At 46.0% G+C, this 72089-nt stretch overlaps 2 protein-coding genes across 2 annotated transcripts; both read left to right on the top strand.

The window, feature by feature from the left end:
• Positions 1-22173: 22173 nt before the first annotated feature.
• Positions 22174-23151, top strand: LOC117886047 (olfactory receptor 11A1-like). The gene has a single exon (XM_034787679.1). The coding sequence runs from the start codon at positions 22174-22176 to the stop codon at positions 23149-23151; it is 978 nt and encodes a 325-aa protein (XP_034643570.1).
• Positions 23152-33336: 10185 nt separating this feature from the next.
• Positions 33337-34287, top strand: LOC117885334 (olfactory receptor 1020-like). The gene is given in 1 exon segment (XM_034786630.1): positions 33337-34287. A coding segment is annotated over 1 exon segment (951 nt).
• Positions 34288-72089: the final 37802 nt, after the last annotated feature.

The following is a 72089-nucleotide window of genomic DNA, read 5'->3' as shown; positions in this document are numbered from 1 at the left end:
CTTATCTACACATAGAAATGGCACCACTTAAACTATATTGGCCTATCCCTGCCTGTGACAGGGCCGTGTGCCCATGGGCTGGAGAGCCGGAGCCAAGCCAGCCCTGGTTAGAGAAGGGTCCCCACCTGAGGGGAATCAGGCCCTTTCCAATAAAGGGCAGAAGGGGGATGGGGGAAGAGACAAACTCAGGATGCTGAAGTGAAAGTTCAGGGACTGAATGAGGGAAAACCCTGCGACCGGGGAATTGCTCTAGCTAGGAAGAGCTGGGAGTGGCCTGCTAAGGCGGGCAGGACTCAGACTGGATGGCAGCAGTTTGGGGTACAGGTAACTGGAGGGAAGGTGTCATCTGTCTTTTAGTTTTGAATGTTAAGTTAATAAATAAAACCTAAATTAGGGGCTGTTGTGATTGGACTGGAAAAAAAATGCATGTGAATTTTATTTGGGGAATGAACAAGGGAAACTGAGGTGAAGGACTCTGTTCTGGGCTGCCCCAAGGCCTCCACTGGGTGCCGTGAAGTGGCCATTCCTGTAATCTGACTGGATACAACTACACTGATGTAAAGCTGCTTGTATCAGGATAGTTCATTCCAAAGGGGGATAAGCTATACCAGTCCAAGGGACCTTGATATTGGTTCGCTGTGTCCGCACTAGAGGTTGTACTGGTAGAATGATTTCCAAAACAAAGTCACACCACTAACACGAATAGTGATCCTGGTGCAAAATCTGCATGGAGACCTCGTGTAAGTGAGTCCCTGTGAAACTACATCAGTACATTCATGGCTTTCAAAAGAACTCTGGGAATCCAAGGAACCTGTCTGTCTTCTGCATTAAAATGGCATGCTGAGAATTTACGCTGATTTGCCAAGTCAAAAGCAGCCGACTGACGGAAAGAGGCCTGACTGAATAATTCAGTTTACATAATGGGGTGTGTCTACATTGCAGCCAGGGGTGTGAATGGCATTTTCTGTAGCTCACTAAAACTACAAACTGTGGTACCAGCTGCAGCGCTGGCTGCACAAGCAAAAATGTACCCAGGGCCAAGGGGCATTGGGAGCTGCAGAGTTGGGAAAGGGGCAGTCATACTGTATCATGGAGACTAGGGAGAACAGAGGGTGAAGTGTGGTAAGGGCATTGCCATGGTGTACAATGGGCATTAGGAGGAAGGCAATGTTTTCTGTATCCTTCCTATTAATCTCTACATGGCAACTGATCACAGTGAATGGTTGGGACGGTGCTCCCCATAAGGCTTTATGGAATATGCTTATGAATGTATATATGATATAACTAGTGTAACTTTAGCATCCTCGTGGCCAAGATAGAGTCTGCTCTGCAGGCAGCTCTGGCCAAGTGAAGGCGCGCGCAGGAATGCAACAGGAAAAATCCCCTCCACCCCAGGGGCACCTGTTCCAAATCCCTCAGAGTGAACACACCCCCACAGAAAAAGTACAATGGATATAACAAAGGGAAATATTTATTTACAGAGGGATGAGAGGAGAAAAACAACAAGGGGAAATATAGGGGGAACAGTAAAACAGGGCTGCATCCAAGCCAAGGCCCCACAGGCCCAGTGGTAGCACAGTCTGGAAGGGCAGACACTGAGCAATGTGTCTGCACATAGAGTTCAGGAGTCCTGAGCAAAGTTCCAGTCCAGTGGTGAGTCTTGGGTGCTCCTGGTCATCTTCGGCACCAGTGAACTTTTCCGAGCAAACCCCTCCGGTGCCCAGGAGCGGCGCCAGGGTTTTTGGCGCCCTAAGCGGGGTCCTTCCGCGTTCCCGGTCTTCGGGGCACTTTGGCGGCGGGTCCCGGAGCGAGTGAAGGACCCACTGCAGAATTGCCGCCGAAGACCCGGAGCGCGGAAGGACCCCCCCCGCCGCAGAATTGCCACCCCCCCAAATGCTGGTGCCCTAGGCGACCGCCTAGGTTGCCTAAATGGATGCGCCGGCCCTGCCAGTGCCCTCTTCTGCCGCTCTCTGAAAAGCCACACAGAGCGACCACCTCCCCACTTAACTAGCTACAGCCTCCCTCCTTGTTCCCAATGCAGAGTCACAAGCCCCAGTACTCACAGCCCCATGCAGCTCTGGGCAGCTGTGATACTGGGTCCAGCTCCGGCCTGTCCTTCTCGGGCGATTCCTCCCTGGCACAGTGCTCCTCCTGGCTCCTGTCCTGGGGGGTCCCCGATCGGCCCTGTCCTTCCCAGGCTTCAGGCAGGTTCTCTGCTGTTTCACTATGTGAGGGCCTGCGGGCTGCTGCCTCTCCCTCCCGGGGAGCTCCAGAGCCACACCCCTGCATTTCCCTCCTTTCTCTCACTGCTCCCCCTCCCCCCAAGAAAAAGGTTTAAAGGGGCCATGCTCTCTGAACCTCGAAGATGTTACACAAGAATATGTAGAGGGTGAACAATTTATGAGTTTACCCTGTATAAGCTTTATACAAGGTAAAATGGAATTATTTGGGGTTTGGACCCCATTGGGAGTTGGACACCTGAGTGTTAAAGACTTCTGTTAGCTGCTTTCAGTTAAGCCTATAGCTGTTAGAGGACGTGGTTCAGACCCTGGATTTGGGTTTGCAGCAGGCTAGCAGGTCTGGCTCAATCCAGGCAGGGCACTGAAGTCCTAAGCTGCCAGGGCAAGAAAGCAGGGGCAGAAGTAGTCTTGGCACATCAGTTGACAACCCCCAAAGGGTTTCTGTGATCCAACCCGTCACAATGGTAAATAGCCAGTAATAAAGATTAAAACCCTGATTTCAGTTAAATTTCAGAAGATTCTGGTCTGTCTGTATTCTAGACAGTTTCAGATTAGATGTGCATCCTTCAAAGCGTTAAGCAATGGGATTTCATCCCTATCTGCAATATTTTTGCCAGAGATTAATTTTTAAAAAACCTCTTTTTAAAATACAGTTGTGTGAGCCACAAATATTCAACATTTGGGCATTATAAGACACAAAGTTTTGGTGACACAAAATTATTCACACTGGTGATAAATTGGCTGAGACCTTACTGCGTGATTAGGGAGTAAATTATGCTAGGAGAGGACTTTGAATAACAATCATCCAGTTCGTTTTGTATTCAGGAATAAGTGGATATTTGTGTTCTTCTGTAACTGCTAGAACACGCGTTCTGATGGTTATCATGCACTCCAATAGACCAACAAGGGGCCTATAGTTCTGGTACAAGATTCTCTGATATGTGCTAATGAAGATCGATAATTTTCTGATGGAATGTTTTTACCATCAGAAAATGCCAAATTGTCAAGATCAAGATGTTCCATAGGAAATTTCTACAAAATTTTGTGTAGGGTGAACAAACAATTGTATAAAATACAAAATTAAATATAATATAAAAATTAAAGAGTGGAATAGAATAGAAAATACAAGTGACATAAAAAGTAATAAAACGTTAAATAAAATTTAATAAAAAAAGTCAGAATTGGAATAAAATAAATTGAACTCATGGGATTTCCCATGAAATGAAAATTCTGGTTCTGAATAGCTAATAATGAGAAAATCACCATCACATTTCTTACAAACTTGATATAGAATTTATTCATGCCTAAGAAGGTAAATTTCCAGCTAAAATAATATTTGCAGCTTTTTTGGTTTGTTTTTAATGAAGATGGAATAGCTGTGTGACCAGTAATATTGTTTCTACCCCTGCATCATTGCCACTGTTGACGTCGCTAGGCCTCACCCTAGGTAACTCGGGAGGGTGGAAGGCCACAAAGTGTCAATGAAGCCTTCCTGCACTAGGCTTAAGTGAACCAAACTCTATCCTTCCATGTTTAAACTCTAATCAACCTCAAAAGCCAGGTGCAATTGGAATATGTAAGCAACCAGTTATCTGTGTACAACCCCCTGCTCAAGCAGTAATAATGAGGCCTGCATGTTTCTGGCTGAAGGGAAAAAGGACAAGATAACGGTTTAAAGAAGTTACTAACAAGCTAGGCTTATAGATGCCAAGAATGACTTAACTGTTACCAGGGACGGGAGGGGTAGAGGGAGGAATGGGGGGGAGAAAGGGAGGGCTAGAGGGGAAAGGGGGGGGGTGAGGCTTAACTGCAAAATGTATAAAAGAAGAAAAACTGTTCCTGTTAATGTGCTTGATTTGAGACTTGCCAGTCTCCTTGCACCGCTTTGGGATCCCAAATAAACTTTGTTTGCTTCTCCACCTGGTGTGTTTATTGACGCGACGCACACCGGGCAACGAACCCGCTGTTGCTTTGCCTCGGGCACTCTGTGCTGGCAACACCACCATCCTGAGAATCCCATCCACCACCTCAAGGCAGAAGGCCTTTTCCACCTGTTCCTCCCACCTCATTGTGGTGAACATTTATTATGCAACTCTGCTGATTGTCTATATGTTCCCAACCACCAACATCCTGAGAAACTGAAAGAAAGTTCTCTCCGTCGTCTACACAGTCCTGACTCCCCTGGTCAATCCCCTTATCTACAGCCTGAGAAATAAAGTGGTCCAGGAGGCCCTGAGGAAAGCTTGCAGGAAATTCATGTTAGGACCATGCTAACTGATCAATTTCCTTGGGTTAAACTAGATATAACACAGGTTGAAGTAGAAACTGAACCAAAGCCTGCTGTAGTCCCAGGTCATGTTTTCCTGAGCTTCACTGGTCATTGAGCTTTTTTTAGGACCAATATAAACTGCCACAAGTGGGTATCACTAGGATGGTGGGAGTCTTGAACTTGTGGCTGTTCAAAGCTCAGACAAAGAAGGGAGATTGTGCTCAGTGAGAGGTTGCAGGTGAAATGCACTCAGCTGGAACAATGGGCATCTATTCCATGTACGATGAGACTTCTAGATATACAAACACACCCCTGAAATCTCAGATGCCTGCATTCTAAAAATAAAATAGTTGCAATGTCAGCATGGAAATCTGTAACGGTGTTGGGACTCACCACCACAGCGCCTCCTGCTGGTGACTCCAGGAATTAGCTCAGTCCTTGGAGGAGCACCCTCTGCCGGTGTTGTCCCGTCCGTCCTCTGGTCCTTTCCTGTTGTCTGGACCCGTGTTGCTTCCCACTCAGTGGCATCCCCTTCAGGACACCGCCCTCCAGCAGTGCCCACTATTCTGGTCTCACCTCCTTCTGGGGGTCTGGTGTTATCAGCAGTCCTTCTGCGCCCCAGACACCATGGTCAACCACACCCCAAAGGATAACCCCTAGTGTTAGGGGTCTGGTGCAGTCCACTCTCACCACATCCACTGGCTGGGTGTTCATGCAAGGGGGAAGGGGGGACCCAGGCCCGCCCTCTACACTGGGTCCCGACCCAGGGACCCTTTGGTGGCAGCCTTCCTGCCTTCCTGCTCTCCCCTTGTGTGCCTCTCTCCCTGGGCCACTTCCCCTTTGGCCCCTTTGCACCAGCTAGGGCCTTCCCTCAGGGCCTACAGCCTGGCAGGTAGCGGACTGGAGTTCCCTTTGACTCCCCTGAGCCTAACCAGCACTGCACTGTCCCAGGTGCAGGTCTCCTCACTCAGGAGACAAACCTTCCCCTCTGAAGGTCTGGGAGAGACTGCCTGCCTTCTCTCTTAGACAGCCTTTATATAGGGCCTGGCCTAGCCCTTATTGGCTGGCTCTAATCTTGGCCCTGATTGGCTCCCAGTAAGCCCCTTTCTAAATGGCTGCTGGCCTGCACAGCCGCTCTGGCCTACTCTAGCACCCTCTTACATTGGGGTGGGGTGCCTGCCCCACCACAAACTCCAACAATAGAAAATTGAATAATTAATTTTCTTTTCATAGAGTGTATTTCATACCCAGGCTTCATTTAAAGGAAGAGAAAAGCCAAAGGAAACCCTCTAACCTCTGCCCCAGAACACAGGACACCAGCACAGGCCTCTTATTGGCTCATTTTCAGCAACAATTTAGAGCCAGAAGTTTCTAGATACTTAGGGTCCGAGTGGGATTTTTCAAAGCCTCTGGGCACCTGACCTGCCAGATGGGGCCCTGGAGGAGAGTTAGGCAGGGGAATGCGCAACTTCCCCAGGTTTGTGCGTCGCACTGGGGCCTCGGTGTCCGGATGCCTGGTGTGGGGCTCCACAGGGCATAGCCAGGGGCACCTATGGTCCATTTACTGCAAATACTTTGGTGCCTGCAGGGTTTGCCAGCAGCCAAGCTGAGTTTGTGAATCCCAGAGGGCCGGAATCACTCAGTGTGCTCGTGGCAGGATACAAACTATCCAGTGTCCCAGTCCAGTGCCCTATCTGCTCCACCACGTCCAATTATGCCCAACTCCCATTCACTGCCCATAGGATTTGAGTGCCTAACATCAGCCTTTTATGGGAAAACCCAGACTGTACATTTACAGCCAAACCATTATCCTGAGAATTCCTTCCACTCCCAGAGGATGTTTTCCACCAGTTCCTTCTTGTGTTTCTCCATTTTCTCAGTGACCCTAATAACTGTGCCTATGTCATGAAAAGCATCGTGCAATAGAAGAACTAAACTGAGTTTTCTCTTTCTGTTGAAAGAGCCAGCCCTGGTTAGAGAACGGTCTCCATCTGAGGGGAATCAGGCCATTTCCAAAAAAGGGTAGAGGAGGGATGGGGGGAAGAGACAAACTCAGGATGCTGAAGTGAAAGTTCAGGGAGTGAATGAGGGAAAACCCTGCGAACGGGGGAATTGCTCCAGCTAGGAAGAGCTGGGAGTGGCCTGCTAAGGTGGGCAGAACTCAGGCCGGACGGGGGGAGTTTGGGGTGTAGGTAACTGGAGGGAAGGTGTCATCTGCATTTTAGTTTTGAACGTTAAGTTAATAAATGAAACCTAAATTGGGGGCTGTTGTGATTGGACAGGAAAAAACCCATGTGGCGTTTATTTGGGGAATGAAGAAGGGAAACTGAGGTGAGGGGCTGCATTCTGGGCTCCCCTGAGGCCTCCCGTGGGTGGGCCACTCATCTAATGTGATTGGATGCAACTACACTGATGTAAAGCTGCCTGTATTAGGATAGTTCATTCCAAAGGGGGATAAGCTATACCAGTCCAAGGGACCTCAATATTTACGCTGATTTGCCCAGTCAAAGACAGCCGACTGACGGAAAGAGGCCTGACTGAATAATTCAGTTTCCATACATGGGGTGCATCTACACTGCAGGCAGGGGTGTGAATGGAATCTCCTGTAGCCTCTCTAGCTGTACTCTAGCTAGCTCACTAAAAATAGAAACCGCAGTACCAGCTTCAGCGCCGGCTGCACAAGCAAGAATGTACCCAGGGCCAAGGGGCACTGGGGGGTGCAGAGATGGGAAAGGGGTAGTCGTACTGTATCATGGAGACTAGGGAGAGCAGAGGGTGAAGTGTGGTAAAGGTGAGGCCAGGGTGTACAATGGGCATTAGGCGGAAGCAAAGGGTAATAAGGACAATGTTTTCTGTATCCTTCCTATTGATCTCTACCTGTCAGCTGATCACAGTGAATGGTAAATAGCCAGTAATAATGATTAAGCCCCTGATTTTAGTTAAAAAATATTCCTTAAATTATCATAGAATATCAAGATTGGAAGGGACCTCGGGAGGTCATCTAGTCCAACCCCCTACTCAAAGCAGGACCAATCACCAACTAAATCATCACAGCCAGAGCTTTGTCAAGCCTGACCTTAAAAACCTCTAAGGAAGGAGATTCCACAACCTCCCTAGGTGACCCATTCCAGTGCTTCACCACCCTCCTAGTGAAAAAGTTTTTCCTAATATCCGACCTAAACCTCCCCCACTGCAACTTGAGACCATTCCTCCTTGTTCTGTCAGTTATGGAGTCAAACAACTTAGAATTTAAAATTTAAGCCATGGTCTGACAAGATTCTGGTCTGTGTCTGTATTCTAGCCTGTTTCAGATTAGATGTGCATCCTTCAAAGACTGAAGGAATGGGATTTCATCCCTGTCTGCAATATTTTTGCCAGAGATTAATTTTTTTAAAAACTCTTTTTTCCAAAGTACAGTTCTGTGAGCCACATATATTCAACATATGGACATTATGAGCCACAAAGCTTTTGTGACAGAAAATTGTTCACACTGGTGATAAATTGGATGAGACCTTACTGCATGATTAGGGAGCAAATTATGCTAGGAAAGGACTGGGAATAACAATTGTCTAGTTTATTTTGCATTGAGAAATAACTGGATACCTGTGTTCTTCTGTAAATGCTGGATCACACGTTCTGATTGTTATCATGCACTCCAGTAGACCAACAAGCAGCCTATAGTTCTGGTACAGGATTCTCTAATATGTGCTAATGAAGATCGATAATTTTCTGATAGAAGGTTTTTACCATCAGAAAATGCTAAATTGTCAAGATCAAAATGTTCCAGGGAAAATTTCAAGAAAACAATAATTTTATAAAATAATTCACAATTAAATATAATATAAAAAGGAAACAGTAGAATAGAATAGAAAATAAAACAAACAACAAAATGTAATAAAAAATCTCAAAATAAAATTTAAAATAAAGAAAGTCAGAACTCATGGAATTTCCCATGAAATGAAAATTAAAGTCCTGAATAGCTCTAATAATGAGAAAATCATCACCACAAATTTGATACAGAATTTATTCATCCCTAAGTGGGTAAATTTCCAGCTAAAATAACATTTGCAGCCTTTTTGGTTTACGTTTTTAATGAAGACAGGACAGTTGTGTGACCAGTAATACTGTTTCTACCTCTGGGAGCTAACCACATGGATTTTCAAACTTCGTTACTTTTGGCATAAGGTGCTCCCCTGGCTGGGTCTCTGTATGTAGTGAGCCCTACTGTGGAATAAGGAAACCTGGTTACAGAGAAGGACAGAAGTGTGTATGTAGTGCCGTACCCACTTGTCTGTGTATATGCCATGAGCGTCTGGACGAAACTGGACAACAATGATTTTAGACCTCAGTTCTGTCGTACTCATGTCTCCATCAAGAACACCTGCCCATCAAGCTCAGTTCTGAGACCTACCTCTGGCATAATTTGGTCCATAGTGTTGGTGACAGGGACCTAAAACAATGGATTTGTGTTTTTAACACTGATGGAAGAGGGGAGAGATTGGTGCTTTAGTTATGCCAGTTACTTGTGATGGGTTTTTAAGTTCTCAAGGACACTTACAGACAGATTTTTAAGGTATTTAGGTGCCTAGTGGGTTTTTCCAAAGCAGTGAGGCTCCTCAAACTCATTGGTTTCAAAGGGTGTTCACAACTTCAATGATTTTGAAAGTCCCACCCAGGGCTGGATTCACAAAGGGTCTGTGATAATAGGCCTACAAACTTACCCTCAGTGCGAGCTCAACTGGGAGAAGTGAGTGAAAGTTCATAGAGCGTCACTGTGACCAAGAACAACAAATGGGGATGGAAAAAAGATGCAAAGAAGAGACAAAAGACTGAATTAGTCCAAACAAAAAGCTTTTGCTAGAACTCAAGGATAGTGTTACGGTCATGCCTGGTAAACAAGAACAGCGTGAGAGCGCAAGTCAATGAACCAAAACTGGTGTGTAGGAAATTAGAGCTAATTGACGGACAAGATAGTGAGGGGATGGGCTATTGCCCCATCACTCCCTTTGGGGTTCTCAGAGAAAGAGACTTTGGGAGGAAAGTTGGCCATCACCACGCTGGCTGACCAAAGGACAAGAGAAGGGGAAGATGCACACATCACTAGTGTGGGCTCCCACACCCACTGTCTCCTGGCACTCTGGACTTTCTTCCTAATGAGGAGGTGTGGGGTAAAGCTACATGCCAATGCTACCGTAACTCTGCGCTCCTTGAGCAATGACCCGACCTGCCATAATCCACATGTGCTCACTCTGCCTTGGCAGCGCGCTCAGGCACTAGGGCACAGGACAGCACTAGGGCACAGACAGGACGTGGAGGAGGTGTATGAAATATCTAACAGATTGGAGCTTGGTTCTCTAAGCTCCTATGCAAGTGCCCCAAACAGTGGGCTGGTGCGTAATTCTCAGTTCGTCTCTTTGGCCCAATGAATATCTATGTATTTCACACACACCTTCAACAGGACAGAGTGAGAGAGGCCTGGGGCAGGGACCATCTCTTTCTTCTCTGTTTGTACAGCACCGAACACAGTGGGGCCTGCTACATGTTTCCAACTTCAAATAAAGACTTTTTAGTTCTGAAGCTTTAGCTTCTCTGGTCCATTCCCTGATTGGCCAGAAGAAGTTTGAGTCTATTCACATACTGTCAACCTCAAAAACCTAAACAAAACATGCTATTCACTTTTCCTTCCCTGTAATTTAATGTGCCCATTAGCAAAATCTCAAGGGGAAATTCACCTGTGGTGTTTGCAGGGTAAACAATGACTCAGGAGAGACATTTATCTTCTGGTGAGAGATACAAGGCAAAGCAAACCAATGGTCTCAGCACAACTACTGTGTCCAGCCCGGAACATGCAGGTCTTGTTACTGCTCTGCTCTGTGGTGTGTAGCTACACAGACCCTACACGCCTCCACCAGTACTGTGCAGGGTAGATGTACCTTGAAACAACTAAAATAGGTGAAGGGGGTGCAGATCGGAGATGGATCCCGCTCTCTGAAACACCAAGTGAAGAGGTCATGTTACAGATTCCAGCTTCTTCTATGCCAACTTTAAGGTAAACAAACCTTTCAACTCATCTTCATTAAAAATAGATCATTGAGGATAGGGAAGAAAATGTCATCGTATCCATCACCTACACAAAGGCATCATTTCCTTTTCAATGATGCCAAGTCTTTTCCCCAGGCCATGGAAAGAATTCATGTTGTAAAGCATTTTGCTGATGGAAAACTCTCAGTGATAAGAATGAGTACATTGCTGAGGGCTTTCCATCTTTAGTACTGAGCATCGGTACTGATACTTTACCATATGAACATTCTTGGTTTGTACAGCTCCAAGCGCAATGGGTCTTGGTCCATGAGTAGGTCTCCTAGAGACCATTGCAACATTCATAATCAATAATAATCTCCATCAAGAATTGAGTCTTATAATAAGTCACTTAATCATTCACATAATCATTAATATAGTGTTGTGATAGATACTTTTGGGGACTTCACTGTATTAAGGTCATGGATCACTGTGGGTCAGGGCTTGTATGCAGCTCCAAGAAGGAGGGTCACCACAGTTCTGTCAGGAACCAAAAACTGGAGTGGAGGTGAGGAAGGCAAGTTACTGAGACTACACAACTCCAGAGAAGTTGCACTCTCTCAGGGATGGTTTGCATGTACTGGTTCAGGCTGGCTTTTCCAGAGACTGGTGGCATGTCTACACTGCAAGAGATACTGGGGCACAACTGCAGCTACGCCACTATCATGTGTAGCAGGTAGGATTACCTGCCCTGTGGGCGGGGGGCGTATGTGTGCATTCAGTGCAAGGAGCTCCTGGCCTTCAGACACCGTGTACGGGCTTTGGAGGCCAGGGTGGCGGAACTGGAGGAGCTAAGGGAGGCAGAGAGGTATGTTGATGAGGCTTTTCAGGAGACTAGATTTGTCCCACCTCCGGTCAGACAACCCCTGCGCTGTTAAGGAGGATGAAAGGCCCAGGGAAGGAGAGCAGTCAATGGGAGCAGAGGGAAACCTTCCCATAGTTGGGACCCTCCTTCCAGATGGTGGTGGGGTATCCTCTCGCACTGAGGTTACCTCTCCGGGGGAGGGAACTCCAGTCACTAGGAAAAGGCAGATGTTAGTAATGGGAGATTCAATCATTAGAAACATAGATAGCTGGGTTTGTGATGACTGGGAGAACCATATGGTGACTTGCCTGCCTGGTGCGAAGGTTGCAGACCTTTTGAGGCATCTAGACTTATGTGTAGTGCTGGGGAGGAGCCAGTGGTCGTGGTACATGTAGGTACTAATGACATAGGGAAGGGTAGGAGAGACGTCCTGGAGGCCAAATTTAGGCTGCTAGGGAAGAGACTGAAATCCAGGACCTCTATGGTGGCATTCTCAGAAATGTTTCCAGTTCCACGCACAGGGCCAGGTAGGCAGGCAGAGCTTCAGAGTCTCAATGTGTGGATGAGGTGATGGTATAGAAAGGAGGGGTTTAGATTTATTAGATACTGGGGAAACTTTTGGGATGGGGGAGCCTATACAGGAAGGATGGGCTCCACCTAAACCAAAGTGGAACCAGACTGCTGGCACTTAACATTAAAAGGTTGCGGAGCAGTTTTTAAACTAAGAGATGGGGGAAAGCCAATTACTGCAGAGGAGCACGTGGATCGGACAGAGACTTCTCTTAGAGGAGAGTCTATTGATAGAGATTCTCTAGGTTTTAGTCAGGAGGAGAGGATGGAAGAGGATAAAATATAGGCCAGATCAGACAAGAAACATTCACATAAAAAAGAATCTGACACATCAGAAAAGGCCAGACAAATAAACAGTGACAAGTTTTTATAGTGCTTGTACACAAATGCTAGAAGTCTAAATAATAAGATGGGTGAACTAGAGTGCCTTGTGTTAAAGGAGGATATTGATATAATAGACATCACAGAAACCTGGTGGAGTGAAGACAATCAATGGCACACAATCATTCCAGGGTACAAAATGATCAGAAGGACAGAGCAGGTCATGTGAGGGCAGGGGAGTGGCACTATATGTGAAAGAAAATGTAGAATCAAATGCAGTAAAAATCTTAAATGAATCCACATGTTCCATAGAATCTCTATGGATAGTAATTTCACGCTCTAATAAGAATATTACAGTAGGGATCTATTATCAACCACCTGACCAGGACAGGGATAGTGACGATGAAATGCTAAGGGAGATTAGAGAGGCTATCAAAATAAAGAACTCAATAATAGTGGGTTTCAGAGTAGCAGCCGTCTTAGTCTGTATCCGCAAAAAGAACAGGAATACTTGTGGCACCGTAGAGACTAACAAATTTATTAGAGCATAAGCTTTCGTGGACTACAGCCCGTCTGCATCCGAAGAAGTGGGCCGTAGTCCACGAAAGCTTATGCTCTAATAAATTTGTTAATAATAGTGGGGGATTTCAATTATCCCAATATTGACTGGTTACATGTCACTTCAGGACGAAATGAAGAGACAAAATTTCTTGAAACGTTAAATGACTGCTTCTTGGAGCAGCTGGTACAGGAACCCACAAGGGGAGAGGCAACTCTTTATTTAGTCCTGAGTAGAGCACAGGATCTGGTCCTAGAGGTAACTATAACAGAACCGCTTGGAAATAGTGACCATAATATAATAACATTTAACATTCCTGTGGTGGTAAGAGCACCTTAATAGCCCAACACTGTGACATTTAATTTCAGAAAGGGGAACTATGCAAAAAATGAGGAGGTTAGTTAAACAGAAATTAAAAGGTACAGTGACTAGAGTGAAATCCCTGCAAGCTGCATGCAGGGCCGGCTCCAGGCACCAGCTAAAGAAGCAGGTGCTTGGGGTGGCCAATACCAAGGGGTGGCACTCCGGCCACTATCGGGGCGGCACATCCAGGTCTTTGGCGGCAATTTGGTGGCGGGCCCCTCAGTCCCTCTCGGAGTGAAGGACCTGCCCCCGAATTGCTCTGCTGCGGCTTTTTTGGGGGGGGGGGCAGCGCTTGGGGCGGCAGAAAACCTGGAGCCGGCCCTGACTGCATGGACACTTTTCAAAGACACCATAATGGAGGCTCAACTTAAATGTATACCCCAAATTTAAAAACACAGTAAAAGAACTAAAAAAGAGCCACCATGGCTTAACAACCATGTAAAAGAAGCAATGAGAGATAAAAAAGCATCTTTTAAAAAGTGGAAGACAAATCCTAGTGAGGTAAATAGAAAGGAGCATAAACACTGCCAAATTAAGTGCAAAAATGTAATAAGAAAAGCCAAAAAGGAGTTTGAAGAACGGCTAGCCAAAAACTCAAAAGGTAATAAAATGTTTTTAAGTACATCAGAAGCAGTAAGCGTGCTAAACAACCAGTGGGGCCCCTTGATGATCGAGATACAAAAGGAGCGCTTAAAAACAATAAAGTCATTGCGGAGAAACTAAATGGATTCTTTGCTTCATTCTTCATGGCTGAGGATGTTAGGGAGATTCCCAAACCTGAGCCGGCTTTTGTAGGTGACAGATCTGAGGAACTGTCACAGATTGAAGTGTCACTACAGGAGGTTTTGGAATTAATTGATAAACTTAACATTAACAAGTCACCAGGACCAGATGGCATTCACCCAAGAGTTCTGAAAGAATTGAAATGTGAAATTGCAGAACTATTAATTATAGTTTGTAACCTGTCCTTTAAATCAGCTTCTGTATCCAATTACTGGAAGATAGCTAATGTAGCGCCAATATTTAAAAAGGGCTCTAGAGGTGATCCTGGCAATTACAGACCGATAAGTCTAACGTCAGTACCAGGTAAATTGGTTGAAACAATAGTAAAGAATAAAATTGTCAGACACATAGAAGAACATAAATTGTGGGCAAAAGTCAACATGGTTTCTGTAAAGGGAAATCATGTCTTACTAATCTATTAGAGTTCTTTGAAGGGGTCAAACAAACATGTGGACAAGGGGGATCCAGTGGACATAGTGTACTTAGATTTCCAGAAATCCTTTGACAATGTCCCTCACCAAAGGCTCTTACATAAATTAAGTTGTCATGGGATAAGAGGGAAAATCCTTTCATGGATTGAGAACTGGTTAAAAGACAGGGAACAATGGGTAGAAATAAATGGTAAATTTTTAGAATGGAGAGGGGTAACTAGTGATGTTCCCCAAGGGTGAGTCCTGGGACCAATCCTATTCAACTTATTCATAAATGATCTGGAGAAAGGGGTAAACAGTGAGGTGGCGAAGTTTGCAGACGATACTAAACTGCTCAAGATAGTTAAGACCAAAGCAGACTGTGAAGAACTTCAAAAAGATCTCACAAAACTAAGTGATTGGACAACAAAATGGCAAATGAAATTTAATGTGGATAAATGTAAAGTAATGAACATTGGGGGAAAAAACCCAACTATGCATACAATATATTGGGGGCTAAATTAGCTACAACGAATCAGGAAAAAGATCTTGGAGTCATCGTAGATAGTTCTCTGAAGACGTCCACGCAGTGTGCAGCGGCAGTCAAAAAAGCAAACAGGATGTTAGGAATCATTAAAAAAGGGATAGAGAATAAGATGGAGAATATCTTATTGCCCTTATATAAATCCATGGTACGCCCACATCTTGAATACTGCGTACAGAGGTGGTCCCTTCATCTGGAATTGGAAAAGGTTCAGAAATGGGCAACTAAAATGACTGGGGGTTTGGAACGGGTCCCATATGAGGAGAGATTAAAGAGGTTAGGACTTTTCAGCTTTGAAAAGAGGAGACCAAGGGGGGATATGATAGTGGCATATAAAATCATAAGTGATGTGGAGAAAGTGAATAAGGAAAAGTTATTTACTTCTTCCCATAATATAAGAACTAGGGGCCACCAAATGAAATTAATGGGCAGCAGGTTTAAAACAAATAAAAGGAAGTTCTTCTTCACACAGCGCACAGTCAACCTGTGGAACTCCTTGCCTGAGGAGGTTGTGAAGGCTAGGACTATAACAGGGTTTAAAAGAGAACTGGATACATTCATGGAGGTTAAATCGATTAATGGCTATTAGCCAGGATGGGTAAGGAACGGTGTCCCTAGCCTCTGTTTGTCAGAGGGTGGTGATGGACGGCAGGAGAGAGATCACTTGATTATTACTTGTTACGTTCACTCCTTCTGGGGCACTTGGCATTAGCCACTGTCAGTAGACAGGATACTGGGCTGGATGGACCTTTGGTCTGACCCAGTCTGGCCATTCTTATGTTCATGCAGACACTTACTCCAGCGACTGAACGGGTTTTCCTATCTCTGTAGTAAATCCTCCTCCCCAAGAGGCGATAGCTCAGTGTGATGTTATCTGATTAAAATATGACCACATAGATCATTGTTACTGCCTCTGTTATACAATTGCAACAAATTTTATACAAAGTGTGTCAAGTAAGCTGTCAATAGGAAAGTGATGATTTGCTAAATATGCTTGTGTTATTTGCATGCATGTATCATTTTTGTATCTGAAGTTATGAGTATTGGCCCCTTTTCTGCTCCAACCTCTGGATTATGATGTACTTGTACTAATAGGAGCATTCTAACCAAGGGACTGAGGATCTTCCAATGATTTGGAAACAACCAAAGACTTAACAAGCCAGCAGTTTATTCTATCAGTGCTACAAGCCTGGTCCAAGAACTTTGCATTTATTATATGTATTTGATTCCTTTAACCAATTGTAACTCTCACCTTTCTTCCTTTCTTTTTATAAATAACCTTTAGATTTTAGATACTAAAGGATTGGAAACCACATGATTATAGGGTAAGATCTCAGTTATATATTGACCTGAGTGGTCCTTTGGGATCAAAAGAACACTTTTGTTTGATGAAATTGGTTTAAATAACCATTCATCACTCAGTCTAGTGTTTTGGTGGTGGTACAAGGACTGGAATGCCCAAGGAAAACTGCTTTTCTGACTTCTTGCTAGTCAGCATGGGGAGAAAAATTTACTTTTGTTGCTGGTTTGGTATATCCTATGGGGGATTAGCCACCAGTCTTGGGGTGTATCTGCCCTATTTCTCAGCAGTTCGTTCTGAATTTGGCATTCTCAGTTGTGAACCAATGAGGCACGGTTACGGTGGCAAGTCAGCAGGATCCACAGAACAAGGTCAATTAAACTTTGGATCAGAACCCCATGCTATTGAAATCTGATATTGAGAGTTTTAAAGGTTAAAGATCAGTGACCATGAGCCAGAAGGCATCAGCAGAATCAAACTGCAAGCCCTGAGAGAGAGCCTGTGTCTTGAACATGAACAAAGAACGGCTGTAAGAGAGCGGGGCTCACCCCTGCGGCACCTCCTGCTGGTTGTCCTTGGGAATTAGCATCCAGCCTCCAGAGTACCCTCTGCAGGCTGGTGTCTCGCCACCACTGTTGGCCCCCATGTCCCTCCCAGGACTCCAGTGCCCCTTTAACTGGGTGCTGCCAGCTGGCAGTAACCCCACAGTTCTGGGTCTCCCCCTCCCAGGGGAATCCCCACCCACTATCCCCACTTTGCCTCAGTCTTGGCTGCTGCCCAGTCTCCATATAGCCCCCATTCACTGGGGCAGACTGCAGTATAAACCAGTCATCACAGGCAAAGCGGATCGGACCTGCTGCCTCTCCCTACCCACGGGCTGCACCATTGCAACCCTGCACCTATTCAGCCTATAGTCAGGCCTGCAGCCTGGGGCTTTCCAGGCCAGAACTCCCAGCTCATCTGGCCCTTCCCCAACCCTGCTCCTAACCTGGGTGTCTTGCTTAGGTCCCTGCAGCTAGGCCCTTCTCCCTCTATAAGCAGAGGGAGACTGACTGGGCTTCTCACTCCCAGGCTCTTATAGGGGCCAGCTGGGCCTGATTGGAGCATAGCCACAGCTGAGCCTACTTTCTCCAATCAGCCCAGGCTTCTTGCCCAGCCACAGCCCTCTCCTGGGCTGTTTCAACCACCCCGCTACAATGGCAAATATTCGATAGCAGGAACTAGTAGCTAAGGAAATGCTACAAAAGGTCAAAAGGGATATTGAAGAAGCTGACTAAAAATGGTCTATCTAAACAAAAGGCATGGTGTGACTAAATGCTTGTAAATGTACAATTGTGATCGATCTGATGTTAATATTAATGCTAATGTTAACTCTTGTGACTAGTTTGTTGCTGATGCCAACATCTGTAAAAATGTACAATATGCATGAGCTTTTGGAAAAACCCTTAAACATGCTGGGAGTGAGACATAAGAACTCACTATGTGCTAGAAGCCTTTATAGTTATACTGTTTAATTTCAACATAACAACACACTTCACGTTAAAAGGCCTTGTGATTCTGATGTTTCAGTTAGTGCCTGTAACTAGTCTTGAAATTGTACTTTGGAGAAAAGACATTACATTCCTAATGTGCTCAAGGAAAAGGGAAACTGAGGCACACTACCATATTGCTTTCATGGCTAAATGCCAAAATTCCTACACAACGAAGAACATTAATCTCTTCAAAAAGAACGAGGAGTACTTTTGCCACAAGTACTCCTCATTCTTTTTGCTGATACAGACTAATACGGCTACCACTCTGAAATTAATATCTATGTTGACTTCATGTTAATTGGGTTCCAAACATTTGCCAGAGCTTGGATGGATAAAATAGCTGTTTTCATTAGCTCATGGCAAGATTACATGAGATGTATAGGAATTATGCTGCAACAGCAAATCCAATCTACTATTGGTCTAAAGGATTGGCCATGGCATGATTATTGGGTAAGATCTGAGTTATATATTGACCTGGGTGTGTGGCTGGTCCTTTGGGATTAGAAGGGCCTTTTGTTTCATGCAATTGGTTTAAATAACCCTCCTCATTACATCTAGTGTTTTGGTGGTGGTACAAGGACTGAAATGCCTAAGGAGACTGCTTTTCTGACTTCTTACTAGCCGGTGTGGTGAGACAGAAGTTTATTTTGTTGCTGGTCTGGTATATCTTATGGGGAAATAATCACCAGTTTTGGAGAGTGTCTGCCCTATTTCTCAGCAGTTTGTCCTGCGTTTGGTATTCTCAATTGTGACCCACAGAGGCATGGTGTCACTCGGTCAACAGAAGAATTGTTTCCTCAATCTAGTGGTGTCTACTGTGGTGGGGAGGGGAGTGGAGGTCAACTTGACTACGTCGCAGAAGGTGTAAAATTGTCCCCAGCCCAGAGTGATGTAGCTAAACTGATCTAAGTTTTAAGTGTAGACCAGCGTAGGAAATACAGAAATAACTGGATCTCTGTCCAAGAAGGGAGGGCAAAGACGACTTTGCCCCACTCGGGCTCCATAAGGCTGCTCGGTGACACCTGCTGTGTTTGATGTTTGTTTTAAATCTGTCTGTTGTCTTTTAAAGATCTGTTCCTCGGTAATGCTTTCACCTTGAAAATAAATGTGCTGTGAGGTAACTCATGAAAGTTGGCAATACCTGTTCATCACCCTTGGCAAGAAAGCAACGCAGTGGTGCTGGGCATTAGACAGACTGGCTTGCTGGAGACCTTCCTGTGCAAGGCAGGGAGCTGTGCAGTCTTAAAACCCCCTGCCAGATGGGACTGTCTAGAAGGCCTGGGGAAAATGAGCCATACAGAGGATTGAGCGGCTGTAAAAATAAATCTTATCACACCTGTGCCATTATTGTCAGTCGAATTATACAGAGGATGACGGGGTTGCACTGATGTGACATGTTCGGGTGTTATGCGGTATTGGACACTTTGTATCACTAGGACACTGTTTGAAAATATCCGATTGCCTTCGCTACTGGCACTACCGTGTGGCTGGCTGAGTGGCTCAGTTTCCAAAACCAATGGGATTCAATAACAGAGAGTGAAGCCATGAGCTGGGGGACTGGGGTGTTGGATAAAATAGCATTAAAACAGAGCAATCAGAGAGTGGGGGGCAGCCAGTTTGGGGAGCAAGCTCATTGGGTTGTGGTCCTGTGCGAGTTCATAATCCCCCTTCACCCAGAACGTGAAGTTAATCACGGTGGCAGACAACACCAGCGGAGAGCGAAAACAAACTCACAGCAGGACTGAGGAACGATTCAGTTGCAGACAGAAACAAAACAAGATTCAATTGGCAAGTGTTTCTGAGGGAAAGTGACCGAAACACCACAGTGGTTGTGATGCTGGCAAAGGAAACTGTAAGGGGAGTGAAGTGTAAATTTGGCATCAGTTTGTGATTCATCAGCTCAGTGACGTGTTGTTGTATCAGCCAGGCAAGGAACTAACAAACTTCAACAGGACTTGATTTTTACAGTGGAAACCTCTTTACCAATCTGCTGCTGCACACTCTGTAACTCTCACTCAGCCTCCTCAACTCCTCCCCCCTCTTTCCTGTTTCCTGTCCTTTCAGACTCCCAACAGCCAGTGCTCCCAGTTCTAATAATTACAAGCACATCTAAACACCACATTCCCTCCTCTCTTAAGAAACTCTCTCAATTAAAATAAACATTGTTGTTCTAACCACAGGAACAAATAGGAAACAAGACACTATACTATTGGCAGAAATATTACACTGCAAACACTGTAGATACTACATAACACTGTCTTTAGTCCACACAGGTGGTCATCTGCGTCTGACAGGCCATCTCTCAAACCCCGGTTCCAGTGCAATGTCTTGTTTTGTTGGTTCTATGGTGAAGTCATCCAATACAGACTGGGTGTTGGCATAATCTCCTCTTGGTGCATAGGCAGGTGCAAGATAAGAAGTATTCCATACCCGCCCATCAGAAAGTCGATAGGTGTAAGGTCCCTTCTTCGCTATGATTTTAAGAGGAGCTGTGAATTTATGGTCTCCTTTGCGTAAAATTCCAGGTTTTCGTATTCTAACAAAGGAACCACACTTAAACTTTGTTTCCTTAGCACTCCGCCCCTTGTCTGTGAAAGCCTTATACTTTCTTGGGTTCTGTTCAATTGTTTTTCTCACCTCATCCTCGTTTGGGATATCAGGTCTTGCCTATAACAATCCAGCAATGTTCAGTTTAGTATTCATCTGTTTCCCATGCAGTAACTCTGCGGGTGATCTTTGCGTTGTGGCATGTCGTGTAGCCCGGTATGCTTCCAAGAAATCAGTAGTGATTTTGTACACACTCAGCACAGTAACATCTGGTATTGTAACTGCATGCACCTGTTGATTGAACTGGCTACTGCAACATACTTTAGCAAAATGCCCAATCTTTTTGCAATGATTGCACTGAGCTACTTTTCCTGGACATCCTGTGTAGCTTGCAAGATGTTGTGGGGATCCACAGCGAAAGCATGTTTTTACTGTATTTTGCATTTGCTGATTCTGTGGCTTTTTATTAGTTTTCCTCTTGCAATTGTTTGTCAGCAGCGATAGTGAACTTTTCTGCAAAGGAGTCACAGCCTGAACTGTGCTTTCTGTATCTCTGCTCATTATTTTGGCTTCAGCTGTAGCTGACACAATCTGAGTAGCAATGGGTATTGCTTTTTCTAGTGTAAGTTGTGGTTCTAGAAGTAAGTGTTCTCTTACATGAAGCATGGTTGTTTTCAATGAGCTGGTCTCTGATCGTCTTATCTGCCATATTCCCAAAGTCACAAGATACAATCAGACTCTTCAGGGAAGCAATATACTGCATTATAGTCTCCCCTGGTTTCTGCTCACACTGGCAAAATCTGTAGCGATTAGCTACTACATTCACTTTTGGCACAAAAAAGTTCTTTAATGCAGTGAGTGCCGTTTCATATTTATCATCTGCAAGGGGAAAAGTGTAAAATATACGCTGCCCTTCTGCTCCAAGGCAGTGGATTAGCAGAGCACGCTTTCTTACTTCAGAAATCTTTGTAGCGCTGATTGCAAGCAGGTAAGTCTCAAACATATGGTTCCAGACAGAAAAAGCAATTGGAGGCTCACCTGGGCTTTGCAGAAAGGATGCAGGTGGGTTCAGAGGCAGAAGATCCATCCTCGTCACCAAAATGTTGTATCAACCAGGCAAGGTCCTAACAGACTTCAACAGAACTTTATTTTTACAGTGGAAACCTCTTTACTATCTGCTGCTGCACACTCTAACTCTCACTCAGCCTCCTCAACTCCTCCCTGCTCCTTCCTGTTTCCTGTCCTTTCAGACTCCCAACAGCCAGTGCTCCCAGTTCTAATAATTACAAGCAACATCTAAACACCACAAGTGTCTCTCTCCCTCTCTCTCTGGAGAGATCCAGGAGAATGTCAAAAAATGGAAAAAGAATAAAAGCAGGAAAGGGCTGGACCTTGTCTCATGGAGACTAACGTAACCTGCTTTGATACTGTGTTGATCACAGTCCCCTCCTCTTGGCTGAGTCCAATAGAGCCTGTTATCCATTAGATGAACCGATAATATGTTTGCAGTGCAACAAGTCACAGTCCACCGTGGTGAGCCATGGGGACCACTTGTTGAAGTTACAAAAGACTAATACAAAATGGCTTTGCCAGTTTTGACATAAATATACCCAGCGGTGTGTGTGGCTTTCTACCTGCACCGATCTCTTAACTGAGCGGAGGGCAGGTGATAATGGAATCTCAAAGATCTAAATAAAAAATTTGCCTCCAGAGTCTTGGTTCTTCACTGTCCCCACAGGATGAGGGGCCTTATGGAATATTTATGGAACTAAATTGATGCTAAAGCATGATGAAAATGTATCCTCTTCAGATTTCATTGTAAATGTTGGTTTCTTTCCCCTAGTTGGAACTCATGGCGAACCCAGAGTGGGGGAATGAAACAGTTCTCACGGAATTCATCCTGGTAGGATTTTGGAATCTCCCTGAGCTACAAACTCTTCTCTTCCTGCTGTTTCTCGTCATCTACATCGTGACCGTGGCTGGGAACATCCTTATCTTTGCGCTTGTTGTGGCTAAACAGCACCTTCACACCCCCATGTACTTCTTCCTGGGGAATTTGTCCTGCTTGGAGACCTGCTACACCTCCACCATCCTACCCAAGGTGCTGGCCAGTCTCCTGACTGGGGACAGGACTATTTTGTTTAGTCTCTGCCTCACACAATTTTATTTCGTTTGTTCTCTGGTGGTTACAGAATGCCTTCTCCTGTCAGTGATGTCCTACGATCGGTATTTAGCGATATGCAATCCAATGCCCTATGCAGCCCATATGAGTGTCAGGGCCTGCCTCCAGCTTGCAGGTGGCTCTTGGATAGGTGGCTTCCTATGCAGTGGCATATTAACATTGTCTATATCTCAGTTAACATTCTGTGGCCCCAACATTATTGATCATTTCTTTTGCGATTTTATCCCCCTTGTAAATCTCTCCTGCAATGACCCACACTTGATGGAAACGCTGGCTTTGACACTCAGCTTTCTTTTCTCACTGGTCCCATTCCTACTTATCATGATGTCCTACATCTGCATCATTGCCACCATCCTGAGAATCCCATCCACCACCGGAAGGCAAAAGGCCTTTTCCACCTGCTCCTCCCACCTCATTGTGGTGAGCATTTATTATGCAACTCTGCTGATTGTCTATATGTTCCCAACCACAGATATCCTGAGCAACTTCAAGAAAGTTCTCTCTGTCATCTACACCGTCCTAACTCCCCTGGTCAATCCCCTCATCTACAGCCTGAGAAACAAAGAGGTCCAGGAGGCCCTGAGGAAAGCTTGCAGGAAATTCATGCTTGGACCATGCGAACCGGTCAATTTCCTTGGGTTAAAATAGATATAACATGGGTTGGGGTAGGGCCTAAAGCGAAGCGTGCTGTAGTCCCAGTCCTGTTTCCCTGAGCTTCACTGGGCTTCATGTCCTGCTTTTACACAGTGTCACTCAACCTTTCCAGGCTACTGTACCCCTTTCAGGAGTCTGATTTCTCTTGCGTATCCCCAAGTTTCACCTCACTTAAAAACTGCTTGCTTACAAAATCAGACATAAAAATATTTGTAGAAATACAAAACAGTCACAGCACACTACTACTGAAAAACTGCTGATTGTCTCATTTTTACCATATAATTGTGAAATAAATCAATTGGTATATAAAGATTGTACTTACATTTCAGTGTATAGTCAGAATATACAAGTCATTGTCTGCATGAAATTTTAGTTTGTATGAACTTTGCTTGTGCTTTTTCTGTAGCCTGTTGTAAAAGGAGGCAAATCCCTAGATGAGCTGATGTACCCCCTGGAAGACCTCTGCGTACCCCCAGGCTACACTTGCCCCTTGTTGAGAACCATTGCTCTGACAGCCCTGGGCGAGACCTCTCAAAACCTGGTACCCCAGTCTTTTTAGGGCCTGTATCAGATTACACAGGTGGGTTTCACTGGGCTGGTGGGAGACTTGAATTTGTGGCTGCTCAGAGTTCAGACAAAGACCCGCGATTGTGCTCAGTGAGAGGGTGCAGGTGAAATGGACTCAGCTGGAACACTGGGCATCCATTTATTGTAGGGTGAGAGACTTCTAGATACACACAGACAAACACGCATATATAAACGCACACATATGCACATGCACGCATATGCAAACGGACACATACACACACATGCGCACACACATACGCACACACACATACCTGCACATATACATACACACATACATGCACACATGCATAGGTACATTCACGCATACGCACAGACACACTTACCCAGACACACGTACGCATGTGCACACACACACATGCACACATACACACATGCATACGCGTGGACAAGATACACACACCAACACGCACACATACGCAAACATAAGCACACACTCACACGCATGCACACATATATGTATGCACATGCACACATATACACACGATGCACACATATTTACATGCATGCACTCACGCACACATAGGCACACATATGCACATGCATGCATACACACGCCACACACATATGCATGCACACACACATGCACACATGGATAAATTGGATTTAGACCTTATTGGCGAATGTAGATTTAGGATTTATATTGTGCTTGCAGAGCCATTGGCCATTATCTTTGAAAACTCATGGCGATTGTGGGAGGTCCCAGACTATTGGAAAAAGGCTAACGTAGTGCCCATCTTTAAAAAAGTGTAACCCCTTTGAGGTTTAGAGAGCATGGCTCCTTTAAATCTTTTTCTTTGGGGGAGGGGGAGCAGTGAGAGAAAGGAGGGAAACTCAGGGGTGTGGCTCTGGAGCTCCCCTGGAGAGAGAGGCAGCAGCCTACAGGCCCTCACAAAGTGAAGCAGCAGAGAACCTGCCTGAAGCCTGGGAAGGACAGGGCTGATCGGGGACACCCCAGCACAGGAGCCAGGAGGAGCACTGTACCAGGGAGGAATCGCCGGAGAAGGACAGGCCGGAGCTGGACCCAGTATCACGGCTGCCCAGAGCTGCATGCGGCTGTGAGTACTGGGGCTTGTGACTCTGTATTGGGAACAAGGAGGGAGGTTGCTAGCTAGTTAAGTGGGGAGGTGGTGGCTCTGTGTGGCTTTGCAGAAAGCAGCAGAAGAGGGCCCCGGAAGGATTTGTTGGGGGAAAGTTCACTGGCGCTGAAGACGACCAGGAGCACCCAAGACTCACCACTTGACTGGAACTTTGCTCAGGACTCCTGAACTCTGTGTGCAGACACATTGCTCAGTGTCTGCCCTTCCAGACTGTGCTACCACTGGGCCTGTGGGGCCTTGGCTTGGATGCAACCCTGTTCTGCTGCTCCCCCTATATTTCCCCTCATTGTTTTTCTCCTCTCATCCCTCTGTAAATAAATATTTCCCTTTTTTATATCCATTGTACTTTTCCTGTGGGTGGGTGTGTTCGCTCACTCTGGGGGGGTTGGAACTGGTGCCACTGGGGTGGAAGGGATTTTCCCTGCTGCATTCTTGTGCGCGCTGTCTCTTGGCCAGAGCTGCCTGCAGAGCAGACTCCATCTTGGTCATGAGAGCACTAAAGTTACGAAAGGGAAGAAAGAGAACCCGGGGAACTACAGACCGGTCAGCCTCACCTCAGTGCTGGGCAAAATCATGGAGCAGGTCCTCAAGTAATCCATTTTGAAGCACTTGGAGGAGGAGAAGGTGATCAGGAACAGTCAACATGGATTCACCAAGGGCAAGTCATGCCTGACCAACTTGATTGCCTTCCATAATGAGATAACTGGCTCTGTGGATATGGGGAAAGTGGAGGATGTGATATATCTTGTGTCATAACTATAAAGGGAAGGGTAACAGCTGTCCTGTATACAGTACTATAAAATCCCTCCTGGCCAGAGACTCCAAAATCCTTTTCCCTGTAAAGGGTTAAGAAGCTCAGGTACCTGGCTGGCATCTGACCTAAAGGACCAATAAGGGGACAAGATACTTTCAAATCTTGGGGGGGGGGAGGCTTTTGTTTGTGTTCTTTGTTTGGGAGTGCGTTCGCTCTTGGGACTGAGAGGGACCAGACATCAATCCAGGTTCTCCACATCTTTCTAAACAAGTCTCTCCTATTTCAAACTTGTAAGTAAATAGCCAGGCAAGGCATGTTAGTTTTCCTTTGTTTTCTCAACTTGTAAATGTACCTTTTACTAGAGTGTTTATCTTTGTTTGCTGTACTTTGAACCTAAGACTAGAGGGGAGTCCTCTGAGCTCTTTAAGTTTGATTACCCTGTAAGGTTAATTTCCATACTGATTTTACAGAGATGATTTTTACCTTTCTTTAATTAAAAGCCTTCTTTTTAAGAACCTGATTGATTTTTCCTTGTTTTAGATCCAAGGGGGTTGGATCTGTATTCACCAGGAGTTGGTGGGAGGAAGGAGGGGAATGGTTAATTTCTCCTTGTTTTAGATCCAAGGGGGTTGGATCTGTATTCACCAGGAGTTGGTGGGAGGAAGGAGGGGGGATGGTTAATTTCTCCTTGTTTTAAAATCCAAGGGGTTTGGATCTGTATTCACCAGGGAATTGGTGAAAGGTTTCTCAAGGCGTCCCAGGGAAGGAATCCATTGGGAAATGGTGGCAGCGGACCAGACCTAAGCTGGTAGTTAAGCTTAGAAGTTTCATGCAGGTCCCTACATTCGTACCCTAAAGTTCAAAGTGGGGATACAGCCTTGACACCTTGACTTTAGCAAAGCTTTTGATACAGTCTCACAGTATTCTTGCCAGCAAATTAAAAAACTATGGTCTGGATGAATGAACTATAAGGTGGATAGAAAGCTGGCTAGATCATCGGGCTCAATGGGTAATGAACAACAGCTCCATGTCTAGTTAGCAGCTAGTATCAAGCAGAGTGCCCCAGGGGTCGGTTTTGTTCAACATCTTTATTAATGATCTGGATGATGGGAGGGATTGTACCCTCAGCAAGTTCGCAGATGACAATAAGCTGGGAGAGATAGATATGCTGGAGGGTAGGGATATGGTCCAGATGACCTAGACAAATTGGAGGATTGGGCCAAAAGAAATCTGATGAGGTTCAACAAGGACAAGTGCAGAGTCCTGCCCTTAGGATGGAAGAATCCCATGCACTGCTACAGGTTGGGGACCGACTAGCTAAGCAGCAATTCTGTAGAAAAGGACCTGGGGATTACAGTGTATGAGAAGCTGGAAATGAGTCAGCAGTGTGCCCTTGTGAGGCTACATCTGGAGTATTGTGTCCAGTTTGGGGTCCCCTACTACAGAAAGGATGTGGACAAATTGGAGAGTCCAGCGGAGGGAAACGAAAATGATCAGGGGGCTGGGGCACATGACTTACACAGAGAGGCTGAGGGAACTGGGCTTGTTTAATCTGCAGAAGAGAAGAGTGAGGGGGATTTGATAACAGCCTTCAACTACCTGAAGGAGGGTTCCAAAGAGGATGGAGCTTGGCTGTTCTCAGTGGTGGCAGATGACAGAACAAGGAGCAATGGTCTCAAGTTGCAGTGGGGGAGGTCTAGGTTGGATATCAGGAAACACTATTTCACTAGGAGGATGGTGAAGCACTGGATTGGGTTACCTAGGGATGTGGTGGAATCTCCATCCTTAGAGGTTTTTAAGGCCCGGCTTGACAAAGCCCTGGCTGGGATGATTTAATTGGTGTTGGTCCTGCTGTGAGCAGGAGGTTGGACTAGATGACCTCCTGAGGTGTCTTCCAACCCTAATCTTCTATGATTCTATGATGTAGTCCTGTCCTCTGAACTCAAGGCAGGACTATGTCATTATCAAACCGTTCCTCACAGGGTTTGGACTGTTCTTAAAAGCCTCCAATGGTGGAGATCCCACCATCTTTTCCTAATGTCCAGTCTACAGCGCCCTTGCTGCACTTTAAGCCCATTGCATTTTGTCCTATCCTAAGAGGTTAAGGAGAATAACTTTTCCCCATGCTTCTTGTAACGACTTTTATGTACTTGAAAACACTTGTCATGTCCCCTCAGTCTTCTCTTCTCCAGACTAAAGAAACCCAATCTTCCCTCATAGGTCATGTTTTCTGGACTTTTAATCATTTTTGTTGCTCTTCTCCGGACTTTTTCCAATTTGTCCCCATCTTTCCTGAACAGGACACAATACTTCAGTTGAGGCCTTATCAGCGTGGTATAGAGTGAAAGAATTGCTTCTCTTACCTTACTTATGTAACCCTTCTGCCCCTCTGAGTTGGCAGCAACAAGGGCCGGGTTCAGTATCTAGGGGTTCCATTTCAATAATGCAATGCAAAACCAGCTCGAGCCCCCACCCAGTGACCTGGGACAATTACATACCACCCCCCGGGCGCCTCTAGGAGGCAATACTTTACCTTTCGCAAGCCCTGGGAGGGGCCGTCAGGGTGGAGCACGGGCGGGGCCATACTGGAGTGTTTGGGGAGGGTTAGCTTCCCCCAGCCTACGATATGCGCCACCCAGGCCTGACAGCAATATTTTTCCCAGAGATCAATTAAAAAAAACAAAGAAACAAACCCCTTTTTCCAAAATACAATTATGTGAGCCACAAATGTTTAACATTTGGTCATCTTAAACAACAAAGCTTTACACAAAATTTTTCACACTGGGGATTAATTGGAATGAGACCTTGCTGCATGGATAGGGAACAAATTATGGAAGGAGAATACAATCTCCTAGTTGGTTTTGCTTTCAGAAATAAGTGTATATTTCTATCCCTTTGCAATACACACAACTCAAATGATTATATTGACTGTACCGGAACTGGCCCATGAACTGTCTAGTGTGAATGTAGAACAGTGTCCTTCATGGGATGGAATCAGTGCTATTCCTTGGTTCTCAAATGCTAACAGACCAATTAGAGACCTACAGTTCTGGAACAAGATTTCATAATTTGTATTAAGTGCTGTGCACCGAAGGTGCTTGTGACCCTGAAACTTTTCTGGGAATGGGAAGAAATTATTTGTATTTTATAATCTCAGGTCTCTGACTTCCGTGCTTCCATGGTATGGGCCTTTCCAAGAAGCCTAAGGGAGTTAGGTGCCAAATTCTCATAGCAATCATGGGAGTTTGGTCTTTATTGTGTACATTACCCCCCACTGCTATGGGTATCCGCATGGCCCCACAGTATGCCAACTTTTTTATGGCTGACTTAGAACAATGCTTCCTCAGCTCTCATCTCCTAACGCCCCTACTCTAGTTCTGCTACTTTGATGACATCTTCATCATCTGGACCCATGGAAAAGAAGCCCTTGAGGAATTCCACCATGATTTCAGAAATTTCCATCCCACCATCAACCTCAGCCTGGACCAGTCCACTCAAGAGATCCACTTCCTGGACACTACAGTGCTAATAAGTGATGATCACATAAACACCACCCTATACCAGAAACCTACTGACCATGGTACTTACCTACATGCCTCCAGCTTTCATCCAGACCACAGCACACGATCCATTGTCTACAGCCAAGCTCTGAGATACAACCACATTTGCTCCAGCCCCTCAGACAGAGACAAACATCTAGTGAAGTGAAGAAACAAATTGACAGAGCCAGAAGAGTACCCAGAAGTCACCTACTACAGGACAGGCCCAATAAAGAAAGCAACAGAACACCACTAGACGTCACCTTCAGCCCCCAAATAAAACCTCTCCAGTGTATCATCAGGGATCTACAACCTATCCTGAAGGACAATCCCTCACTCTCACAGATCTTGGGAGACAGGCCAGTCCTCGCTTACAGACAGCCCCCCAACCTGAAGCAAATACTCACCAGCAACCACACACCACACACCAAAAACACTAACCCAGGAACCTATCCTTGCAACAACGCCTGTTGCCAACTCTGTCTACGTATCTTTTCAGAGGACACCGTCATAGGACCTAATCACATCAGCCACACTATCAGAGGCTCGTTCACCTGCAGACCTACCAATGTGATATATGCCATCATGTGCCAGCAATGCCCCTCTGCTTTGTACACTGGCCAAACCGGACAGTCTCTACGCAAAAGAATAAATGGACACAAATCAGATATCAAGAATTATAACATTCAAAAACCAGTCAGAGAACACTTCAACCCCCCTGGTCACTCAATTACAGACCGCAAAGTCACAATACTCCAACAAAAAAACTTCAAAAAGAGACTCCAATGAGAAACTGCAGAATTAGAATTAATTTTCAAACTGGACACCATTAAATTAGGCTTGAATAAAGACTGGGAGGGGATGGGTAAAAAGCCTTTCCCCATGCTCATTTTTCCCCTACTGTTACTCACACCTTCTTGTCAACTGTTGGAAATGGGCCATCCTGATTATCACTACAAAAGTTTTTTTTCTCCCACTCATAATAGCCCACCTTAACTGACTACTCTCGTTATAGTTAGTATGGCAACACCCATTTTTTCATGTCCTCTGTATAGATATATATATCTTCCTACTGTATTTTCCACTACATGCATCCAATGAAGTGGGTTTTAGCCCACGGAAGCTTATGCTCACATAAATTTGTAAGTCTCTAAGGTGCCACAAGTACTCCTCGTTCTTTTTGCTGATACAGACTAACACGGCTACCACTCTGAAACCTAAATATGTGAAGCACCCTCTTGCACCTGCATTTTATCTGAGCAGCAGCCTGCACTTCCTTGTTTCAGAAATGACTGACCAGGAGGAATTGAGCTAAGGTTCACATTTTCAAAAACACTTAAGCAAACTTCAAAACTGACATAGGAGGCTAAGTCCCATTGCCTTTCAGTGAGATTTAGGTTGCTAAGATTTAGCAACTGAGAAACTTTTGAAAATAGGATGTAGGCTTCTAAATCACTTAGACTTTTTAAAAAAAGGTAACTGAATTAATTGAATGAGCTCATTGGATGGGGACTGGGCACTTGTTTGCTTGCTATAGAGGGTAACAGGGGGGTTAGTTGGAGAAAATGTAAGATCACCTAACTCTGCTGACAGTCTCAAACCTTTCTAAGGGAATTGGATGGGAACTCAGCATCTAAATCACTGAGGCAGCTGTAAAATCTAGAATTAGTGTGTTATTTCTTAACAGTCACCATAACATTCACGCAATAGGGAGAGAGATTTGTTTCCGGAGCAGAAGTTTCTTCCCTCTCCAGGACTCTCCCTTTGAGATTAGAAGTTTGATGCTGGTTTAGTTTTAGAAAATGTCAGTAAATACCAACTTCCCCTTGCCTGTTGCTATCCCCACAGCATACGTGCCTCGGGAGACCGCCTCTCCCCGCAGAAGGATATATAAGGAATCAGAAAAGACATTCCCCATTTGACAGAGGGTCTGAGGCACATGGTAATGTTACCAGACATGGAACGGAGCCTCAGTAGCTTTTCTAGGTTGTCTTTCTAGGTACTGGAAATGCGGAAGTAGGTGAATGCAGTGTGGAGAGAAAATGAGCTGAAAAAAATGGATCCTGGTCTCTGAAATGCTGCATGAGGAGGTGACAACCGAGACTCCAGCTGCTGACAGACCTGCCTTAGAGGTAAATCAACCCTTTCCTCCCTGATCCATGAATCTTAAGGAGTTTGAAGCAATGTTGGTGTGTTCGGTAACTAATTCCACTGGAATCCAAGGGGAACTGGGCACTGGTCTCTCTTAAACTCCCAACCCAAAGCAAAATTACGGTTTTTGGAAAAAGGAAAGACTTGTCAGGTCACGTCTATCCTAGCTCCTTATCTGGCCTCCATCACCCTGGTATCTTGGCACCTCACTGCCTTGAATGCATCTATCCTCCCATGACCCCTATCTGATGCAATTACCCCTGCTTTACAGACAGGACCTGGCACCCAGAGGGGCAGATTTATGGAGGTTTCTTGGGACCTCAAGACACAGACCCCCCCAGCAGGATTGGAAATCAATGGGTGTTAGGTACGGCCCCTACTCAGGTACCCATGTGCGTTGTTAGGTACATCTGGCCTGAAAGTCACACAAAGAGCTGGTGAAGAAGCAGGGAAATGAACCAACATCTGCCAAGTCCAAGGCCAGGTCTTTAAACATGGGAGCAGCCTTCGTTCCTCTTTAACCTCCCCTCCTCACCCCAACAGAGTTGTGCCCTCCATGGCAGCTCCCTCCTCATGGAACATTGAGTGATCTGCCGTGGGGAAAGCGGAGCTGCTTTTGGCCTGCTGTGCTCGGTCCTCAGGGGGCAGACGCTGGCTATAAGTAGAGTAGCCACAAATTGTTTTTGTTTCTCCCTTTAGAGGGTTAATATTGGGATTATTTTATCTTTAAGGTTTTTCCCTCCAATTTTTAACTATTAATTTTTACAGTCTCAGGAAGCTCAGCGGGGGCTAAGGTGCGTGTCAGGGTGAGGGCAGCACTGCCAGCGGGGAAGTGGGGGGTTCCTGACCGGCCGAGAGATCCAAGATACCAGGGCACAAGGGGCAGGGAAGGTGGCTGCTCTTGGCCAGTGCAGCAGAGATCCATGGCCAGGGCTGGGTGCAGGAGGAGGATGGCGGTGAGACCCCGGCCATGGGAGTGATCACCTCATTGTTGAGCTGCTCCATCGATGGGCAGAAGCCATTCGGCAGCGGGGTGGCCTCCCCCACAGCCAGGAACTCACCCTCCTCCTCTCAGCCCAGGCCTGCCAGGGCCGCAGCCTTCCCCGCATCTTGCACCTGCAGGAATGGGTGTCACCAGTCATGCGGCCGTGCAGGGATCCCTCTGCAGCTCTGCTGTCCCAGCCCCGCTCATTCACTCCCGTGACAGCTGTGTACAGAGGGGTCCCTGCTCGGCAATGGGACCGGTCAAACAATCCCTGCAGCTGCAAGGTGCAGATAGAGGCTGCACTAACGCCCACTCTTCCTAATAGTTTCTGTTGTTGGTTTGGTTGTATCAGCGGATATTGACATTTACCAACGTCTGTTGATGGAAATCGAATCCAGCTGAGCTGGACGTTTAAAGAAACCTCAAGGCGTTCGCTGTCCAAATCCCATTGAAATCAAAGTGGCCCCATCCATTAAGTCAGTAGAACTTTTATTGTAGATGTCAGCGAAAAAGTATCAAACGGAACAGAATTATTCCCGGGGTGTAAAATTAACCTTGTGCATAACTCTGTGCAGTATCAGGGCCTTACTGAACAGTTAATAAAGATTAATAAATTAGTCCGGGAAAAGATACAACCTCACCCAACTTGTCTCTCTAGGATCAGTAATGGGGAAAGAGACAGTAATGGCAGACTAGAGAGAGAGAGAGAGAGGATTAAATATTACTTTTAACCAAAGATAAAGACAAAAATGTAAAGCTGATAAAAAATTCTGAGTGGCATTTTTGATGAAAAAAATGTTTTGTTGATAGAGATCAAAATGTTCCAGGGGAACAGATCAATTTCTACACAGTTTTGTTTAGGAAAAGAATTATTGTATAGAGCTTTATGAAATAAAATATAAAAATGAATAGAAATAAATGTAAATAACTATAATATGCAATGTAATGTAAAATAAAAATATGCTAAATATTAAATTAAAAATAGATAAATACATTTTTAAAAATGTGGAATGAATGTTCTTCATTTATGTCACAAAGTTCATTTGTTTCCCATAGATGCACCCCATGGCAAACCCAGAGCAGGGAAACCAAACGTCCATCACAGAATTCATCCTCCTGGGATTCGGGGACCTTCCAGAACTGCAGATGCTTCTCTTCCTGCTGTTCCTAGTGATCTACATCGCGACCGTGACCGGGAACATCCTCATCATGGCACTAGTTGTGGCTGATCGACACCTTCACACCCCCATGTACTTCTTCCTGGGGAACTTGTCCTGCTTGGAGACCTGCTACACCTCCACCATCCTGCCCAGGATGCTGGCCGGTCCCCTGACTGGGGACAGGACTATTTCATTCAATGGGTGTGTCACACAATATTATTTATTTGGTTCTCTTCTTGCTACAGAATGCCTTCTCCTGTCAGTGATGTCTTACGATCGGTATGTAGCCATATGCAATCCACTGCACTATGCAGCCCGTATGAGTGGCAGGGCCTGCCTCCAGCTTGCAGGTTGCTCTTGGATAGGTGGCTTCCTAGGTAATAGTATAACAACATTGTCGATATCTTAGTTAACATTCTGCGGCCCCAATGGCATTGACCATTTTTTTTGTGATCTCATCCCCCTTGTAAAGCTGTCCTGCAATGATCCTCACCTGATGGAAACGTTGGCTTTCATACTCAGCTTCCTTTTCTCTCTTGTCCCATTCCTGCTTACCTTGATGTCCTACATCAGCATTATCACCACCATCCTGAGAATCCCGTCCACTACTGGGAGGCAAAAGGCCTTTTCCACTTGCTCCTCCCACCTCATTGTGGTGAGCATTTATTATGCAACTCTGCTGATTGTCTACATGTTCCCAACCACAGACATCTTGAATGACTTCAAGAAAGTTCTCTCTGTCGTCTATGCTGTCCTCACTCCCCTCGTCAATCCACTCATCTACAGTCTGAGAAACAAAGAGGTCCAGGAGGCCCTGAGGAAAGCTTGCAGGAAATTCATGCTTGGACTATGCTAACTGGTGAATTTCCTTGGGTTAAAATAGATAAAACATGGGCTGGGGTAGGGCCTGAAGCGAAGCCTGCTGTAGTACCAGGTCGTGCTTCCCTGAGCTTCATTGGGCTTCGTGTCCTGCTCTTACACAGTGTCTCTCAACCTTTCCAGACTACTGTACCCCTTTCAGGAGTCTGATTTGTCTTGCTTATCCCCAAGTTTCACCTCGCTTAAAAACTATTTGCTTACATAATCAGACATAAAAATACAAAACTGTCACAGCGTACTGCTACTGAAAAATTGCTGACTTTCTCATTATTACCATATAATTATGAAATAAATAAATTGGAAAATAAATATTGTTCTTACATTTCAGTGTATAGTCTATAGAGCAGTATACACAAGTCTCTATGAAATTTTAGTTTGTACAGACTTTGATAGTGCTTTTTATGCAGCTTGTTGTAAAACTAGGCACATCTCTAGATGAGTTGGTGGAAGACCTCTGTGTACCCCCAGGCTACACATACCCCTGGTTGAGAACCACTGCTCCTACCGCCCTGGGAGATGGAGAGACCTCTCAAAACCTGGGGACCCCAGTCTTTTTAGGGACTTTAAAAGATTTCACATGTGGGTATCACTGGGCTGGTGGGAGACTTGAACTCGTGGCTGCTCAGAGTTCAGACAATGACAGGCTATTGTGCTCAGTGAGAGGGTGCAGGCGAAATGGACTCAGTCGGAATTCTGAGTATACATTCATTGTAGGATGCGAGACTTCTAGATACACATACACTAACACACACAAATGTATGATGCCTATGTTATAAAAACATGGGCTTGCAATGTCCGCCGGAATTCCAGTGTTAGGCGATTGTACAATTAATGTTTGTTTCCTAGTGTGTATTTCATCCCCAGGCTGCTTTCCAAAGGTAGAAAAAAGCCAAAGGAAACCCACAGGACGCCAGCACAGTTATCCTTATTTGCCCGTTTTTCAGCAATGGTTTAGGGCCAGTTGTTTCCAGATACTTGAAGGCCCAGTGGGATTTTCCAAAGCCTCTGGGCCTTGCAGGCAAATCAGGCAGGGGATCGCCCACCTTCCCCAGGTTTGTGCATCGTTCTGGAGCCTTGGTATCCAGATGCCTGGTGTGGGGCTGCAGAAGGTATGTCCAGAGGCACCTACACCCATTTACTGCTAACACTTGGGTGCCTGCTGGGTTTGGTAATCCTGGGGGGCCGGATTCTGGGATTTGGGTGCCTAAAGTGGGAGCTCTGTGATTCTAGCCCTAGCTCCATACCCTTTTCCTCACATTATAGCTGGGGAAAGTCAGGCAGAACGAGGATGTTACCTGCCCAGAGTCACTCAGCAAGCTAGTGGCAGGCAATCAACTCAGCGGGATCGTGAGCCAGAGTCCCAGTCCAATACCCTGTCTGCTCCACCACATCCAGTTGTAATTGACACTGGCACCTAAGGGTGTGAGGTGCCCAACTCCCATTCACTGCCTGTAGGATTTGGGTGCATAACAGCAGCTTCTAATGGGAAAACCCAGCCTGTACATTTACAGACAAACCAGTATCCTGAGAAATCCTTCCACTCCCAGGGGATGTTTTCCATCAGTTCCTTCTCCTGTTTTACTGTTTTCTAGGAGCCCCTATTATTGTGGATCTTACACCAAAATCATCATGCAATAAAAAAAACTAAACTAAGTCTTCTGTCATCTGTTGTCAGAACTCCTGTTATCTGTCCCCTTCATATCCAGTGCGTGGAATAAATGTGCAAGACTTGTCTACAAATCAATGTTGCACCACTTTACCTATATCTGCTTATCCCTGCCTGTGACAGGGCTGCATGCCCAGGTGCTGGAGAGCTGGGGGCCAAGCCAGCCCTGGTTAGAGAAGGGTCCCCACCTGAGGGGAATCAGGCCATTTCCAATAAAGGGCAGAAGGAGAGCTAGGGAATGAGGGAAACCAGGGAGGCTGTAATGAGATTTCAGAGAGTGAGAGAGGCTCCTGCAGAGAAAACCCTGAGACCAGGGAAATTCCTCCATTATACGGGGAACAAAGAAGGGAAACTGAGGTGAGGGGCTGTGTTCTGGGCTGCCCTGAGTCCTCCATGGGGCGTCGTTAGGTGTCCACTCATCTAAACCAAGTAGATGCAATGATACTGATGTGACGGTGCTTCTGGCAGGATAGTTCATTCCCCCATGGAAGGGGAATAAGCAATTTATTGGTAAACTCTGTGCACACTAGAGGCTGTAGCGGTATAACTATTTCCATAACACATTCTTATCACTAACCAAAATAGTTATCCTGGTGCAAAAGCTGGGTGGGGACCTCGTGCGAGTCCCTGTGAAAATACATCCGTATGTTCCTGGCTTTGAAACAAACTCTGATAATCCAAGGGAAATGTCTTTTCCATTAACAGAATCATAGAAGAGTAGGACTGAAAGGGACCTGAGCTGGTCATCTAGTCCAGTCCCCTGCACTCAAGGCAGGACTACGTCATTACGGGATCATTCCTGACAGGTGTTTGTCTGACCTGTTCTCAAAAGTCTCCAGTGACGGAGATTCCACAATCTTGCAAAGCAATTTATTCCAGTGCTTAACCACACTATCTGTTAGGAAGTATTTCCTAATGTCCAACCTAAACCACCCTCGCTGCAATTTAAGCCCATTGTTTCTTATCCTATCCTAAGAGGTTAAAGAGAATAACTTTTCACCCTCCTTCTTTAAACAATCTTTTATGTACTTGAAAACTGTTATCATGTCCCCTCTCAGTCTTCTCTTTTCCAGACTAAACAAACCCAATTTTTTCAATCTTCCATCATAGGATCTGTTTTCTAGACCTTTAATCATTTTTGTTGCTCTTCTCTGGATTTTTTCCAATTTGTCCCCATCCTTCCTGAACAGGGCGCTAAAAGTCCACCAACGCAGCAGGGCTCAGGCAGGCTGCCTGCATGCCGTGGTCCCACGCCGCTCCCAGAAGCGGACAGCTGCTGACACATCTCTGCAGTCCCTGGCGGGTGGAGGGAGGAGGTTTCATGAGCTGTCCCAGCCCCCAGCACCGTCCGGGCAGCTCCTATTGGCCAGGAACTGCCCCAGGACAGAATCCCCTCCTACACCCAACTCCCTCTAAGAGCCCGCACCCCTCACCCTCTCCTGCACCCCAACACTCTGCCCCAGCCTAGATCCATCCTGCACCCAAAATCCCTCCCAGAAATAAACTAATATAATAGCTGTTCCAAGGCAAGAAGTAGGCTATTTTGAATTAACTTAACTATATTCTACATATTTTAAGACTGAAATGTAACCACAGAACAGCTTTCTGTTAATTAATATGCAAGATTAATATAGCATTAATAGCTTCGATGCCATAATTGTGATCATTTTGTTTTAAATTAGGAAAAAGACTTGTATACAGGGGCCCCACAAAATCTAATAGCCCCAAGCCCAAAGGAGAGTTAATCTAGCCCTGGTTCTGTAACAGGATTACATAAAGCAACCCATCTTTTCATGTTCTCTGTATTGTGTCAGAGCTCTGACCTTGTCCCCATGGATCCCGCGCTTCTAGGCGGTTTATGCTAGCCTCAGAAGCTCACTACAACCCTCCACATAGCCCTTCTCTCTCTAGGGCCAGGGTTACTGAGCCCTTTTCATCATAGGCCAGCAAGTAGGTTGGTGAGAGAACTCCCACAGTCTCTGTTGTCTCTAGGGCTTATTTCAGAACAGTTTAGCCTCCTGTCCTGACAGGGGCCTGTCTACCCTTCCCAGGAGGTGTTTCTGTAGTGGCAGGTTGGGGGAACCCAGGCCCACCCTCTACTCCAGGTTCCAGCCCAGGGACTCTAATGGTAGCAGCTGTTAGCAGCCAACCTTTCACTGCCAGATTTGCTACATTTCCCTGGGCCACTTCCCCACAGCTCTCCTGCTTCTCCCTTACCTTAGGCCTTCCTTACCAATGGTTTGAGGGTGTCTTCATTAACCAGCCCTTCAGCTGCACTTCCTCTCCCCTGGCTCTCCCCAGCCTGACTGGAGTGAGCCCTTTTATAGTGTCAAAAGGGCCTTAACTAGAGTCAGGTGTTCACATTATCTTAATGGACTCACCTGACTCTTTGGCTCTGGTCAGTCAGGGAACAGAAAACTGCTAATCCAGTGGCCAGTAGATCTCCCTTTGACTCCGCTGCTGTAGAGGGAAGGAGGGAGAGGGCTGCTGCTGTTCCTGTTCCTGTTGGGCACCGGGCCCTTGCTGCTGCTGCTGCTTCAGCTGCTCGCCTGGCTGGGCTAGACACCTCCACCAACCACCTTTCTCTGTTACCTGCTTGCTGGCTGGCTAGTGGGACCCCCCCCCCCCTCAGTTGCTGCTGTCACTCCAAATATGGCCCCTTGGGGACGGGGGGGCTGCTGGCTTGCTCCCCAGAGGAAGGGAGTGAGGGACCCCAGCTCCAGCCTTTTTTGCTGAGGACACCACCATCTGAGCGGGGTCCCTCCTGCCTGGCCACCAGACCACCAGCACCTGGAGCTGCTGTGTTCGCTGCTGGGGAGCTGCTGGAACCCTGAGGAGGAGAAGGAAAGGACCACCCGTTGCTGAGGGAACATATGGATGCTTTGAAGACCACTGTGGAGGGGGCATTTCTGGACTGAGTATTTTTCAAACTGTGCTCTTGTGGTGGGGGTCTGGACTGTGTTTTGGGGGACACCAGGGGTGTGGCGTGGAGCCTGCCCCCGGTCCATCAGTGTCCCCCTTTGCCCCCACCACCACCCCCACTGGCTGTTTTCCATCTGCCTTGTCCTCCTGCCTCTGGGACTGAGCTGCTCGCCTGGCTTGCCACACCCACTTCCACCATTTGGGCCTGCAGCAGCAGCCAGCCAAACATTGACTTTGTACACAAGCACTTGTGGGCACACATACCCCTACCCTCCTTGGACTGACCCCCTCTCCTTTGCAACAGGCCCCCAACTTATCCCTTGCTGCCTACCCCATTTGTTAGTCTCTAAGGTGCCACAAGGACTCCTCAAATAATTTGTATTATGTGCTGTGGCACTGCAGATATGTGTGAGCCTGAAACTTTTCTGGGAATGGGAAGAAATTATTTGTACTTTATAATCTTAGGTCTCTGACTTCCATGTTTCCATGGTATAGGCCTTTCCAAGAAGCCTAAGGGGGTTAGGTGCCAAATTCTCATAGCAATGTCATGGGAGTTGGGTCTTTATTGCGTACATTACCCCTCTTTGAAGATCCCAACCTAAATTTGTAAATCACCCTCTTGCACCTGCATTTTATCTGAGCAGCAACCTCCACTTCCTCCTTTCAGAAAAGACTGGCCAGCAGGCATTGTGCTAAGGGTAACATTTTAAAAAACACTTAAGCAAACTTCAAAAGTGACATAGGAGGCTAAATCTCATGGCCTTTCAATGATATCTAAGCTGCTAAGCCTCAGAAAGTGAGAAACTTTTGAAAATGGGACAGGCTTCTAAATCACTCAGTCTTCTTTTAAAATGTTACCTGAACTAATTGAGTGAGCTCATTGCACTGGGACTGGGTACATGGGCACTTGCTATGGAGGGCAACAGGAGGGTTAGTTGGAGAAAATGTAAGATCAGCTAATTCTGCTGACATTTTCAAACCTTTCTACAGGAATTGGATGGGAACTCAGTGCCTAAATCACTGAGGCAACTGTAAAATCTAGAATTAGTGTGTTATTTCTTGACAGTCACCATAGTGTTCACGCAACAAATAGAGAGAGAGAGATTTGTTTCAGGAATAGAAGTTTCTTCCCTCTCCAGGACTCTCCCTTTGAGATTAGAAGTTTGACGCTGGTTTAGTTTTAGAAAATGTCAGTAAATACCAACTTCTCCTTGCCTGTTGCTTTCCCCACAGCAGATGTGCTTTGGGAGACCACCTCTCCCCGCAGAAGGATATTTAATTTGACAGAGGGTATGAGGCACAGGGTCACATTACCAGACATGGAATGGAGACTCGGTAGCTTTTCTAGGTTGCCGTTCTAGTTACTGGGCATGCAGAAGTAGGTAAATTTAGTGGGGAGAGAAAATGAGCTGAATAACCTGGATCCTGGTCCTTGACATGCTGTGTGACTGAGACTCCAGCTGCTGACAGAACCACCTTACAGGTAAATCAACCCTTTCCTCCCTGATCCATGAATCTTCAGGAGTTTGAAGCAATGTTGGTGTGTTCGGTAACTAATTCCACTGGAATCCAAGGGGAACTGGGCACTGGTCTATCTTAAACTCTCAACCCAAAGCAAAATTAGGGAATTTGGAAAAAGGAAAGACCTGTCAGGTTACGTCTATCCAAGGTCCTTACCTGGCCTCCATCACCCTGGTATCTTGGCACCTCACTGCCTTGAATTTATCTATCCTCCCAGCACCCCTGTGCGATGCAATTACCCCTGCTATACAGATGGGACCTGGCACACAGAGGGGCAGATTTGTGGAGGTTTCTTGGGATCCAGTGGGATTGGAAATCAATGGTGTTAGATTCGGCCCCTACTCAGGCACCCGTGTGCGTTGTTATGTACCTACCAGCATTTGGAAATCTTTCTTGAAAGTCACACAAATAGCTGGTGAAGAAGCAGGGAACTGAACCAACATCTGCCAAGTCCAAGGCCAGAGCTTCAAACAGGGGAGTAGCCTTCATTCCTCTCTAACCTCCCCTCCTGACCCCTACAGGATTGTGCCCTCCATGGCAGCTCCTCCCTCATGGGGCACTGAGTGAACTGCCGTGGGGAAAGCAGGGGCGTGGTTGGCTTCGGTGCTCGGGGACAGACACTGGCTATAAGTAGACTTGGTAGAAATCAGTTTTGTTTCTCCCCTTAGACAGTTAATATTGACATTATTTTATCTTTAAGATTTCCCCCCCAATTTTTAAGTATTAATTTTTACAGTCGCAGGAAGCTCAGCGGGGATTAAGGTGCAGGTCAGGGCGAGGACAGCACTGCCAGCAGGGAGTGGGGGGCTCCCAACCAGTCAGGGATCCAAGACACCAGGGCACAAGGGGCAGGGAAAGCGGCTGCTCTGGCCCAGCAGAGCAGATATGCTCCGTCAATGGACAGAAACCATTCAGCAGTGGGGTGGCCTCCCCCACAGCCAGGGACTCACCCTCCTCCTCACAGCCCAGGCCTGCCAGGACTGCAGCCTTCCTCACACCTTCCACCTGCAAGGATGGGTGTTGCCAGCCATGCGGCCATGCAGGGAGCCCTCTGCAACTCTGCTTTCCCAGCCCCGCTCATTAACTCCCATGACAGCTGGGTGCACAGGGCTCCCTGCATGCCTGTGGAGCCAGTGACACCATCCCTGCAGGTGCAAGGCGCAGGGAGAGGCTGCACTAATGCCCACTCTTCCTGATAGTTTCTATTGTTGCTTTAGCTGATATCGACCTTTACCAATGTCTGTCGATGGAAATTGAATCCAGCCAAGCAGTATGTTTAACGAAAGCTCAAGGCATTCGCTCCAAATCCTATTGAAATCAAAGGGGCCATCCTTGAATTCAGTAGAACTTTTATCTGAGATGTCAGGGGAGAAGTCTTTGATGGATAGAATTATTCCCGGGGTGCAAAATTAACCTTGTGGATCACTCTGTGCAGGATCAGGGCCTTACTGAGCAGTTAATAGATATTAGTAAATCGGTCTGGGAAAAGATATGACCTCACCTGTGATAAATGAAGTGGGGTTGGTTAGCTCCCTTTTATGGACGGACACCCACCCAGCCAGCCAGTTAGCTATAAAATCCCTCCTAGTAGCTGTTTTTTACTTGCTTTACCTATAAAGGGTTAAAAAGTCTCACTGCTATGCATAGGTAAAAGGAAGTGAGTGGGCACCTGGCCAAAAGAGCCAATGCGAAGGCTAGAACTTTTTAAAATTGAGAAAACACTCCCCTTTTGTCTGTCTGTTGTTGTTCTCCCAGGGAGAGGCGGATAGGGCAGCAGCTATGCTGCTTGGGCTAGGTATGAAAAATCATCAGTATCATATCTAGAAACTACTCATGTGAAACCCCAGATATGTAAGTAGATCAGAATAATGTCTAGGAAGATGTAATTAGGTTTATCCCTTGTATTTCTTTATGGCTTATGGATTCCTCTGTGCTAATCCCAGGTGCTTTTGTGTTGCTTGTAACCTTTAAGCTGGACCTCAAGAAAGCTATTCTTGGTGCTTAATCCTTGTAGTTGCTCTTTTAAAATCTAGCAATAGCCTGAGTTCCCAGATGTATTTCCTTTTTCTTTTTTTTTAATAAAATGTACCTTTTTGAAGAACAGGATTGGATTTCTGTGTCTTAAGAGGTCTGTGCACATGTTTTTCAATTAGCTGGTGGCAAGAGCTGATTTTTTCTCTCTCTCTCTTTCTCAGCTCTTCCCCGAAGGGGCAGTGAAAGGGCTTGAGGTTACCCCACAGGAAGGATTTCCCAAGTGCACCTTCCTGGGCTCTCAAAGGGGTTCTGCACTTGCATGGTGGCAGCATCTACCAATCCAAGGTCAGAAAGAAGCTGTAATCTTGGGAGTTTAATACAAGCCCGGAGTTGCCAGTATTAATTTTTAGAGTCCTTGCGGGTCCCCACCTTCTGCACTCGAAGTCCAGAGTGGGGAATCAGCCTTGACATCACCCACCCTCTCTCTATAACAATCAGTAATGGGGAGAGAGGCATTAATGGCAGACTAGAGAGAGAGAGAGAGAGGATTAATCTTACTTTTAACCAAAGATAAAGACGAAAATGTAGAGCTGATAGAAACTTCTTATTGGCATTTTTGATGAAAAAAATGTTTCGATAATAGAGATCAAAATGTTCCAGTGGAACAGATCAATTTCTACACAGTTTTGTTTAGGAAAAGAATTACTGTATAGAGCTTTATGAGACAAAATAATATAAAAATAAATAGAAATAAATTTTAATAACAATAATATGCAATGTAACGTAAAATAAAAATATCCTAGAAATAAAATTAAAAATAGATAAATACATTTTTAAAAGGAAAATTGGAATGAATGTTCTTCATTTATGTCACAGAGTTCATTTGTTTCCCATAGATGCACCCCATGGCAAACCCAGAGCAGGGAAACCAAACGTCCATCACAGAATTCATCCTCCTGGGATTCGGGAACCTCCCAGAACTGCAGATTCTTCTCTTCCTGCTGTTCCTAGTGATCTACATCGCGACTCTGACTGGGAATATCTTCATCATGGCACTAGTTGTGGCTTATCGTCACCATCACACCCCCATGTACTTCTTCCTGGGGAACTTCTCCTGCTTGGAGACCTGCTACACCTCCACCATCCTGCCCAAGGTGCTGGCTGGTCTCCTGACTGGGGACAACACCATTTCAAACAATGTCTCATACAAGTTTATTTCTTTGGCTCTCTGCTTGGTACAGAATGCCTTCTCCTGTTGGTGATGTCTTATGATCGATATTTAGCCATATGCAATACAATGCACTTATGCAGCCTGTATGTGTGACAGGTCTTACCTGCAGCTCGCAGGTGGCTCTTGGATAGGTGGCTTACTAAGTGGTAGCATAACATTTTCCATATCTCAGTTAATATTCTGCGGCCCCAATGGTATTGATCATTTTTTTGTGGTGTCTTCCCCCTTGTAAAGCTCTCCTGCCATGACCCTCACCTAATGGAAACATTGGCTTTCACACTCACCTTCCTTTCTTTACTGGACCCATTCCTACTTACCTTGATGTCCTACATCTGAATCATCGCCACCATCCTGAGAATCTGTTCACCACAGGGAGGCAAAAGGCCTTTTCCACCTGCTCCTCCCACCTCGTTGTGGTGAGCATTTATTATGCAACTCTGCTGATTGTCTATATGTTCCTAACCACCGACATCCTGAGCGACTTCACCTACACTGTCCTGACTCCCCTGGTCAATCCCCTCATCTACAGCCTGAGAAACAAAGACGTCCAGGAGGCCCTGAGGAAAGCTTGCAGGAAACTCATGATTGGACCATTCTAAATAGTCAATTTCCTTGGTTTAAAATAGATATAACATGGGCTGTAGTAGGGCCTGAACCAAAGCCTAATGTAGTCCCATGTCATGTTTCCCTGAGCTTCACTGTCTTTGTATCATGCTCTTACACAGTCACAGTGGAGATGGGGAGACCTCTGCAAACCTGTGACCCCATTGCTCAGCTGGAACACTGGACATTTATTCCATGTAGGGTGAGACACTTCTAGATATACACACAAACCCCTGAAAAATCAGATGCCTGCATTCTAAAAATACAGGGCTGCAATGTCAGCATAGAACTTCAACGTTAGAAAATTGAATAATTAACTTCCTTTTCATAGTGTATTTCATCCCCAGGCTTCATTCAAAGGAAGAGAAAAGCCCAAGGAAACCCTCTGACAGGTGCCCCAGAACACAGGACACCAGCACATGCATCTTATTTGTCCATTTTCAGCAACAATTTAGACCTAGTTGTTTCCAGATACTTAGGGACCAATTGGGATTTTTCTAAGCCTCTGGCCACCTGACCTGCTGGATGGGGCCCTGGAGGAGAATCAGGCAGAGGAATGTGCAACTTCCCCAGGTTTGTGCGTCACTCTAGGGCCTTGGTATCTGGATGCCTGATGGGGGCTCCACAGGGCACGGCCAGTGGCACCCGAGGCCCATTTACTTGGGTGCCTGCAGGGTTTGCCATCAGCCAAGCTGGGTTTGTGAATACCAGAGGGTTGGAATCATTCAGTGTGTTCGTGGCAGGAAACCAACTATCCAGAATCCCAGTCCAGGGCCCTATCTGCTCCACCGCGTCCAATTGTCTTTTACTCCTGTGGGGAAATAGAACAGGGGGGCCTTCTTTTTAATAGCCAGAGCTGTGAATCTGAAGGCCCCGAAATAAACCCTCCAACAGAGATCTGTTATGCTGACTGCCCTTGCACAGGGCGGTGCAGGCCTAAGCCTGAGCAAGACTGAACAACACAGTTTTCTGCCAAACTCGGTCAAGGGTCATGACCAGAGGAGGGGTGGGGCAAGGAGGGAAAAAATAAAAAGCCCCAGCAGCAGCACTAATGAAATATGTTCATGGCTGATGAAATATAATAACCGCTTGCGTGAAGCAATAGGTAACTTTAGCTAAATGCAAACTGACTCGTGCAGCTTCTCCTTTGGGTGATCTGTGACCCACTCCGTGATTCCAGCTATCTGCAAAAATAGCCAATCATAGATCTTCTTTAGGCATCCCATGGAACCCCCCACCCCTTAATCTTTAACCAAAAGACCCCGGAAAATAACATGTGTCTTGAGAAATGTACCCAAACTGGTGCCAAGTACCACCCCTGGGGAAAACCACCAAGCACCCCTCTACCCAAATAAACACCCACTTCTCGGAAATTTAATGAGGAAGGTACCGGGCGGGGGGGACTGACCCTACTTTCTTAACTCGTGGTTTGGGGGAGGGACTAACCCCAACCCTAATTTCTTAACTCATGACGTATTGTTTGTACTTTGCTTGTGGTTTGACGAAATAAAAGCCTGCCTGCGAACGGTCCTCGGGGTGTCAGTCTTCGGACTGCACCCCAGTGCACTGGTATGTATGTCAATAAACTGGCCTCAGGCTTGAGTCTTTGAACTAAAATCACTGCGTGGGGGTCTTTGACCATGACACTCCCATTCACTGCCCATAGGATTTGGGTGCCTAACATCGGCCTTTTATGGGAAAACCCAGCCTCTACATTTACAGCCAAACCTCTGTTCTGAGAATACCTTCACTCCCAGGGGATGTTTTCCACCAGTTACTTCTTGTGTTTTTCCATTTTCTCAGTGACCCTAATAACTGTGTCTCTGTCATGAAAAGCATTGTGTAATAGAAGAACTAAACTGTGTCTTCTCTTTCTGTTGTCTCTCTTGTCAGACTTCCCCTTATCTCTCCCCTTCATGTCCAGAGTGAGGAATAAATCCATGAAGACTGGTCTACACACAGAAATTGCACCACTTAAACTATATTGGCCTATCCCTGTCTGTGACTGGGCCACAGCCCGTAGGCTGGAGAGCAGGGGCCAAGCAAGCCCTGGTTAGAGAAGGGTCCCCACCTGAGGGGAATCAGGCCATTTCCAATAAAGGGCAGAAGGGGGATGGGGAAAGAGGCAAACTCAGGAGGCTGAAGTGAAAGTGAGAGTGAATCAGGGAAAACCCTGTGACCGGGGGAATAGCTCAGCTAGGAAGAGCTGGGAGTGGCCTGCTAAGGCGGGCAGGACTCAGACTGGTTGGGGGGAGTTTGGGGTGTAGGCAAGTGGAGGGAAGGTGTCATCTGCATTTTAGTTCTGAATGTTATGTTAATTAATGAAACCTAAATGTGGGGCTGTTGTGATTGGACTGGAAAAAAACCTGTGTGGAGTGTATTTGGGGAATTAAGAAGGGAAACTGAGGTGAGGGGCTGCGTTCTGGGCTCCCCTGAGGCCTCCAGTGGGCAGCGTGAGGGGGCCACTCATCTAATCTGACGGGATGCAAATACACTGATGTAAAGCTGCCAGTATCAGGATAGTTCATTCAGAAGGGGAAGAAGCTATACCAGTCCAAGGGACCTCGATATTGGTTCTCTGTGAACACGTTAGAGATTGTATTGGTAGAATGATTTCCATGTGTAGCGAGGTCGAGACTCACTAGTGCAGCGCCTCCTGCTGGTTGTCTTGGGAATTAGCGCTTGTCCAGCCCAGATCGCCCTCTGCAGGCCGGTGTCTCTCCTACCTCTGGCCCCTGTGTCCCTCCCCGACCCCAGTGCCTGTTTACTTTGGGGTTCTGCCCCCAGCAGTAATCCACAGTCTCGGTCTCCCCTAGCAGGGGAACCCCCAACCCTCTATCCCCACTTTGCCTCAGTGGCTACTGCCTGTCATCATTTAGCCCTGCTCACTGGGGCAGACTGCAGTCTGCACTGGTGTCAGAGAATAACAGAGTTCTCACTCTTTAGTTGGGTACAGCAAAGTCAGATACTTTATTCTCTTAAGCAGCTACGTAAAGGGAGAGAGTGCACTAGGACACAGGGTCTCCCCCTCCTAGGCAGGTCTCTCAACAGGTAAACAATTACAGCAAGCATTTATACTTTTATTACAGACAATGAAAAGCAACAGCTGCATTTTGTTTATACATAGGTCATTCTGATATCTTGTTTTTCTCACTTATGTAGACTCTTAGTCTACATTCCATATTGTCTGCACATTATCTACACAAGGTCACAACAACTTCTCACACAGTTCTTTCCTACTCACCTCACACAATCTTCGCTTCTACAAATCTCGCGTTATTAGGATTACAGTTAGCCTGACTCTTGCTAACAAACTGTCATGCATTGCAATCCCCTTCCTGTCAGTTCTTTCTCTGCTTCCACGTCTCCCCCCTTTTGTACTACTAGTACAGCAAACATTCTCAAATCTCTACTTGCATTAAGTCTTGGAATTCAGATTCTACATCAGATGTTTCAACCTTAGGGATTCTGATTGGATCTAATGACAATGCATGATTAGCATGGACATGAAAGGTATTACTATTTGTACGTCCTTTACAACAACAATAACATAATCCTAAGCTAACTAATAACAATACAAGCAATAACATTCCCATAGCAATAATATGATGGGGTTGTTGTACAATTTTAGTCATAAAGCACAATACATCATACTTAGTACATGAAGTAGACACTCTATAAGCTGTATGAAAGGCATACTTTTCAACTTGATATATATATTTTGAAGCATGTAAATTTGCCCTTGTATTTCAGAGATTCTTTGAACCTCTGGTAACACTGAAGGCAAATTTTGAAATCGATCAGGTACTAAACTGGTCCAATTAAAGGGTATCTGGAACCTAAGGGCTACTTGCAAAATTCTATCTGCAGGCCAGGAAATAATGTGATTGCCTGCCATGGTAATGAGATTAAAATGTATATCTTGCAATGTGGTGGTTTTAACATACACACAGCTATCATTAGCTTGAAAAAGTAAGTGTCCTGTCAGGGTAGTTCCTTGTCCCCTACCATCCCACCAAACCCAGTCATGAACAGTGACAACTTCTCCTGGCTTCAGTTTACGGATACACTGAAGCTGTGGGGGTTCTAATGGCCAAAATGTCCATTGACTCCCTAACCCCATTCAAATGTCAGATGTAATCCCAGGAGCACTGACTAAAAACTGATTGGGCACACCAGGTAGTCTAATTTCCCAGATGTCTTGGTGAATAACCCAATCCCACATGCATCTTCCCCATGGACCTGGCAGGATTCAGTACGTGGGAGCCCACACACCCCTAACGGGTCCATATGCTTGAAAGGAGCACTGAGAACGTCTGCACTTCCACCCAGAAAGTCTCCAAGTATGTCTCCATGACCACAGATCAGATGATACTCCTGATGTGTCTGTAAGGGCAGTGGGCCAAGCATGATGCTCTAGATCATTCCGGATGGCCATTAGCTGGTCATTCAGGAAATCCTGAATTTCTGAACATGCTAGATCCCAGTGCAATGCCTTCCCAGCCTCAGTGGTATTCAATACCATCTCTGTCAGCAACTTCTGGGTCATTGAACTAAGGGCGGAGATAACATGTAACTCACCAACTCCAGCCTGTACCTGGGTTAGCTGTGCCCCAGAAATAAGGCCAATGGCCTTCTCTAGTTGCCCCAATTTCTCATTATGTTCTTGGCTCTTAAAAATATTCCAAACTGCTGCTGCACTATTGGCCCTATCCCATAGGGTTCTGGTCAAGTCTCTCTTCTTTCTAGAGGAAATAACCCAAGCCTTCTGTTGTGCTAATCTAATGGCAGCCCCCCTTGAACAATTTGGGTATGTAGAGGTGATCTGGAAACTGGATAAGGGCAATGAAAATTTAACAGTCCCTAGCGTAGTGTTAATCACAGTCCATCGACATCCTAATACATCTCTCTTTGGTGTAGTACTATACCACATCTGTTGGTAGAACACCTTTATGTATTTCCGGGAGGCATTGATACTAATGGCATAAGAGGGGATATATTGCAATAAGGTACAGGTAACATTATTAGTCACTGGAATAATTTCTATGCAGAACAAACTCTTTGGGTATTCATTTGACTATTCACTAATTGGGTGACCAAATAACAATAAGGGCCTCTCTCATTTAACACAGTGCAAATTCCAGGAACAGCCATCATATCTACTTTGCTATAGAACCCATCAATTGCAATTACAGATTCTTGGGGTTCACTGGTAGTGATATCATGTATTTCTATCTCCACTGATCCACTTGTTTTCATTCAATTGTTCACTCATATAAATTATCCTGAACTTTAAAGAATAATTTTTCTGAACAAAATTTCAATAAATCACTAAGATGTGAAGGCCTTGGCCAATGGGTTTCATTGGAATACACAGTATTGTTTGTATCTGGGTAAGTTACAGTGGTGGTGGCAGGGGTTAAGGGGCTAATGGGAGTAATCTTTGTGGTGGCAAGGCGCTTTTGATATTCATTATCTGAAATCAAATTAGGGAGGGCAGTGCATCCTGAAGGTACCTGTCCATAAGCACAGAGCCCTGCCCCTGGAAGAAATCCAAACCACCACTCGACCCCGCATTCCCAAGCACGATCCCCACAGTGCCCTCCTTGCCAATTAACAATGCTCCGTCTCTTCCACCAGGACCAGTTCTTAATGTCTTTTGTAGTCAGGAATCCTTGGACTTTGGTGGTTTCAGCAGAGTGAGTGTTTCTTCTTTTCTTCTCCAAAAGCAGTTGTGATTCAGCATAATACAGGGGAGAGGTCAGTAGCACTTCACCCTGTACTGGTGTAATTCCTTTAGAAAAATCCAAAGGCACAGTAGGTCTGCCAGTGGACAAGGGAGAGGTTACTAGCACTTCACCTTGTCCTCCTTCCCTGCTGTCCAGAAGGCACAGCAGAGCTAGCAGGAGAAATAGGCTGACCATCATCCAGAGAATCATCTCCAGTTGGAGGGGTCTTTTTGCACTGAGAAGCATGGGTCCAGGCAGGTAGTCCTTGGCACTTCACAGCAGTGTTGGTGGTTAACAGAACTTGGAAAGTGCTTCTTTCCAGGGCCGGCTCTAGGTTTTTTGCTGCCCCAAGCAAAAAAAAAATTGGATGCCCCGCACCGCAGCCCTGGGCTCTCCCTCCCCCCCGCCCCAACTGCACCCTCCTGCTGCCCCAGCCCAGTGTCCTTTACTGGATGGAATCAGTGCTAGTCTTTGGTTCTCAAATGCTAACAGACCAATTAGAGACCTACAGTTCTGGAACAAGATTACATAATATGTATTATGTGCTGTGGCACTGAGGATCTGTGAGACCCTGAAACTTTCCTGGGGATGGGAAGAAATTATTTGTACTTCATAATCTCAGGTCTCTGACTTCGATGCTTCCATGGGGTATGGACCTTTGCAAGGAGCAGGAGCAGGTTTCTCTAGAGCAGATTAAAGTCGATGGTCTAATTGAGGAAGAAAAGGGTAGATTTTTATAGGTAATGGATTGTTGGCAAGTGAAGCTTGTGAAAGTGAGCCTGAACAAGGTAGAAATGATTTGCTTAAAGCAGCTCAGTGCAATGAGACACTATCTGCAGAGAATAGCAATTTATCTGTTGGGAGTGACAACTTGCCTGTTAAGAAAGCTGTCGCCCACTTTCCAAGTATCTGTCTGAAATCAGCCATGGGTGCTGGGACAAAGGAAAGGATACCTCCATTTGTTTGTCTGTTAAGAATAGCTGTGTGTGTGTGTGTGTGTGTGTGTGTGTGTGTGTGTGTGTGTGTGCCATTCAGTCTGAGTCCTGCCCACCTTAGCAAGCCACTCCCAGCTCCTCCTAGCTGTAGCAATTCTCCTGGTCACAGGGTTTTCCCTCATTCACTCTCTGAACTTTCACTTCAGCCTCCTGAGTTTCCCCTTTTTCTCCATCCCCCTTCTACCGTCTATTGGAAATGGCCTGATTCCCCTCAGGTGGGGACCCTTCTCTAACCAGGGCTGGCTTGGCCCCGGCTCTCCAGCCCATGGCACATAGCCCTGTCACAGGCAGGGATAGGCCAATATAGTTTAAGTGGTGCAATTTCTATGTGTAGACAAGTCTTCACATATTTATTCCTCACTCTGAACATGAAGGGGAGAGATAAAGGGCGGTCTCATAACAGAAACGACAGAAAGCGAAAACTCAGTTTAGTTGTTCTATTGCACAATGCTCTTGGTGACAGAAACACAGTTATTAGGATCACTGAGAAAGTGGAGAAAAATGAGAAGTAAATGGTGGTAAACGTCCCCTGGGAGTGAAGGTAGTCTCAGGACAGAGTTTTGGCTGTAAATGTACAGGCTGGGTTTTCCCATAAAAGGGAAAGTGCTTCTCAGCTTATGTTACTTGAAAGTTTATCAGTTGTACCAGAGTTGGTTCTGGATTTAACAAAAGCCCAGGAAGGAAATGTTACTAAATTTGTGTCTGCTAGGGAGAAAGGCATTGTAACTAGGTGGCATCCAGTTAGTGTCATATCAAAGTCCCAGGGACTAGGCGATTCTGGTGCTTCTATTTTGCCTGTTGCTAGTGTGTTGTGGAGTAAGGTTATGACAACTCTATTTAACCAGGTTGATATCATGACCAGGGCACAGGAGAGCATGAAGGTGATTTAACTGTGTTACCCACTGACAGTGTGGAAACTTGTAACAAGGAGGGAATGGTCCCTAAGCCTGCGTGGATTGAGCCTTGTAACCTGCATGTTGCCAGTGATCAAAGCAGCAAAGGGAAAGAAAGTGCCTCTAACCTTTTAACTATGGAGTCTAGCAGCTTGCATAAAAGGGAATTGTGTAAAAATCCTCCTAATGTGCCAGAGGTGATTCTGGATTTAAGTGAAACCTAGAAAGAGTCTGTCGTTGCTCAGGAAAATGTTCCTTTAGAGCAAGCCCTAGGTGAAGAGGGTAAGGGCAGAATTTCTGTGAAAGATGGATTGTTGCTTAAAGAAGCTCCTAAGGAGAAGAATCCTCATGGTAGTTTTTGCAAGCAGGGGTGTGGAAGTGATTTGATTGAGGTACTTTCAGTTCCTAATTGCTGGAGACTTTCAGATGTGTATGGATCCACTGACTGAGCTTTAGAAAGATCCAGTGTCGATAACTTAAAGAAGGTTTTAGATGGAATGAAAACTGTAAGGGAATTTAAACAGCCCTATAAGCCAGTGGCTATGCTTGACCAGCCTGTTGGGAAGACAATGTTGTTGAGACATGAATGTCGGCATGTTGATTCTTTAAGTGAACAGTTAGTGTCTCAGGTTCAAAGGGAAGGCTGGATTCCTGGCTATACACAGCAATGAAGCCTTGTGAATAAACCCATAGATGCTTTGAATATGTCCTGTGATTTCTTAGTAAACTCGGAAAATATAATGCCTTGTGGATGCCAAAATTGGTAATTGAAAAGCAGAACTATACTTCAGACATGATGACAGAAAATGGTTGTGTCTCTTTAAGGCAGGGGTCTCAAACGCGTGGCCTGCAGGGTGATTTTCTGCGGCCTGCGAGCCCCTCACAGCCCCCTCCCCCCTCCCCGCCCTCTCCCAGTGTTTACTAGAGCAGCTCCAGCCGGACATGCACCGGGAGCAAGGAATGCTCCCTGCCTGCCTGCCCTGTCCCCGCAAGAGGCTGGAACGTGGGGAAGGGGGGGCGAAGGGGCTGTGTGTGGCTGTTGCTTCAGGCAGTGCCCCCAGCAGCTCCAATTGGCAGGGAACGGGGATCCGCGGCCAATGGGAGCTGCTGGCGGCGGTGCCTCAAGCAACAGAAACACACAGCCCCTCCCCCCCCCTCCCCCCCGTTCCACCCCCTTGCGGGGGCAGGGCAGACAGGCAGGCAGGCAGGGAGCCTTCCCTGCCCCCGGTACGCGCAGGGCCAGATCCTGCCCCAAGAACCACTCCTGCAGCCGAATCCCCTGCCCTGAGCCCCCTGCTGCACCCTTCACCCCAACCCCCTGCCATACCCTGCACCCCTCCTGCACCCCGACCCCCTGCCTCACCCCGCACCCCTCCTGCATCCCAACCCACTGCCCTGAGCCCCATGCCGCACCCATCCTGCACCCCGACCCCCAGCAGTACCTTGCACCTCTCCTGCACCCTGACCCACTGCCCTGAACCCCCTGCCGTACCCCGCACTCCTCTTGCACCCCAACCCACTGCTCTGATCCCCCTGCTGCACCCTGAACCCCTCCTGAATCCGAACCCACTGCCCTGAGCCCCATGCCACACCCCTCATGCACCCCGACCCTCTGCCATACTCTGCACCCCTCCTGCACCCTGAGCCCTGCCCTGAGCCCCCTGCCACACCCTGCACCCTGACCCCTTGCTGTACCCCTCACCCCTCCTGCACCCCACACCCCAACTCCCTGCCCTGAGCCCCCACCACACCCCACACCCCTCCTGCACCCCCTGGGGGCAGGGAGCGGGCAGAGTTGGGGTCGAGATTTCGGGGAAGGGCTTGGAATGGGGGCAGGGAAGGGGTGGGAAGAGGCGGGGCAGGGGCGGGGCCTCATGGAAGGGGTGGAGTGGGGGCGGGGCCGAGGGCGGCACAGTGGGAGGTGTCAGTAATGCGGCCCTCAGGCCAATGTACTAGTCCTCATGTGGCCCTCATGGTCATTTGAGTTTGAGACCCCTGCTTTAAGGTGTGGTGTCCAGGCAATCTACCTAGCTGAAAAGGGAGAAACAAAGTTGCCCATAGCTGCCAGCAATAAGACCATAGCCAGACAGACTATAGATTATGGCATACCAGAAATCTCAAATTTCAACCCTCTAAAGAGGGGAAAGAAGGAAGGCAAGTGAATCCATGAAAGGCCAAATGCCCTTATAGACTTTCCTCACTCATCTCTAAATTACCAAAGCCTCAAAGATGTGGTTAAACTAAAAACCTATGTTAAGGAAAACCCTGAGGTAAAGAAAAAGCTGCAAAGCGTTGAAAGGGTATTGAAGAAACTGACTAAAAATGGTCTATATAAACAAAAAGCTTGGTGTGACCAAGTGCTTGTAAATGTACAATTGTGATTGATTTGATGTGAATATTAATGCTAATGTGAACTCTTGTGACTAGTTTGTTGCTAATACCAAAATCTGTAAAAATGTACAATATGTACAAAAACGCTTGAACATGTTGGGAGTGAGACACAAGAACTCACTATGTGTTGGAAGCCTTTATGATTATACTGTTTCATTTCATGGCAACACACTTCACGTTAAAAGGTCTTGTGATTCTAATGTTTTGGTTAGTACCTGTAACCAGTCTTGAAACTGTACTCTGGAGAAAAGATATTACACACCGAATGTGCGCTAAGAAAGGGGAAACTGAGGCACATTACCATATTGCTTCCTACACTATGAAGAACATTAATATCTACATGGACTTGATGTTAATTGGGTTCTAAACATTTTCCAGAGCTTGGGTAGATAAAATTGTTATTTTCATTAGCTCATAGCAAGTTTGCAAGAGATGTACAGGAATTATGCTGCAACAGCAAATCCAGTCCACTATTGGTCTAACCAAGTTTGACTTTGGGTTTATAAAGGGATTAAATAATATTACTACTTCCATAATGAACCTTACAAAGAAAGGGCCTCTTTTTATCAAACATGATTTTGATAAACTATTTCTGTTATACCCTGATACTTCTAATACTGGTTTTGAAGCTGTAGTAATACAGAACTAAGAATGGGAAGTTTCTATGATGCATTCAGCAGTGTCTGGGACACCCCTTCCAGCATCAATTTTGTATTGGCGATGTGACGTTATCTGATTAAAATATGATCATGTAGATTATTGTTGCTCCCACTGTTGTACAATTGGAACAAATCTTATACAATGTGTGTTAAATAAGTCGTCAATACGAAAGTGATGATTTGCTAAATATGACTGTGTTATTTGTATGCATGTATCATTTTTGTATTTGACATTATGAGAATTGGCCTCTTTCCTGCTCCAACTTCTGGACTATGATGAACTTGTACTAATGGGAGCATTCTAAACATGGGACTGAGGATCTTCCAATGATTCGGAAGCAACTAAATACTTAACAAGCCAGCAGTTTATTCCATCACTGCTACAAGCCTGATCCAAGAACTTCGCATTTATGGTATGTATTTGATTCATTTAACCAATTGTAACCCTTACTTTTCTTCCTTTCTTTTTATAAGTAAACCTTTAGATTGTAAATACTAAAGAATTGGCCACAGCGTGATTATTGGGTAAGATCTGAGTTATATATTCACCTGGGTGTGTGGCTGGTCCTTTAGGATTAGAAGAACCATTTAGTTTGATGCAATTGGTTTAAATAACCCCTCCTCAGTAAGTCTAGTGTTTTGGTGGTGGTACAAGGACTGGAATGCCTAAGAAGACTTCTTTTCTGACTTCTTATTAGCCAGTATGGTGAGACAGAAGTTTATTTTGTTGGTGGTTTGGTATATCTTATGGAAGAATAACCACTAGTTTTGGGGTGTGTCTGCCCCATTTCTCAGCAGTTTGTTTTGCATTTGGTATTCTCAGTTGTGACCCATGGAGGCACGGTGACACTCGGTCAACAGAAGAATTGTATCCTCAACCTAGCGGTGTCTACTGTTTGTAGGGGGAGGTCGACTTGACTGCGTTGCAGAAGGTGTAAAATTGTCCTTATCCCTGAGAGATGTAGCTAAGTTGATCTAAGTTTTAAGTGTAGACCAGCCCTAGGAAACACAGAAATGAACAGGATCTCTGTCCACGATGGGGGGGCCAAGAAGACTTGGCCCCACTTTGGCCCCATAAGGCTGCTGGGTGACTCCTTGTGTGTTTGATGTTTGTTTTAAATCTGTTTGTTGTCATTTAATGATCTGTTCCTCAGTAATGCTTTCACCCTGAAAATAAATGTGCTGTGGGGTAACTCGGAAGTGTTAGCAATACCTGTTCATAGCCTTGGAGAGAAAGCAACACAGTGGTGCTGGGCGTTAGGTAGATTGGCTTGCTGGGGACCTCCCTGTGCAAGGTAAGCAGCTGTGCAGTCTTAAAACCCCCTGTCAGATGAGACTGGGAGAAGGGTCCCTGCCGAGAGACAAGTGATGGCTGGAGACCTGAATGGGAACTCTCAGAGTGGACCATGGAGGGGGAAAACATGTGCAATTACCCTGAGATTGTAATAATAATTCCCTAATTCTACACATTGTTCCATTGTTTTCCTAACAATTCCTATTTTATTATTGTTGTTTGATTATTAAGAGAGAAATTGATAAGTGTCTAGAAGGCCTGGGGAAAATGAGCCACACAGAAGACTGAGTGGCTGTAAAAATAAATCTTATCACACACATGCCATTATTGTCAGTGGAATTATACAGTGGCTGACGGGGTTGCACTGATGTGACATGTTCGGGTGTTACATGGTGTTGGATATTTTGTATCACTCGGACACTGTTTGAAAATATCCGATTGCCTTTGCTACTGGCACTACCGTGTGGCTGGCTGAGTGGCTCAGTTTCCAAAACCAATGGGATTCAGTAACAGAGCAAAGACATGAGCTGGGGGACCGGGGTATTGGATAAAATAGCTTTATAATAGAGTGATCATAGAGTGAGGGCAGCCAGTTTGAGGAGCTAGCTCATTGGGTTGTGGGTCCTGTGCGAATTCATAATCCCCCTTCACCCGGAACGTGAAGTTAATCACGGTGGCAGACAACATCAGCCGGATAGCAGAAGCAAATTCACAGCAGGACTGAGGAACCAGTCAATTGCAGACAGAAACAAAACGAGATTCAACTGGCGAGTGTTTCTGAGGGAAAGTAACCAAAACACCACGGTGGTTGTGATGCTGGCAAAGGACACCATAAGGAGAATGAATTATAAATTTGGCATCAGTTTGTGATGCAACAGCTCAGTGACGAGTCTCTCTCCTTCTCTGGAGCGGTCTAGGATGAATGTCAAAAAATGGAAAAAGAATAAAAGCAGGAAAGGGCTGGACATTGTCTGATGGAGACTAACGTAACCTGCTATGACAGCGTGTTGGTCACTGTCTCATCTCTTGGCTGAGTCCACTAGAGCCTGCTAGCCATTAGTTGAACCGATAATATGTTTGCAGTGCAAGAAGTCACAGTCCACCCTGGTGAGCCATGGGGACCACTTGTCGAAATTACAAACGACTAATACAAAATGGCTTTGACAATTTTGACATAAATATGCACAGCGGTGTGTGTGGTTTTCTGTCTGCATCGATCTCTTAACTGACCAGAGGAGGGTGATAATGGAAACTCAAAGATCTGAATAGGAAATTAGCCTCCAGAGTCTTGGTTCTTCACTGACCCCACAGGATGAGGAGCCTTATGGAATATTTATGGAACTAAATTGATGCTAAAGCATGATGAAAATGTATCTTCTACAGATTCCATTGTAAATTTTTGTTTCTTTCCCCTAGTTGGACCGCATGGCAAACCCAGAGCAAGTGAATCAAACGGTTTTCACAGAATTCATCCTACGAGGATTTGGGAATCTCCCTGAGCTACAAACTCTTCTCTTCCTGCTGTTTCTCGTTATCTACATCGTGACCATGGCTGGGAACATCCTGATCTCTGCGCTAGTTGTGACAGATCAGCACCTTCACACCCCCATGTACTTCTTCCTGGGGAACTTGTCCTGCTTGGAAACCTGCTACACCTCCACCATCCTGTCCACGGTGCTGGCTGGTCTCCTGACTGGGGACAGGTCTATTTCATTCAATAGGTGTGTCACACAATTTTATTTCTTTGCTTCTGTGCTTGCTACAGAATGCCTTCTCCTGTCGGTGATGTCTTACGATCGATATTTAGCGATATGCAATCCACTGTATTATGCAGCCCGTATGAGTGGTAGGGCCTGCCTCCAACTTGCAGGTGGCTTTTGGATAGGAGGCTTCCTATGTAGTGGCATATCAACATTGTTGATATCTCATTTAACATTCTGTGGCCCCAACATTATTGATCATTTCTTTTGTGATTTTATCCCCCTTGTAAAGCTCTCCTGCAGTAACCCTCACCTGATGGAAACATTGGCTTTCACACTCACTTTCCTTTCCTCACTGGTCCCATTCCTACTTACCTTGATGTCCTGTATCTGCATCATCGTCACCATCCTGAGAATCCCATCCACCACCAGAAGGGAACAGGCCTTTTCCACCTGCTCCTCCCACCTCATCGTGGTGAACATTTTTTATGGAACTCTGCTGATTGTGTATATGTTCCCAACCACCAACATCCTGAGTGACTTCAAGAAAGTTCTGTCTGTTATCTATACAGTCCTGACTCCCCTGGTCAATCCCCACATCTACAGCCTGAGAAACAAGAAGGTTCAGGAGGACCTGAGGAAAGCTTGCAGGAAATTCATGTTTGGACCATGCGAACCAGTCAGTTTCTTTTGGTTAAAATAGATGTAACATGGGCTGGGGTAGGGCCTGAACCAAAGACTGCTGAAGTCCCAGGTTGTATTTCTCTGAGCTTCATTTGTCTTCAAGTCATGCTTTTACAGGGTCATAGCTGTGGGAGAAAGTGGAGATGGAGAGACCTCTTAAATCCTGTGACTTCAGCCTTTTTAGGACCTATATAAGATGCCACAGGTGGGTACTATGGGGTGGGTGGGAGACTTGAATTTGTGGCTGCTCAAAGTTCAGAGAATGAGGGGAGATTGTGCTCAGTGAGAGGGTGCAGATGAAATGGACTCAGCTGGAACACTGGGCATCTATTCCGGGTAGAGTGAGAGACTTCTAGATATACACACAACCCCCTGAAAAATCAGACGCCTGCATTCTAAAAATACAGGTTTGCAATGTCAGCATGGAACTCCAATGTTAGAAAATTGAATAATTAACTTTTTTTTTCATAGAGTGTATTTCATCCCCAGGCTTCACTCAAAGGAAGAGAAAAGGCAAAGGAAACCTCCTGACCTGTGCCCCAGAAACAGGACACCAGCACAGGACTCGTATTTGTCCATTTTTCAGCAATAATTCAGGGCCAGTTGTTTCCAGACACTTAGGGTCCGATTGGGAGTTTTCAAAGCCTCTGGGCACCTGGCCGGCCAAATGGGGCCCTGAAGGAGAGTCAGGAAGGAGAACGTGCACCTTCCTCAGGTTTGTACATCGCTCTGGGGCCTCGGCGTCCGGATCCCTGATGTGGGGCTCCACAGGGCACAACCAGTGGCACCTGAAGCCCATTTATGGGAAACACTTGGGTGCCTGCAGGGTTTGCCATCAGCCAACCTGGGGTTGTGAATCCCAGAGGGTCGGAGTGTGTTCGTGGCAGTAAACCAACTACCCAGAGTCCCAGTCCAGTGCCCTGTCTGCTCCACCACATCCAATTGTATTTGACAATGGGACCGAAGGGTGTATGGTGCCCAACTCTCATTCACTGTCCATAGGATTTGGGTGCTTAACATCTGCCTTTTATGGGAAAGCTCAGCCTTTACATTTACAGCTGAGCCAGTATCCTGAGAACTTTCCCAGGGGATGTTTTCTAGCAGTTCCTTCTCATGTTTCTCCATGTTCTCAGTGACCCAATAACTGTGTCTCTGTCACCAAAAGCATCGTGCAATATGAGAACTAAACTGAGTTCTTTCTGCTGTCTCTCTTATCAGATGTCCCCTTATCTCTCCCCTTTGTGTCCAGTGTGAGGAATAAATCCATCAAGGCTTGTCTACACATAGAAATTGCACCACTTAAACTATATTGGCCTATCCCTGTCTGTGACAGGGCCATGTGCCCATGGACTGGAGAGCCGGGGCCAAGCCAGCCCTGGTTAGAGAAGGGTCCCCACCTGAGGGGAATCAGGCCACTTCCAATAAAGGGCAGAAGGGGGATTGGGGAAGAGGGAAACTCAGGAGGCTGAAGTGAAAGTTCAGAGTGTGAATGAGGGAAAACCATGCGACTGGGGGAATGGCTCCAGCTAGGAAGTGCTGGGAGTGGCCTGCTAAGGCGGGCAGGATTCAGACCCAATGGTGGGAGTTTGCGGTGTAGACAACTGGAGGGACGGTGTCATCTACATTTTAGTTCTTAATGTTAACTTAATAAATGAAACCTAAATGGGGGGCTGTTGCTATTGGACTGGAAAACACCTGTGTGGAGTTTATTTGGGTATCGAAGAAGGGAAACTGAGGTGAGGGGCTGTATTCTGGGCTTCCCTGAGGCCTCCAGGGGGCGCGGTGTGGGATACACTCATCTAATCTGACTGGATACAACTACACTGATGTAAAGCTGCTTGTATCAGGATAGTTCATTCTGAAGGGGGATAAGCTATACCAGACCAAGGGACATCAATATTGGTTCGCTGTGTCCGAGCTAGAGGCTGTACTGGTAGAACTGTTTCCAAAACAAAGTCACACAACTAACCCGAATAGTGATCCTGGTGCAAAGTCTGTGTGGAGACCTCGCGTAAGTGAATTCCTGTGCAACTACATCAGTATGTTTGTGGCTTTGAAAAGGACTCCAGGAATCCAAGGAACCTGTCTATTCTGTATTAAAATGGCATGCTGAGAATTTACACTGATTTGCCAAGTCAAAACCAGCCGACTGACGGAAAGAGACCTGACTGAATAATTCAGTTTACATACGTGGGGTGCATCTACACTGCAGCCAGGGGTGTGAATGGCATCTCCTATAGCCGCTCTAGCTGTACTCTAGCTTGTTCACTAAAAATAGAAACCGTGGTACCAGCTTCAGCGCCAGCTGCACAGGCAAGAATGTACCCAGGCCACGGGGCATTGGGGGCTGCAGAGATAGGAAAAGGGCAGTTGTACTGTATCATGGAGACTAGGAAGAGCAGAGGGTGAAGTTTGGTAAAGGCATGGCCATGGTGTACAATGGGCGTTAGGAGGAAGCCAAGAGTAATATGGACAATGTTTTCTGTGTCCTTCCTTTGGATCTCAACACAGCAACTGATCACAGTGAATGGTAAATAGCCAGTAGTAATGATTAAACCCCTGATTTCAGTTAAAAAATATTCCTTAAGTTATGCAGTCAAACAATTTGGAATTTAAAATTTAAGCCACGGTCCGAGAAGATTTTGGTCTGTCTCTGTATTCTAGCCAGTTTCCAATTAAATGTACATCCTTCGAAGAGTTAAGCTGTGGGATTTCATCCCTGTCTGCAATATTTTTGCCAGAGATTAATTTTTTAAAAACCTCATTTTCCAAAATACAGTTGTGTGAGCCACAAATATTCAACATTTGGGCATTATGAGACACAAAAGTTTCGTGACACAAATTTTTCACACTTGTGATAAATTGGACGAGACCTTACTGTATGATTAGGGAGCAAATTATGCTAGGAGAGGACTGGGAATAACAATCCTCTAGTTTGTTTTGCGGTCAGAAATAAGTGGATATTTGTGTTCTTCTGTAACTGCTGGAACAGTTCTGGTGGTTATCATTCACTCCAATAGACCAATCAGGGGCCTATAGTTCTGGAACAAGATTCTCCGATATGTGCTAATGAAGATCGATAATTTTTGATGGAAGTTTTTTACTATCAGAAAATGTCAAATTGTCAAGATCTAAATATTCCATGGGAAATTTCTACAAAAGTTTGTGTAGGGGGAAAAAACAATAATTTTATAAAAGAATTCAAAATGAAATATAATATAAAAAGGAAACAGTAGAATAGAATAGAAAATAAAATGGATGACATAAAAAGTAATAAAATATAAATAAAATCTCAAAATAAAATTTAAAATAAAAAGTCAAAATTGGAATGAAAACAAAAATTTGAACCCATGGAATTTCCCATGAAATGAAAATTCTGGTCCTGAATAGAGTCAGGCATGGGAACACCCACCTTCCACAGGTTTGTGCATCGCTCTGGGGCTTCGGTGTGCAGATGCCTGGTGTGGGGCTGCAGAGGGCACATCCAGGGGCACCTACCACCCGTTTATTGCAAACACTTGGGTGCCTGCAGGATTTCCCAGCAGCCGAGCTAGGTTTGTGAATCCTGAGGGCCAGACTCTGGGATTTGGGTGCCTAAAGTGGGAGCTTTGTGATTCTAGCCCTAACTCCACACCCTTAACCTCATGTTAAGCTGGGGAACGCAGGCAGAATGAGGTGACATTACCTGAGGTGAATCACTCAGAGGGCTCGTGGCAGAAAACTAACTCTCCAAAGTCCCAGGCCAGTGCCCTGTCTGCTCCACCACGTCCAGTTCTAATTGACAATGGAAGGAAGGGTGATTGGTGCCCAACTCCCATTTACTGCCCATAGGATTTGAATGCCTAACATCGGCCTCTTATGGGAAAACCCAGCCTGTACATTTAGAGCCAAACCACTAGCGTGAGAATTCCTTCCACTCCCAGGGGATGTTTTCCACCAGTTCCTTCTCAGGTTTTACCTTGTTCCATGAGACCCTAATAACTATGTGTCTGTCACCGAGAGCATCATGCAATAAAAGAACTAAACTAAGTCTTCTCTTTCTGTTGTCTCTTGTCAGACGTCCCATTATCTGTCCTCTTCATGTCCAGAATGAGAAATAAATGTGTCAGGACTTGCCTACACATAGAAGTTGCACCACGTTACCTATATCTGCCTATCCCTGACTGTGACTGGGCCGCGAGCCCATGCACTGCAGAGCAGGGGCCAAGTCAGCCCTGGTTACAGAAGGGTCCCCACCTGAGGGGAATCAGGCCATTTCCAATAAAGGGCTGAAGGGAGCCAGAATCAGAGGAAAACACAGGAGGCTGAAGTGAGACTTCAGAGAGTGATAGAGGCTCCTGCAGGGAAAACCATGAGACCAGGGAAATTCCTCCATTATATGGGGAATGAAGAAGGGAAACTGAGGTGAGGGGCTGTGTTCTGGGCTTCCCTGAGTCCTCTGGGGGAGCCGTGAGATGTCCACTAGTCTACACCAAGTAGATTCAATGATACTGATGTGATGGTGCTTCTGGTGGGATAGTTCATTCCCACATGGGAAGGGGAATAAGTGATCTATTGTTAAACTGTGTCTGCACGAGAGGTTATAGCGGTATAACTATTTCAATAATACATTCGCACCACTAACCAAAATAGTTATCCTGGTGCAAAATCTGAGTGGAGACCTTGTGTGAGTCTCAGTGAAAATACATCCGTACATTCGTGGCTTAGAAACAAATTCCGATAATCCAATGAAAATGTTTTTTCCATTAATAGAATCATAGAAGAGTAGGACTGGAAGGGACCTCAGCTGGTCATCTAGTCCAGTCCCCTGCACTCAAGGCAGGACCACATCATTACGAGATCATCCCTGACACCTGTTTGTCTGACCTGTTCTCAGAAACCTCCAATGACAGAGATTCCACAACCTTGTGAAACAATTTAGTCCAGTGCTTAACCACACTGGCAGTTAGGAAGTTTTTCCTAATGTCCAACCTATTTTGCCCTGTCAAAAAATATAAAGGGAAGGGTAACAACCTTTATGAATGCAGTAACATAAAATCCCTCCTGGCCAGAGGTACAGAATCACTTACCTGTAAGGGGTTAATCAGTTCAATTAATCTAATTGGCACATAACCAGAAGGACCAATGGGTAAAGAAGCTACTTTCAAGAACCTGATTGATTTTCAGTGTCTTAAAAAACAGGGATTTGGTCTGTGCTCACTTTGTTAACGTATTGGTTGATATATTATTCTCAAGCCACCTCCCCTCCAGGAAAGGGGGTGAAGGGCTTGGGGGGATATTTTGGGGGGGATAGGGCTCCAAGTTGCCCCTCTCTGAATGTTTGTTTACCATCCAAGGACAGCAATACCATCCAAGGATAAGGAAAGGAAATTGTGCGTTGGGGAAGTTTTTAACCAAAACTGGTGGAATATAAGCTTAGGGGGTCTTTCATGCAGGTCCACACATCTGTACCCCAGAGTTCAGAGTGGGCAGGGAAGTTTGACATGCCCTTGCTGCAATTTAAGCCCATTGCTTCTTGTACTATCCTAAGCAGTTAAGGAGAACAACTTTTCACCCTCTTCTTGTAACAATCGTTCATGTACTTGAAAACTGTTGTCATGTCCCCTCTTAGTCTTCTGTTCTCCAGACTAAACAAACCCAGTTTTTTCAATCTTCCCTCATAGGTCATGTTTTCTAGACCTTTAGTCATTTTTGTTGCTTTTCTCTGGACTTTCTCCAATTTGTCCCCAATCTTTCCTGAACTGGACACAATACTCAGGTGCAGGCTTAATAAGCGTAGTATAGAGTGAAAGAAGTGTGTCTCATATCTTGCTTACAACACTCCTGATAATACATCCAGAATGATATTAAGGGTTTGTTTGTTTCCAAGAGTGTACTGTTGTACATCCTGTTTTTGTACAGTGCCAGTTGCACATGAAAGAATGTACCTTGGGCAAAGGGACATTGGGGGCAGCAGAGGGTTAGAATGGGAAAGGGGAAGCTCTATTATAGCATGGGGGCACTGGGCATAGCAGAGGAGGAAGGCTGGGAAAGCGGCGGTTATATTGTGTACTGGGCATCAGGGGATGCAAAGGTTCGTGTGTCCAATGTTTTATGTATCCTTGTTAATGATCTCTACATGGCAGCTGATCACAGGGAATGCCAAATAAAATAATTATTTTTAACTGAAATCACAGGTTTTATATTCCTTAAAGTTATGAAGAGTGAATCAACTTGGAATTAAAAACGTAAGCCGCAGTGTGAGAAGATTCAGTTCTCTCCATGTATTCTAGCCAATGTGCAGATTAGACGTGTTTCCCTCGAAGAGTTGAGCAATGGGATTTCATCCCTGTGGGCATGGGAGGTGCGTGAGCCACTCCTTGGGGGAGGCTATCCCCCAGCACCGCCCCTTCTACCTGAGGCCTCACACCCATCTACCTCCCCTATGCTGCCGGAGTCCCGAGCCCCTCTCTCCCCTCCCTGCCACCTGGGCAGGGAAGTCTTATTTCTTCCACCATGGTAGGACACTTCCCATACAACTCCTTAATTAATTCTGCTGGCATCATTGCAGTACACAACATAGCAACCTAAGGACCGGGACTATTGCCAGACGCTTGCAGCATCTCCTTCCTTTCCGCCTCTGTTACCCTCAGGAGACTGATATCACATTGAGTTGCCTAGGGGACATGGGGAAAGTTCTCATTAAAAGTGCTCTGACACGGAAAAAAAGGGGCATGTAGAATCCCCCCCCACACACACTGGATCATCAAACCACACGGCCGCTAATGTACTTTTACTGTGCTTGGCATCGGTCATCAAGTATTTAAAGTAGCTGATGGGGTCTGGGGCCCCACGTGAGAGATTCCATAGTTTGGGAGTGAAAACATTCCCCACCCCAGTCCCATTTGTAAACAGCTTCCCGTGGTGCTATGGGAAAGGGCCATTGTTGACTAGCTACCTCTGCTCCTGACATGAGCCTGCCATAAGCTTCATTAAAAGTGCGGTCACCCATAACCTGAGGGGCCTACTCACCATGGCTGGAGCAGCAAAATGGCACCATGAACAGTTATGGGTTCTGATTATGTTATGGCTTGCGCCTAGTATTATAGGGTTTTTTTTTTATGAAAACGGCCTTGCTATGGAAACATTTTATTCATGTACAATGGCTCCTTTATTTTTTTCCCTGACTGACAGCTGAAAATGTGTCCTTCAGCATGTCATCAACACCTGAAAATAGACTTTCACTGATTAGAATAAGGAGAAAGAGAACGCGGGAGGACTTGTTCACTGAGATAATGAACACGTCCAGGACAGCTGACACAGAGCTGAGGGTGTGGAGGATTTCACTGTTTGAGTAGTTCGACGTGGACATGGAGAGCAGGAAAGCTTTCAATGACCGAGAACGTGCGGGGGAAGGTACAAGGAACAGAAGGCCCCCATTCACAGACCTTTGATGGTCTGTAATGCATTGTTATGTTACACAGCTGAAAATGTTTCTCCTGTTCCAACTTTACAACCCCTTATCCCCAAGGTTAACTTTTCTTTCTGTTTTCCCTCTTTATTTATGTTTGTTAAATAAAGTAAATGGATTCAAGAAATAAATGTTCTTTATTGAGTAGAAGCAGTGGGCTTGGGCGGGGGATAGGCTTTACAGGGACGGTGATACAAGCCAGGGGAAGGTTTGGGAAAGCACAGTGCAGACAAGCAGCTCACATTACTGTGACTCATTATTGAAACGGCTTTTCAAAGCCTCGCAGATACGCAGCGCCCTTTGCTGTGCTCTTCTTGCCCTGGTGTGTGGCTGCTAAAAAATAGCTGCCATGTGATCAGTCTCAACTGCCCACCCTGGCTGAAAATTTTCCCCCTTTTTTTCACAGATATTATAGAGCACACAGCAGGCAGCTATAAGCATGGTTATGTTCCCCTCACTAAGGTCCAATCTTGTTAGGAGACTTTTCCAGCACCCTGTCAGGAGACCAAAGGCACATTCAACCACCATTCTGCACTTGCTGAGCCTATAGTTGAACCATTCCTTATTGCTGTTCAGACAGCCAGTGTATGGCTTCATGAGCCATGGGAGCATGGGGTAGGATGGGTCCCCCAGGATAACTATAGGTTTGTCAATGTTAATTTTGTGGTCTGGAAAGAAATTCCTGGACTGCAGCTTTTCGAACAGACCCAAGTTCCTAATGATGTGCGCGTCAAGAACCTTTCCTGACCATCCTATGTTGATGTCGGTAAAATACCCCCTGTGATCCACCAGTGCATGCAATCTATCGCCCCACCGCAACTAGGGAACCCCATCACAGCAAAACCATCCACTATGTCCTGCACATTTCCCAGTCTCACTACCCTTTGTAGCAGAAGTCGATGAATGGCCCTGCACACTTGGAGCACAGCAGCTCCCACAGTTGATTTATCTACCCAAACTGATTCCCCACTGACCGGTAACTGTCTGGCGTTCCAAACTTCCAAACAGCAATCGCCACTCGTTTCTCCACTGTCAGAGCAGCTCTCATTTTTGTTTTGCTGAACTGCAGGGCTGGGGAAAGCGCTGCACAAAGTTCCTGGAAGGGGTCTTTCTGCATTCGAAAGTTCTGTGGCCACTGCTCATCATCCCATACCTACAAAACGATGTGGTCCCACCAGTCAATGCTTGTTTCATGGGACCATAAATGGTGCTCAAAGGAGGCGAACAGTCGTTCTGGGGCTGAACCCCACACATGCCGGTTCTACAATGAGCTGCATGCGATTCTTGGGGGTGACCCTACCAGCACCCTCACAAGCAATGTGCAGCTGCTCTGTGACTGCCATCAGTAACTGAAGTGTTTTTTCCAATGGCTTGCAGCACGGCTGCTTGCAGGACATCATTATGTTCCATGTGGCAGACCCTACTTCGGCTGTGGAAATATTGCAGGAGAAAGCACAAGGTGTTTGAGATGCTCACAGCAAGAGAGCACAGCTGAGCAGGCTCCAGGCTTCTGGGGTTATGGCATACGCACGGCGGTTTAAAGGTGCAAAAACCACTATGTTGTTTGCCATTAATGTCAGGGAGGGAGCACAGTGCATCATGGGATGCCAATGCAATGTTCCTCCTGCAACAATGTTTTGGTCCCATGAGGCATTGCACAAACTTCCTAAAACACAATGCACCAAGTTGCACTTTGGGATAGCTACCTACAATGCACTACTTTGTGCATTGATGCAGGGGCTGCTAGTGAAGATGCACTCCATCAAGACAGTGAGCATGGTGTGCCCACGCACAATCGACTTCATTAATGCAGGGGCTCGAGGTCGAATAAGATAAAATCGACAGAATTTTGTAGTGTAAAAAAGCCCATAGTTGGATTTTCATTCGGATATAAGTGGATATTCGTAACCTTCTGCAAATGCTAGAAGAAACCTTCCCTTCAGGACAAGAAGTGACAGTAGGTCAAAAACTTCATGCTGAAAAAGGACAGTGTTGGAGTCAAGTTGTAGACTATATTGCAATACACACAACTGAAATGATTATATTGACTGTACCCAAACTGGCCCACAAACTGGCTAGTGTGAATGTAGAACAGTGTCCTTTATTGAATGGAATCAGTGCTATTCTTTGGTCCTCAAACTGTTACAGACCAGCTCGAGACCTACAGTTCTGGTACAAGATTACATAATTTGTATTATGTGCTGTGGCACTGAAGATGCGTGAGATTCTGAAACTTTTCTGAGAATGGGAAGAAAGTTTGTACTTTATAATCTCAGGTCTCTGACTTCCATGCTTCCATGGTATGGGCCTTTCCAAGAACCCTATGGGAGTTAGGTGCCAAATTCTCATAGCAAGTTGAAAGTTGGGTCCTTATTGGGTCCTTATTCTGTACATTAACCCCCTTTGAAATTCCCAACCTAAACGTATAAAGCACCCTGTTACACCTGCATTTTATCTGAGCAGCAGGCTGCACTTACTCGTTTCAGAAATGACTGACTGGGAGGCAGTGAGCTAAGAGTAACATTTTCAAAAACAGTTAAGCAAACTTCAGAAGTGACATAGGAGGCTAAATCCCGTTGTTTTCAGTTAGACTTAGGTTGCTAAGCCTCAGTAAGTGAGAAACTTTTGAAAATGGGACTTAGGCTTCAAAATCATTTAGACTCTTTTAAAAATGTTACATGAACTAATTGAGTGAGCTCATTAGATGGTGTCAAGGCTGCTTCCCCACTTTGAACTTTAGGGTACAAATGTGGGGGCCTGCATGAAACTTCTAAGCTTAACTACCAGCTTAGATCTGGTCCGCTGCCACCATCCCAAAGCTAATTCCCTTCCCTGGGTAGCCTTGAGAGACATTCACCAATTCCCTGGTGAATACAGATCCAAACCCCTTGGATCTTAAAACAAGGAGAAATTAACCATCCCCCCTCCTTCCTCCCACCAACTCCTGGTGAATACAGATCCAACCCCCTTGGATCTAAAAACAAGGAAAAATCAATCAGGTTCTTAAAAAGAAGGCTTTTAATTAAAGAAAAAGGTAAAAATCATCTTTGTAAAATCAGTATGGAAAATAACTTTACAGGGTGATCAAACTTAAAGAGCTCAGAGGACCCCCCCTCTAGCCTCAGGTTCAAAGTACAGCAAACAGAGATAAACACTCTAGTAAAAGGTACATTTACAAGTTGAGAAAACAAAGTAAAACTAACACGCCTTGCCTGGCTGTTTACTTACAAGTTTGAAATATGAGAGACTTGTTTAGAAAGATGTGAAGAACCTGGATTGATGTCTGGTCCCTCTTAGTCCCAAGAGCGAACAACCCCCAAAACAAAGAGCACAAACAAAAGCCTCCCCCCCCCAAGATTTGAAAGTATCTTGTCCCCTTATTGGTCCTTTGGGTCAGGTGTCAGCCAGGTTACCCGAGCTTCTTAACCCTTTACAGGGAAAAGGATTTTGGAGTCTCTGGCCAGGAGGGATTTTATAGTACTGTACACAGGAGAGCTGTTATCCTTCCCTTTATAGTTATGACAGATGGGGACTGGGTACATGGGCACTTGCGATGAAGGGCAACAGTGGGGTTGGTTGGAGAAAATATAAGGTCAGCTAACTCTGCTGACATTTTCAAACTTTTCTGAGGGAATTGGATGGGAACTGAGTGTCTAAATCACTGAGACAGCTGTAAAATCTAGAATTAGATACAGACTAACACGGCTGCTACTCTGAAACATTTCTTGACAGTCACTGTAGCGTTCACCCAATAAAAAGACAGATTAGTTTAGGATTACAAGTTTTTTCCCTCTCCAGGACTCTCCCTTTCAGATTAGAAATTTGACGCTGGATTAGTTTTAGAGAATGTCATTAAATACCAACTTCCCATTGCCTGTTGCATTCCCCACAGCAGATGTGCCTCGGGAGACTGCCTATCCCCGCAGAAGGTTATATAATGAATTAGAAAAGATGTTCCCCATTCGACAGAGGTTATGAGGCACAGAGTCACATTACCAGACATGAAACGGAGCCTTGGTAGCTTTTCTAGGTTGTTTTTCTAGTTACTGGGAATGTGGAAGTAGGTGAATACAGTGGGGAGAGAAAATGGACTGAATAACCTGGATCCTGGTCCCTGAAATGCTGTGTGAGGAGGTGACAACAGAGACTCCAGCTGCTGACAGACCCGCCTTAGAGGTAAATGACCCTTTTCCTCCCTGCTCCTTGAATATTGAGGAGTTTGAAGCAATATAGGTTTGCCAGGTTACTAACTCCACTGGAATCCAAGGGGAACTGGGCACCGATCTCTCTCAAACTCCCAACCCAAAGCAAAATGACTGAATTTGGAAAAAGGAAAAAAACTGTCAGGTCACATCTATCCTAGATCCTTACCTGACCTCCATCACCCTGATATCTGGGCACCTCACTGTCTTCAATGCATCTATCCTCCTAGCACCCAATATCGTGCTATTACCCCCACTTTACAGATGGGACCTGGTGCACAGAGGGGCAGATTTCTAGGCATCTCAAGATGCAGACACCCCCCACCCCCACAGTGGGACTGGAAATCGATTGGTGTTAGGTACAGCCCATACTTAGGCCCATGTGCATTGTTTGGTACCTACCGGCCTTTGGAAATCTGGTGACAAAGCAGGGAACTGAACCAACATCTGCCGAGTCCAAGGCCAGTGCTTCAAACACAGGAGCAGCCTTCGTTCCACTCTAACCTCCTGACCCCTACAGGGTTGTGCCCTCACTGGCAGCTCCCCCCTCATGGGGTGATGAGTGAACTGCCATGGGGAAAGCGGAGCTGCTGTTGGCTGCTACACTCAGTGCTCAGGGGGAAGACACTGACTGTAAGTAGACTTGGCACAAATCGGTTTTGTTCCTTCCCTTAGAGGGTTAATATTGGGATTATTTTATCTTTAAGATTCCCTCCCCCCAATTTTTAACAATTAAATTTTCCAGTAGCAGGAAGCTCAGCGGGGGTTAAGGTCAGGTCAGGGTGAGGGCAGGGCTGCCAGCGGGGGGTGGGGGGCACCCGACCAGCCGAGGGATCCAAGACACCAGCGTGCAAGGGGAAGGGAAGGCATCTGCTTTGGCCCAGTGGAGCAGAGATAAACGGCCAGGGCTGGGAGTAGGAGGAGGAGGATGGTGGCGATCACTGGGCCACGGGAGTGGCCACCTCATCATTCATCCTGGCACTGGCCACTGTTGGAAGACAGGATACTGGGCTAGATGGAACTTTGTGTAAGGGGACTGTTGTCCCCTTTCTAAAACTCAGTGGGGTTGTTTTGGCTGGCTAGCTCCCAGTACCAAAAGAAATGGGAAGGGTCGATGGGAAACCAGACCCTGAAACTGACAGTCCCCAGGAACAATGGGGAGAAGCCAATGCTCCAGGTCAGCCTGATTGACAGGGGGGGCAGGCTAATCAGCGAGTCAGGAGGCTGGGGGGTCCTATCCTTCATGTGAGCTGGAATTGCCTGGGTCAGACAGAGTGGGGCCAAGCTAAGGAGAAAGCAGGGGCCCAAGCTGAGCTGGGAGCAGAGTTACAGAAGCAGCCCACGGAGCAGACCTGTGCTGGGAGGAGAGCTGCAGCAACCAGAGCCACAGACACAGCCCAGGGAGCTGGAGGCAGAGCAGCAGCAGCAGCAGTGTTGAGGCAGAGTGGTGGAGCTGGAACTGGGGCTGGAGCAGTCCAGAGCCGGGTGCAGTGAGCAGCTTGGGAGAGCGAGGGGGACCCTTCCTTTTAAAAAGGGAAGAAGGAGGATCTGGGGAACTACAGGCCAGTCAGCCTCACCTCGGTCCCTGGAAAAAGTGGGAGCGAGGACTCAGATCCTTTCGCTAGCCCATTTCACCGGGGTAGTGTATAAACCAGGAAAGTTCCCCACAATGGCGGGACCATTCCCCCGTACATTTTGTCTCACCCAGTATGGCCGTTCTTATGTATGTTCTTATGAACTGGTCAATCATTGTGCAGAAACTATTTGGCAGCGGGGTGGCCTCCCCCACAGCCAGGGACTCATCCTCCTCCTCACAACCCAGGCCAACCAGGACCGCAGAGAAGGGTGTCGCCAGCCATGCGGCC

The sequence above is a fragment of the Trachemys scripta genome, chromosome 12, assembly GCF_013100865.1.
Source record: "Trachemys scripta elegans isolate TJP31775 chromosome 12, CAS_Tse_1.0, whole genome shotgun sequence".
NCBI lineage: Eukaryota > Metazoa > Chordata > Testudines > Emydidae > Trachemys > Trachemys scripta.
Note: the sequence above shows the minus strand (reverse complement) of the source record. Positions and strands in the feature narration are given on the sequence as shown.

What these genes read in the sequence shown, in the direction of transcription:
- LOC117886047 (XM_034787679.1), top strand. Translation starts at nt 22,174, where the DNA reads ATGGCGAACCCAGAGTGGGGGAATGAAACAGTTCTCACGGAATTCATC.